The 51,661-nt window shown below is 33.0% G+C and overlaps 3 protein-coding genes and 1 long non-coding RNA gene across 16 annotated transcripts; 2 read left to right on the forward strand and 2 right to left on the reverse strand.

The window, feature by feature from the left end:
• Positions 1–683: 683 nt before the first annotated feature.
• Positions 684–1,771, reverse strand: LOC122611007 (glycine-rich cell wall structural protein 1.8-like). Its single transcript, XM_043783959.1, has one exon. It carries the CDS (start codon positions 1,769–1,771, stop codon positions 875–877), a length of 897 nt encoding a protein of 298 aa, XP_043639894.1. The 3' UTR covers positions 684–874.
• Positions 1,772–4,279: 2,508 nt separating this feature from the next.
• Positions 4,280–8,142, reverse strand: LOC122611368 (ubiquitin carboxyl-terminal hydrolase 20-like). Its single transcript, XM_043784390.1, has 8 exons — positions 7,563–8,142; positions 6,814–6,934; positions 6,528–6,638; positions 6,221–6,393; positions 5,785–6,123; positions 5,579–5,701; positions 4,990–5,500; positions 4,280–4,836 (listed from the first exon to the last, which is right to left on the reverse strand). Exons 1-8 carry the CDS (start codon positions 7,989–7,991, stop codon positions 4,535–4,537), a joined length of 2,109 nt encoding a protein of 702 aa, XP_043640325.1. The 5' UTR covers positions 7,992–8,142; the 3' UTR covers positions 4,280–4,534.
• A 12,603-nt stretch (positions 8,143–20,745) lies between these two features.
• Positions 20,746–23,016, forward strand: LOC122611064 (transcription factor MYC2-like). Its single transcript, XM_043784020.1, has one exon. The coding sequence runs from the start codon at positions 20,869–20,871 to the stop codon at positions 22,780–22,782; it is 1,914 nt and encodes a 637-aa protein (XP_043639955.1). The 5' UTR covers positions 20,746–20,868; the 3' UTR covers positions 22,783–23,016.
• A 16,912-nt stretch (positions 23,017–39,928) lies between these two features.
• Positions 39,929–45,688, forward strand: LOC122579075. 13 transcript variants are annotated; one of them, XR_006320592.1, is made up of 8 exons: positions 39,929–40,135; positions 40,228–40,291; positions 40,412–40,463; positions 43,643–43,683; positions 43,816–43,867; positions 44,006–44,084; positions 44,597–44,719; positions 45,313–45,688. It is a non-coding gene; the product is annotated as an uncharacterized LOC122579075 (long non-coding RNA). The 13 variants fall into 13 exon arrangements; XR_006320589.1 differs by having other exon boundaries at positions 39,935–40,303; XR_006320600.1 differs by having other exon boundaries at positions 39,935–40,291.
• The last annotated feature ends 5,973 nt before the right edge of the window (positions 45,689–51,661 follow it).

A 51,661-nucleotide genomic window follows, 5' to 3' on the forward strand; every position in this document is an offset into this window, starting at 1 on the left:
AATGTTAAAAACCTATAGAAATTTTTTAAAAATTTATAAAAAAATTTAAAAAATACATAACAAAATTTAAATTTGGAGGGGGACATTGGACCCCCTTCCCCCCCTCCCCCCCTTTAGTACCGCCCCTGCTTCATAATCGGTCAAAATTTAAGTGAATCTATCAACTTTGGTAAAAAAAAAAATTATGAAAAGTTTTATTAAAATGTTAATTTAATTTGAGTTTATATTAACGTTGATGCTTCTAAATAATTATGTAAGTATGAAGTTTTTACATATAATTTCATAAACTATATTTTATATATGTAAAAATTACCCAAACTAATTTCTCTATAAATTCTCATCGTTTTTCAAAAAATTCTAACTTTCCACGTCAATAATCCAATTCTGAATCACTAATTCCCAACCTTAGGTTAAATACTATGACATGTCACATGTTTAACTACTTTCTTACATTACTTTACTTCTTATTAAGCTTTACACCTCAATTCCACCTCATTATATTTATTATAAGTGAAATTCAACTTACACAACACTACTTATAATACTTCACCTTATAATTTATTATTTTAGACATACACAAAGTACGACATATTTCATGTCTTGGTACCAATATCAAACCAAGATCAACTATTTGTATGCAAGTCGTGTGAAAGTAAGCATAATAAAAGCACAAGATAAACAAGTTGATGGTAAAATAGATTAACTCTTGATATATAATAACAAACATCCAAATATTTAAACTCAAACACACATGAAAGAAGATTACAAATTGAAGCATGCGTCCATGCATCTATTTTTGTTCATTAGTTATATTATTGAAGAATGTAGTCATTGTCCATTTTTGACATTGAATCCAAGAGTAGGTATATTTCCTTCAAGGAATATAGCCACCATGTCCACCACCTTCGCCACTTCCACCGCCGCTACCACCTCCATGCTCACCTACACCACCACCGCCTCCACCACCTCCTCCGGAACCACCTCCACCTCCTCCGCTATATCCACCGTATGATCCTCCAGCACCCCCTCCTTCTCCACCTCCCCTACCATATCCACTTCCCCCAACTCCTCCAATGCCAGCTCCTCCTCCACCACCAGCACCATGTCCTCCACCACCACCAGCGCCTCCAGCACCACCAAATCCACCACCGATCCCCCCTCCTTCTCCTCCACCATAACCTCCACCATGAGCTCCTCCTCCCCCTCCACCACCACCACCACCAGTACCACCACCACCACCTCCACCTCCGGTTGATCCGCTACCATATGATATGCCACCATGTCCACCACCACTCCCACCTCCTTCACCTCCACCATAGCCGCCTCCACCTTGCGCTCCTCCTCCACCACCACCACCTCCACTACCACCCCCTCCACCTCCTCCTCCTCCTACCGCTCCACCACCATACCCTGCACCACCACCTTTTCCAGCGCCACCTCCATATCCCGCCCCATGTTCACCTCCAGGCCCATAACCGCCACCACCTCCGCCACCACTACCACCTCCACCTCCACCACCACCACCTCCTGCTACATCTCCATGAGTGTATGGAATACTCTCTTCATAAGTCAAAAGAGTTCTAGTAGCCACATTAAGGCCCAAACCCAATAACACCAAGAAAACCACACTAGAAACTTTGTGAATCGGCATTGTGAATGTAAATGAGTGTGAGTTGTGGAGATTTGCATGAAAATGGTTACCTATATATAGGCATTGGAAAGGGTGGTTTCCGGTGAACAAGTGGGCTAACCACATGCAAAAAGGGAACATCTTTCACTTATGACCCTACGAAGTGGTCCGGTTAAGAATTGCCCGCCAACTAAAGAATGTTTTTCGCTAGTGTGCTTTTGCTGGTTCCCATAATTATCATATAAGTTTTCACACTAATTTCTGTTGCTATAACTTGAAATTCCAAATCTTAGTAATACCGGCTATAATATATTATTAATTGTTATTGCTATTACATAATATTGATACCTCAACAAACATAAATATCGCTAAAAAATCCAACATCATTAAAGCTGTTTTAGCATAAGTGAAAAATATGGTCGATATCATTTAACATGTACACACATTTGAATGAACCATAAATATAAACCAATAATAACTTAATATAATTAAGTAATAATTTCTTATTATTGAAGCTTGTCAAAGTTAATTAAGTAAATGAGTTACTCGTATTTTCTAGACGTACATAATTAAAAACTTTTATACTGTATCTTCTGAATATAAAGGGTAAATTATATTATATTAAATTTGGTCACGGACAACAAGCTGGTAGGTGTTGTTTAAAGACACAAATGGTCAAATGGATAATTGATATCCAACTCAACCCAAATGTTTTTATTTATTTAATTACTCCAGTTCTATAGGGCTTCAATGTCTTGCACACTCACGAAATGGATCAACCATTAACTGATTAATTGACAATATGGCCTACGAAGATCGATCGAGGATACATCATATATGAATATGTATGTTGTACATGAATAAGCTGAAATCTTCTTATAGATTATAACAAAGTGATATGATTAACTAATTAACTGTATCAAAATGAGAGGAAAAAAAGTTCCTTGTCTGCAAATTGCAAAACTGTCTTTTTGTTCAAATCTTTATGAATTGTTTTTGCTAAATAATTCTAGTTCTAAATAATTTATGTTTGTGACTCTCTCTCAACGGACAGTTGAGGACATGTACATTTATCTATATATCTTTCGTTATCTCACTAATTGATCTTGCTATTTAGCATAAGTGACAATGTGCGTGTATAAAGTCACTAAACTCGTCAGTTTTAGTGATTATTACCAATGAACTCCTACTATAACATTAGAACCTGTACGTGACAGAAATAAGCAACCGAACCAATTATATGGGATATACTTTGTCAATAACCAAGTCAATGAAATTCCCTTGATTAACTGATAGTCATACTAGAGCCTCATTTAGAGTTCGCAATTTCTGCCACGGACCTGTTAGCACGACACGACTTGGTTTTTTCGTGTTTCGTGTTTTAACAGGTCCGGACCCGTTAAGACACGAATAGTTATCGTGTCTTAACATGTTCAGACCTGTTAAAGCACGATAAGACAAGTAGTATATATATGGACATGTTAAGACACGTTAAAGACCCGTTAAGACACGATAAAATACGTTATCAGATCCCTTATCGTGTAACTTTTAACAAGTCTTTTAACAGGTCTCTTAACAAGTCCCTTATCGTGTAACCTGCTAAAAATCATGTCGTGTTCGTGTTTGGAAAAACTGACACGATTAGCTATCGTGTCGTGTTCATGTTTAATGTAAGTCCCTCACTGGATCATACAAGATTAAGTATCTAATGTATAAGTGCGGAAAATCTTATACACTAGCAATCAACACAATATATAATAATAAGGAACACGAATAGATAGACTGGAACTGTATATTAATTCGGTAAATGCAATTACAAGTAAATACCAAGTTCCTAAACAAATGAATATGAGAAACACACTTGCTAGGAGATTCACCTTAAACATAAGGTTTAATCTCTATTTATACTAAAACTAATGGATTAAACGGACCTAGAATTTCATGGACCGAAGCCCATCCTGGACATCACACGAGCTCGACCTGGTCAAAGGTCGAGCTTGACTTGGTCAACAATCGAGGTTGACTTTATTATACGCGAAAACTTAACGTTTATTACAAGTACATATTCAATAGACTCAAGACAAACTTCTATAATGATGTTGTCACCCGAAAATGCATCAACATTTAACCTTATCGTGTCCGTGTCTTATCGTGTCGTGTCGGACACGATATGCCAACTCTAGCCTCATTCTAGTTTTAAGAATGGGATACTAGATTTACAAACATACCTTTTTTTATCTAAGGAGATTTGCAAACATATTGCTGGCAAATATTACAAACAAATAGTTATAACTACATATGGCATGTAATGTTGATCAATTAAGAAAGAGCGAAAACAAAAAGGAAAAAATGACTTGATTTGATTGGTGAAAGATTTGTGTAAACTTTCGTTTCAACCTAGCATTTCTTTTTTCAGATCCCATTAAACCCAGCATATTAGTTAACGAATGAACTTGATAACCAAAAAAATATAACAATAACATCATATAACAATCCGAGTCGTGTTGGTCATAAAACATTGAGTTTACAATGAAAAAGAGTAAAATAGTGGAAAAAAACAAAGACCATTTATGTGACTGTGTCACCCATGTGCCATGTACCAACTCAACGACCACAAGTCCACAGTATCTTCATCTAGACAAAATCAGATGAAGTCAAGCGCGTCTTTTTTATATCAACTACGGCAGTGTGCAGGTTTATACTTACGTTTGTTTTGCACATACAATAACCTCATTTTACCAATTCACAAAAAGAATCTAACATTAACATCTCTAAGGTAACAGACACCTACTAACAGGACTTGGATCCAGGTAGCTCAAACCCGAGCTATATCGTAACAAAAAGGATAAAATGTTACAACCTTCACAAACAAAAAAAACTAACTTAAACATCCACAAGTTACCTTCAGCGAAAACTTGAAGCAGGGTTGATTACATTGCCATAATGCTTAAAGCGTTCGTTTGATTTGCTATAGCTTTTTCTTGGAGGTGATGCCATTTTCTTGCTTTTCTTTTTCAGCGAGTCTGCACTTTTTAATGGCTCTTCAATGACAGCCATGAATTGGCTTCCCCTTGAACCAGGCATCCTTTTACATTGTCTTACCGCCTCGCTCCTTGATTTATCCTCAACTTCCTTGTTTCTTTGCCTCTTATTGAATGATTTTTCCACAAGTTTCAACTGTTCAGGCTTTGCAGCAAAAACCACTCCTGAATGCCCCAACAAATTCGATTGTTTTAGTTAGTTAAAAAAATATTTAAGTCAACCAAGCCTTACCCATTTAAAACCATACAAAATTTTAACCAGATCCCATTTGACCCATCCAATTTACACCGTCAAACACAATGATCAAGTTACTTTACCTGACGGCTCATCGTCTAACAAATTAAGTCCAGGAGATCTGGGTGGTGTTGATGGAGAAAGCATTTGATCAATGTCAATTTTGGTTTTCAAATCATTTGGTTTTAGAAAAGGCGTAGAAGAACCCCCATTTGATCCAACTTCGAGATTAGTACCCCTAATCTCGTCAGCCCTTGTGGATGTCACAGTTGCACTCTTCTGAGCTTCAAGCCTGTGGTTAGAGCCATACTCTTTAAGGTTTAATGGGGATGTTTTGATTACATTGATGATTGGTTTGAGGGGCACCACAGCATCAGATTGAGAAGGATGGTCTCTAGATGCATTGACATCATGAGAACAAATATTTGATGGATCAACATTCTCCAGTACTGATTTGGGGGAAGTGTTTGATAAGTAATCCAATGAAGGTTTATATGTTTCCATATACTTTGAGAACCAAGTTGTGTCTTGTTTTGCATAGAACAAAATGTATGCTTGATCAGACAACACGTCAGCTTCTGAAACTCGGGTAACCTTTAAAAAATAGCAACTTAATGTTAACTTCTCAGTTAGATAATTTAAGATAACTAAGAGAGGATATGGTATGATTACCTTTGAGTCATCAAACTTATACCATGTATCAGGTGCAGAACGAATGTAACAATAATAATGACCAAAGCTAGATGTATAGGCCACATGTACAACAACTGCATATAGTTCATATTTTAATTCCCCCTGGAAATAAGAAACAATCATAACTGGTAAGTAAATATAGACAATATTCCCTTTATATATAAAAAAAATCAAGTAGAACTTACACTATCATTCTGGTTACCACATGTGTAAGGCAGCACATCTAACTCAAGAGGAAACTCCACATGTTTTTCTATCTTTTCCACATAAGAGCCATCATTTTTGAATCTTTTTAAATGAAAAGCAAAGATTGGAGGAGTTTGATCCAGCATAAGTTGTTTCTCAACAGACACCTTTTGTTTACATTGGTCACATGTAAACTTCATCTCTTCATCTTCGATGTGTTCAACTTTCGTGAATGATTCAAGGGCAGTTGACAGACTGTTTGCATCTTCAATCTCCAAGCTAAGGTCAACTGATGGCTCGTATGTGTCAGATATGTGGTTGCAGTTGCAACACCTCAGCTGGAATTCATTTACAAAGAAGATAGCAAGAATGAGAAAGAACTCGTATCTGCAACGTTTAAAAATACGGGAAAATCAATAAATATCAAATTCTCACTTTGCTAATAACCCGTCCTCCAAATACTTGCTTGACTAGATTGTCATTTTGTGATGGAAGAGTAGCATCCTTCAGTTTTAAATTACTCAAAGAACTATCGAGTCTATCCAGAAAACACTGCAAGAACTCATGAGCATCTTCCTGTTGATATCTTTGAAACGATGATGAAAAATCTGATGGCCATATGGTCAAAAATAGCACACACACAAAATTATATTAACAAGTGTAAATTTTAACCAGCTAAAAGGGGTAAATGTAAAACATCGTCAAAGACATATAATAAGTGTATAAAAAGGTTGACGCATACAATTCAAATTGTCAATAAATTTCCAAGGAGAGACAATTCTTCCATTTGATGATAACGAACGTTCAACATGTTCACGCAAAGCACATACCAAGCAGAATCGTTCATTGCTACCTACAAATCCAGACTTTAAATTATACATTTGAAAGAAGTGCCAACTAATATACAATCATTTATGAACAGCAGAAAATGTCATTCGGAGGGTAACAAATAGTATCATGTTCATAGCAGTGAGCGGCAAAAAGAAATCAATGTAAACATCTATAAGATATTAAGATAGAAGTCATACAATCGCAGGGTGTCGGATGACTGTACAGATAAAGACCCTGAATAAGTAACACAGAGTGGGTGAAGCACTGCAAAACTGCATTGAAAAAGCAAGTATTCCCCAGATTAGCCAGCCCTGCACCCTGTATATTCATTAACTAAGTTAGCCGTTTTGTAAATTTCACAAGACTAAATATAAAAAAAAATAAAAATAAAAAAATCCCTGCTTGCAGCCAAATAGTCAAAAATCAATAATTTGGTCTCTAAGGGTGAAAATACCTGGAAGCCCATGTTCAAATCCTAGAAGCATAAAAGCTATTTATTAATGACTCTAGGCTACCCGCAAAACAAGTGGTCGTCCTGGGATTAGTTGGCTTTGAAAGCGAATCTGATACCTAAGTTATCCAAAATATTGCATGCTATATAGTGTTGATTGCTTAAAAGTTAAAACAGTCAGCTTCTTAACTAGATACATTTGAAACCAAAATGATTCCAAACCACACCGGAAAGGGGGAAAATTTTTGCTCTAAACTTAAACATCATTACAGCGAAATCTTTTCAAAACAACATTAGCGCAACGACTTATATGTACAAGTTGACTTTATAGTTATCAATAATAAGATCTGAAAGAATCTAACTTAATTGCCAAATATGAAAGGGGGAAAAAATTATATTCACCTATAGCCTAACAACTATAGATACAAAATATATATGCGCAACGAAACGGAAATGATGATTCTGAAATGTATAAAAAAAAATAATGAATCATACCACCATAAAAGGCTTGTCGTAGACGTCTTCATACCAACCGGAAGAAGTCGACGCAACCGACGGAAACGGTTTATAAGTCTCCACCGATTCATTTTGATTACACGAAATCCACGCCTCCGTTTCATCATCAGTATTTAAATTATCATCATCAAAATCCTCATCTTCTTCTTCTTCTTCATTGTTATTATAATTATTGTTATTATTATTATTAACACCGTTACCTGTAATAGACGGAGATAGCAACTGTGGTTGGTGAGTAGTAGAATCTTCTGGAAGAACTTGTTCTGACATCAAACTTTCTCCTTCAGGTTGAGATATTTCATCAAACAACTTGTGTGCAGTAGCGTGAACATCAATTTTATTTGGGCGTGAAATTAGGGTTTCTGAATTTTGGGGGTTTTTTGGGAAATTACTATTACTACTATCCATCTGAATGAAAAAGAAAGAAGAAATGAGAGTTGAGTGAAACTGGAATTTGATGGAGAATAATTAGGGTTTTTGATTTGGGGAAATTGATGATTAGGGTTTGAATGAATTTTGGGATGAGAGGGAAAAAAAATACACACACTTTCTACTACTAGTAGTGCTACTGTTATAATAATATTAATTAATTAATTGGTGTTGGTGGTGAATTTATTTTTAGATTTTAAAAATTGAGGGGGAGATTGAAATTAGATTTTCAATTTTCGTTTTCAACACGCTTTTGGGTTTTTTTTTGTGAAAAAATGGGAGGGAAAATACAGCCGCCATTTTCCATCATGATTTTAACCCCTCATTTTATTGATGTTAATGAACAAACTAGTTAAAAGATTTTACCCTATAGTACTCCCCTATTTTTATTTTTAACCGTAACAAGTGTTTTGGTATCGAACAGTCGAGGTTTGATAGTAACCGGAGAGATGGTCGTATCAGTTATGAAAACAAAAAACAAAAAAAAAAAATAGCATTTACTTTATAAGGAATATAGATAATTTTCACATGCATACTCCAATGTATATTATATTTTCAGCATTGATTTTTGGGTTATTGGCCATTATATAATTTCATCAAAATTTTACGATTACTTATACAATGTATACTTTGGATGTAGAATTAACATAAATTGTGCAAATTTGGTGGAATGATTTTGGATTGATGAGGTGCTTCGATTAATTTGAGTTTATTACATCCTCGCACTTAGGGTGGACGGAGTATGCCGGTGACCAAACTGGTACCGATGAGTCACCAGGCGTAACACCGTTTCGTGGTACCAGTATCTAATAGTTTGGTAGGAGGGTGAGGAGGGTTGTCCCCGAGTCTGTTTCCACCCTAGTATTTTTTTTATTATTTTATTATTTTTTTGTCTTTTGTCTCTATTTGAGTGGGTGAGTTAGTCATGTAGGAAGGAATGGGAAAGTACTCCGTGCAAGAGAAAAAAAATGGAAAAGAGTAAGGTTTAATGGAGAAGTACTCGTCATACCCTTAAATAAATATAATAAGTTACTATTTGTAAGTATCTACATTTGTGTTCATGCAATCATTCATACTACTACGGCACTACGCACGGATTATATCTATTAATATTAATGAGATGGGTATCCGTGCAATGTTGTGGCGTTGGTGGCAATGGGTGGTATTAGTGGAGGTTGTTGTAACGATGTGACTATTAATCTAAAAGTAATTGGTAGTGTAGTTATTTATGGTTAAGAGTATATTTTAAAGGTAGAGAGTTGGAAATATGGGAGGATAGTTTGTTTATTAATACGGGAGTAAGTGTCCGCACGTTGCGGCGATAAGATGGTGGGGGTGATATGTTATGAAGTGTGATAGGTCATACAGTGTGATAGCCAAATGCCTTAACCATACGGGTTCCGCTCCCGGATTTAAAAATTCGTCGAAAGTATGAAAGAGCATGAAATTTTAAGAACACCCATATAATTTTTATAATTTATTGATTTACGGTTTTTGAGATAAAATATTTTGAATGAATAAATGATTTATGGGGGAGAGAGAAAAAAAAATTATTGGTTGAGATTTAAGGAGAGAGAAAGGATATTATAGTTATTTTAGGTAAATATATAATAGATAGGGAGTACATTTTGAGAAAATAAATGTTAAAACTTAAAATTTAGATAAAGAAAAACTGCTTTATAATATAATATAGATATAGATACAGGTATATGTAACATACCAATACATCTAGGAGCATATGGACGTAGTGTCACATGAATGCGGTGCATTGGTATGCGAATGAGTATAAATCAGAATGTTCATAACATGATTTTCACAAGAAACATGGTGCATTCATATATAGTGCGTCATACTGTTACGATTTTCGGTACCATATATTTCATAACCATAACATACTTATTTATAGCAACAGAGACATAATTTTCATTATGAGGTTGTCGAACAGTTTTCATGATACCAACAAACAGGGACGGAGCTATAAATTTTTTTGTGAGGGGGTAAATTTAAAAGTCTTTTATTATATTTATTAGAGTCATCTTTGAGTGGAAATTTTTTTTTAAACAAAAGTTAACTCTCACCGGATAATTAGAAAAAATGGACCCTTAAAATAATTTCGTCTGGGTGCCAGTTATTAAAACATCTATCTTTAACTTGAACATTGGTCTTTGCAATTTTAGAGCATGTGATAACGGAGGAGTTACGTTATATTAAACAACATAAATAAATACATCGAAATCAATGATTTACAATTTAGTCTCTACATAAATTTTGACCTGACTATTATGATTACTATTATATAATAACTTGAAAATAAAATAATAATCTCACATACAACTATACTATTTATCAATGTATGATACAATTACCCAAACAAATAAAACACTTTCTTCAACTTCGTTAAAAATCAAAATAACTGGAGATTTTTACTTTACCAATAGAAGATTTTATGTCAAAACTAATGCTTTCAACATAAGTAACATACTTTAAAAAAAGAGGCTTATGGGAACGATGATGACATTTGTATGTATAATGTATTTTTGTTTATTATTATTATTTAGGAACAAAACTACAAATAAATCTCTAAAAAATTACATTGTACCAAAATTGGAATGGGGACAGTTGCCCACACTGCCCCCATTGTAGAGCCGTCCCTGCCAACAAACGTAAATTTAAACTATAAAATTAAATTACATCACTTTGAGATTGTCAATTACCTTAAAAACTAAATATATAAATAAAAATAAATTTAGAAATATAAAGTTTTATCGATAACGTGGGATTTCCATGATCATTTTTGGGTCACCACATAAAACCACCACTGCGTATTTCATGTGCCTAATTGTTGAGAAAATCCCAAAGCCTCAAGTCCTCAACCTATACATATTTGATACTCGTATTTTGGGATTAGTATTTTAAAATGTAAACAACTTTACATGAATTGTTATAGTGTATATCAAACTTTAATCTTGTGCATTATATGTAACAAACTTTTAAATCTTGTGCATTGTATGTATTCGAGCATATGTGGCAATCAGATACGCTGCCACTTGTAAATTTTTGATTGGTTGAATACATACAATGCACAAAATTTGAAAGTTTATTACATACAGTGCATAAGATCAAAGTTTGATATACACTATAACAATTTGTGTAAAGTTGTTTACATTTTAAAGTACTAATCCCCTCGTAATTTATAAGCAAAGCCTAACTTGGGCCTCTTCATTTATGGGTAACTGGGGAAGTAGATAACAAAACGTGGCCCAAAACCAATTGAAGCCTCTATTTTATAACCAATACTTCAATGTGTTATATTCAGATAAAAGTAAGGCCCAGACGCCCAGTACAAGATTTATTGTTCATTTCATTATGTCATTTTGCTGACTAAATAAATCTGTGGTGCCGGTGAGAAACTGAGAATAAAACTTTCTAAATTGACTATTATAATTAAAAATTAAAAATTTATATTAGCTAATTTTATATTTACGAGTAATCGAAGTTAATTGTTTAAAGTTTCTAGCTAACTTAACCAAATTTGAAAAAACAGTTAAAATTTTTAGCTTATCGAACCGAATCGTTTGTTGCCTTAAATATGAGGAAGGGCCATTCCTTTTATGATATTGTAAAGAGATGAGTATATGACTCATATGCAAGTATTTTGCTATCGTGTTTCAATGGTTATAATTTATGATTGAAAGTTCGTATTGTAAGGGTTGTTGAATTGGTAAAGGATAAAATGAGCATAAATTGTCAATCATATGTTTTAGACAATTTTTATAATTTTTTTTATAGATATGTCATTTGAAGCATTTATGTTTCATGTGTTTTTTTTTTTTTTAATAAATGATAAAGTGGGTGTAATGGTTTGGAGTTCCCTTGGTGACTTATAGTACCTAGGTTCTAATCCTCATTCAACCAACTTTGAAGTATAGGTAGTCCAAATATGAAGGTTGGTCTTGGGTATACCCGGGTTAAAGTATGAGGGGACAGGGGTTTACCCCTATTAATTGTCGTACTTTCGGACGGATTAGTAAAAGTTTTTATCCCATTGGGTATTTGAAATAAACATTTCTATTTCGAAGGAGCTCTCTAGCTCGGATTCGGTTAAGACAACGTATACTATACCTCTCGCTGTTGAATCAAGACACAAAGTTTCTAGCGAAATTCAACTTAAAAAAAAATGTTCCATGTGTTTTTTCCTTGTGTAAACCCAAAGATAAAACTACGAGTAAGACTGTGAATGACCACATACATTGAATCGAGAGTACTAACTTCCCTATAAGGCCCACATTCAACAAAATGATCTTGTAAGGTGGAAGGTCACAAAACAATACCATGTTAATTTCAAAAGTAATGCATTTCTATCTTTCTAATACGGGTTCAATAGTGGGTCATGTAGGTTTTTTCTATAAGAAAAGTTTTTTTTTTTTTTTTGTCAAATGAAAGTTTGGCCCTAATTTGTTTCCATGGGTAAGGGAAGTTTAGGGACCGAATCTACTACCAATGCTGAGAAGATTTTCAATAATGCGTAGTTGTCAACAAATATTCTAGTATGTCTTTGTAATGTGGATGCGCGTTTTTTTCTTTTATAGTAATTATGGTCTCATGTAAATAATTATGATTTTTTTCATGATAGTTTTTACAAGAATATAATCACATTCTGTACCTATTTTGAAATTTGTTTTGATAGTATCAAAACTGATATTCGAGGTCATAATTCCCTAAATAATTTTAACTTCACATTTACTTCGAAAACTAATAATATTTGTATGACAATTTGGAAGCTAGAATAATAACTATTTACCTTTTTTGTATATACGCCGGAAAAGAAAAAAGCTAAAAACTCACCAAGTGCCGATTTTGTTGTTCATATGTTGACTTCTAGAACATTGACTATGACTTATTGACTTTCTAAGACTCACCGAGTGACACTGTGAGTGATACCCCCTTTTTGATTTTTCTTTATCACGACTGCTTTAATTCACGCGCTTCAGTCTTCACTCTTTAGCCTTTATTCCTAATGTTTAAAAACACCTTAGTTATTTTATTGTTTTATTTTTTGTAAAGGCTTTGTTGATATTGCAAATCACTTTGTCAAAACTGTATAAATTAACAACGGAGTAAACATTAAAATGATCAAATGTAATATAATATAAATATATCATTTTTTTACTATATATAATTGTAAGCATATACTAACAAGTACAAAGTCGAAAACATATAGAAGTTTTTTAGAAAATGGGTTTATAATTTATACATAAGTTTTGGGGAAAAAATGTTAAATGAATCTAGGGATGGCAACGGACGAGAAAAAACCGTAACCCGCGGATATCCATTCGTTATGGATGGGTAATTTCAAAAAGAAATTACCGTGGATATATAACGAATATAAATATGTACCCATTTGCGGATGGATAATGGATATATCATATCCGTCATGGATATATCCGTTTAGCAAACCCATCATACCCAACTACAACATATTTATTATAGTTGAAGCAAGTTGATAATAATGTTTTTATTGACATAACTTGATAATAATGCTTTTATTGACTGGATGTCGTTGATCTTAGTGGCTAAAGAGATCAACTCAAGTACTACTTGGAAGTTGAAGTTTTAGTAGTTTTATTGAGTTCATTTCTTTTCTTTTTAAAAAAAATCTGGTGATCGACTGACTCTTTTTCTTGGAAATTTATTATTTTTTTCTTTTTTTTTTTGTTTATATTAATGGCATGTGAACAACTGTGCAATGGTTGTTCTTTGTTTGGTATGCATGTCTTTTACTGTGATGGTTACTATTAGATTTATAGTGAAAACCGTGGATGTATCCGCGAGTTTGTATACCCGCGGATGATGGACATGGATTAAATATTTAATCCGTTTGCAGATATCCGTGAATTGACAGATCAAAAAAACCCTGAGTGGATAGTAATAAGAAAAGGATATCCACATCCGTTACCCGCAAGTATCACCCTAAATGAACCTCCATTCACACAACATTGGATGGATGATTTGTTCTTTTTAACAAATCACAAGACCACATGGGATAGTATCTGTTGTGTGTGAATGGATATTCCTTTGACATTAAAATATCATATGTAATATAATATAAATATTTTTTTTCGAAAATATAATTGTAAGTATATACTAACAAATACAAAATCGAAAACATATAGGGATTTTTTTAGAAATGGGTTTATACATAAGTTTGGATAAAAACTATCATCTTCTCAATCATTTTTAACCAACAAAGTCGAATACGTGGTTTACACCTTTATCTCTGCAGATCGAGGTTTTCAATTCTATTCTCATTAGGGGTGTAATCGACTCGAGTTCGACCGAGCCTTTATTTTCAAGCTTGAGCTCGAGCTCGCCTTACGTGTCGACACTTTCGAGCTTGACTCAGCTCGACTCGATTAAGAATTAAAATTAAGTTTTAAATCAAATTAGTCTTATAGGTTCGATAATTTCAAGCTCGACTCGATTAAGCTCGGCTTGGTAGAATAGTAATTATGTAAAAAATATATAATATTCAAGGGTAAAATTGTAAATAAGCACAAGCTCGATTAAGCTCGCGAGCTTTTCGAGTAGGCTATATTGAGGCTCGAGCTCGATTCGAAAGTCTACTTGAGTAGCTTGAGCTCGAGCTCGGCTCGACTAAAACCGAGTCGATTTCGGGTAGCTCGCGACTGTCTCGTCTCATTTACACTCCTAATTCTGATGCTTTGTAAGGCTAGAAGTCATTTTCTCTCTTAGATAAAATGTAGAAGTAGTCTCTCTATACTGTGATGATAGAGGTAATGTTGTCTTGTATACGGCTTAACCTTACCCATACACTATCAAATATTAGAACCCAAAATTTATAAACAACGACATTGGTTGGTTACTTCTTCTCCGTCATTCTTGACTTCCATTGAAAATATGAAACCATTACCTACATCTTTTTTTTCTTTAATATTTGGTTTAAACATAACATAAACATACATCAATCACCACAAAGATCATATAGTACTTTCCAAATGATATGAGAACTTAAATCTACACCAAAAAATTATCAATATTTGTATGTGAATCGAAACTAATATCGACGTCACCTAACGCGCAGAGTTTTCACTTCAATAATTTATTCAAACAAAATCAATATAGATTAACTAAAAAAAGTTCTTTAAATTTAAAATTCAGTGAATGCATATTAATTTCGTATGGAACAAAAGTACATAACAACATATATAGAATGACATATATAGTTTATTTCTCACTCAGTACTCTTGAAAGAAAGGTTAAATTTAAAATTAAGTGAATGCATATTAATTTCGTATGGAACAAAAGTACATACTGTAACAACATATATAGAATGACATATATAGCTTATTTCTCACTCAGTACTCTTGAAAGAAAGGACGTAACGATTCGGTGCATTGTAACAAGACTTCTATGTGCAATTCTTGGAAGGTAAACGGAGAGTCAATAGAAGTGTCTAATATGCACGTTTTACATGGATCAGTTTTTTAATTTTATTTTTTATGGAAATAATAAACATAGTCTCCGGGGCTAACAGGTTATTACATACGTAAATGACTTGTACATTGAACATAATTGATATCTATTGTACAACCTTTTATGCATGTAATAACTTGTTAAAGATAGCTCATGGAGCTATGTTTATCTTTTCTCTATTTTTTAATTTATGTAATTAGCATTGTCCCAGATAAGTCTATCTGTTATTAATGTGATCGATGGACATTCTCCCACTACCAGCCTTGGTGACGCTCTACTTCCATCCGTGTCTTCCTGTAACGAGGCGTTGCCGAAATGAAGGTTAAAGACATACCCATTGATTCGGGTCTTAGAATGACAAAATTCTCGTATGTGTTTGCTTGACGAAACTAAATGTATTGACGTGTTGTGTATTTTTATTAACATTGTGCTTAAAAATTAAAATGGCTATAACCAAATATGAATAGAAAAAGTGTTATGTGCACAAATTGGATGAATTTAAAAAAAAAATGTTCTTTTTCTTTGAGAAGATGACAGTTTTTTTTCAAACTTATGTATAAACCCATTTTCTAAAAAAACCCTTATAGGTTTTCGACTTTGTACTTGTTAGTATATGCTAACAATTATATTTTAGAAAAATGATATATCCATATTATATTACATTTGATCATTTTAATGTTAAATGGATATCCATTCACACACAACATATATCCCATATAAACGATGGGTTTATACATAAGTTTGGGAACATACTGAGTGTGAATGGATGGATGATTTGTTTTTTCCTTTGATATATACATACCACTAAATTCGATGTCTACATACCGATAGTAGTATAGTACTATACCGGCCATGTGGTCTTGTGATTTGGATTATATACATACGAATATAGAGGTTTATATATATATACACACACTGATTAGCGTTCATTTTGTGATAAAAACCCTATCGAAGGCTTCATTTTTATGTCTTAAATGAGTTAATATTCTGGAACTATCGGTACTTAATGAATCGAATGTTTATGCAGGTTCACGGAAGATGCGAGTGAGGGTAAATGGCATCAAGTAACTCAAGATGAAGGCTTATGAAGTTACAAGACACAAGGAGGTGATTCGGGAGCCAAACGAAGCAATACGAGAAGCAGGAGGAGCTGCCAGCGCCGCTGGAGCCCATCCCAACACCTCTGGGCAGCCCAGATTCGCAATTGACTTTGAACACTATTTAAGTCAAGTCACCCTCAAAACCTTAAGAAAGAGCCTATTCAGCAACCCTAGTCGCCCATATTCAACCCTATGTCGACTTTGCATATTCCAAGGAGGTTGTGGAGCTTCAAACACCTTCCGATCTTCATCTTAAACCTAGATCTACTCTTTTAGTTTACTTTCAGTTGGTAAATAATGTCTTTCATCTTTTCAGACTTTGTTATTCCTGTAATAATGTCAGGCTAGTAGGCTGAATACTTGTTTGGATCGATTTGATCATGTAGACGTTTATTAAATTTACTTTACTTGTTAGATCTGTTGGAGTGTGTTTTACTTTTGTCGTAGATCCATGTTTTACTAGTTCTTCATATTAATATGGGTTCTACATCTGCATGTATTGATTTAATTCTGATGATCTGTCTATAATCATACACTAGGATTAATACATAAGGATGGAAAACACTAGTTGGTCTCTAACTAGTTGTAAAAGGTGATTCACTTGTAACTGAGGGATCCAAAACCATAGTGATTATGATGAATAGAACATGATGCTTAACAATGTTAGACGCGGTCCTTTGACTTGGAAACGAGCACTGTGGTCACCGGAGATAATTACTATCTGGTCATGGCAGAGCCGGGTAACTTAAAGATGAACTAGTAACACAAACTTTAGGTCATTAATGCTTAAACAGTGAATCTAACGAGAATTTGTTTACAGGGTAGTGTGAGTCTAGCGACAATACTAGTTATTTAGGCAAAGTGAATCTAATGAGAATCTAAGCCATGATTAAGTTTCCAACAGTCTATCAAGTTGGTAGAATGATATTTAGTCGTACCATGAGATCGGAGATGCCAAACAAGTGATTTAATTTAATTACTATTATTTGCTTTTTCAAACTATTTTCAGACTAAGTCTCTCGCTGAATAAGCGGTTGCGGCTTCTATGTACTTTTCAGTATTTTTAATTAGTTTAATAGGAAATCGTGACAACCCCACAACCGCTAGAATTACACATGTTACTAAATTAGGTAAAGCAACGCGTCTCTGCGAACGAACCTGTTCTTATCACTTAACTATACTACATTTGATCGGGTCCCCTGTCCGTTAAGGTGTGTGTGTTTTTGAGATAATAACTTGTACAACATTTTTATAAATTTAAACACTAAAACAAAAACAATCATCACACATAAACTATATATATAGATTTCAGATATATATAAATTTTTATATATAAAAATATTTTTTTGCAAGTGATTTGAGATACATATTATGTGATTTGAGAAGAACATGAAGAAAAAAGTGGAGTGTTTAGGGGATGAAAAATTATTTATATAATATGAAACATGATAGAGAAATGGCTAGGTGCAAGGTAAAGTTCGAAAATAACTTCACGTCGTGAGCATGTGAGGGCTCTAACGGAGAGAGAGGTAACGTTTGCTAGTCAAAAGAGCAAGTGGAGTAGTAAACGACAACTATAGGGGCACATAATGATACAAAAAAAAAGCATAGGGTGCAAACTGACCATAAGGGCACCTAGTGAAATTAACTCTAAAAAAATGTTAGGAGTGGCTCTAAAGAGATTTTTGATGCAATCATGATCTGACTTGGAAGACAAGCTAAAAATCATTATATCTTTTAACTATTTTATTTATATTTGGGATTGATTTGATTTGTGTTTATCATTAGGTAAATTTCTTGTTGGAGTCAAGTCACTTATACATTACAAGAAAGATTTGAAGATGACAAACAACTCAAGAAATACTTAAGTCCTTGGTTTTGGAGCTGAGTCAGTTTGGATAGTTCCAAGCTGAGTCAGCCTAAACATCTTCACTGAAAGATGGTATCTCTCAAGTTGCATCAAAGAAGAACAAAGCACTTGGTCTGAATCAAAGATGAAGAACAAGGATAAAAGACCAAGCTGGTGGGTGGAAATCAGCTTGGATCTTACAGTCAGCTTGAAAGGTACATTATCAGCCTGGAGTCTTGCAAGTACTCCAGAGTTGTTGCAACTTTGTATATATCATCAATCAACTGGATAAGCATTAGAAAGGGCATTCTAGAAGTGTCAGTTGTTGATTGTAAACATTCTATGAGGTGCTCATTTAGTTGTTGCTGCACGATTAACCTTGGTGAACAAGTAGGGAACAAAAAGGACAACGTCACTATCACTCGGTACTGATCAAGCAGAAGCCATTAGATTAAGATGCGTGGAAACAAATGGATGGCATCCAAGGCAGTGTTGATGCCTATATAAACCAACCTTTGTGTCTTAAGAATGTGTGCATCCTTTATATTAACTCTCACAACGATTAAAGCTTATCAGCTTGGATCCGTGTTGTACTCAGCTTAGGCTAATAGAGTTAATGAACAAAGTTGTAACTTGCTATGTAGGCAAGTAGTTAGATTTGTAGGCAAATCTGTTTTACAACTACTTGTAATTCTTTTTATTCATCAATAAAAGAATTAGTTGAAAATCATCTTACACTTTGTTCTTGGACTGCACTTTACATTACTGTCTTTTTATTTCTTTACTGTTTAATTAATATGATTATCTCAAGCTGAATATGGACAAACACCTTAAGATAATTTACATTTCGCATTAAAAAGTTTTTTCCAAGCTGATTAAGTTAAAAGTTGTATTAACCCCCCCCCCCCCCTCTCTACAACTCTTTCAGACATCTTAAACCATCTTGTTATCTCATTGGGACTGATGCTATATCCCTCATGCGATACGCAGAACCTTTCGCCCACAACATCGATAGAATGCACAACGACATGAAGGGATATCAGACATCTGTACAAGATAAAAAGGAAAAGAGCTAATCACCCATAAATAAAGGGATCCAGTTCCGTCTTTAAAAAAGAGATAACTAAGAAAATGGTTGACGGAAACCGGAGGCCTAGGAAACCCTAGGGAAAAAGTCCATAAGGCGCCAAACCATTTCCCGCGCTAATAATCTTTCCCTATAAATAAGAAATCAAGAGACCTCCAAGGGGGCATGACATCATACGATAACACATAGAACATCTTCATCTTGTTCGATTGGCATAATTTGGGGAATCGTCAGCGAACAACCTCAAAATACCCATCACCTCGTTTTTATCCTAGGTCCGATTCAGCGTACAAACAGGGACCTATCATTTTCATCCAAGTTTCATGCCTAACTTTTAGTTAGGAGCTTCTATATAAACGGTTTTAAGTATTCTAGTTTAATAAGTTTTTATTGATTGAATATTAGAAATAAACCATGAAGGTTTTATTAGTCTTTGATTAATCCATTGTTCTTTTGTCATTTGAATGCGTATGAAACTACATCAATTATGTAGAAATAATATGTTTGTCGTGAGCTAGCCCCTCTAACATTTCCTAACTCCGTCTCTGTTGAAATAGGTTGGTACTTGGTAACACATAATTAATAGAAAGTTTGTTACATATGTAATTATAACTTGATCTTCGACAAACTTTGTAGCTCCTGAAAATACAAACCAGTGTCAACGTTTAGTATTAGTGGGCAACGGCTCGTCGGACGGGTCGTAAACGACGAGATGGTGATGCGGTGTGAGTATATGCTCCTAGAGGAGTAATTAAAATACAGCCAATGAATAATGAAATATGTAGCTTAAGAAACAATCATATTACTGATTTACTGGTGTGGTGGTGTATATGCTCCTAATAGTGTAGTAATTAACAAACAGCCAATATGATTTAATACCCTTCAATATCACGCTTCACGCCTATCTCGTGTGGTGCTATTTTATTACTACTCCGTAAGTTATTAGGATAGAAATAGGAATAGTATACAAAGTATTATGCTTAAGATCTTGTCTCTTTAGTTTGCTGTAGAACTACTATAGAATACACCAAATAAGTCAATAACAGTAATAGCAAATATGTATGTAGCGTTAAAAGCAAATACGAGTGATATAAAACAAACGTGTTGCATAAAATCGGACCCTTGTTTGTTTTATCAATTCGTGGAAACCACAGATCACACGCACTGCTTTAACCTACTCTGACCCACACCCAAAATACAAATACACCCTCCAATCCAATCCTCAATATCAACATCTACTCCACTCGTTTCTACCACGTTTCTCACACATAAACACACACACTTGCCATTCCCATCTCCGACCAAATCCAACTTTCACACCCACCTATGACTGATTACCGATTACCGACCATGAATCACTGGAATCCCGACGACAACAACAACTCCTCAATGTTGGACGCCTTCGTCAGTTCCGACATGACATCAATCTGGTCCAACACACAAACAACCACCACAACAACTACACTGCCTCATACTTCTTCATCCGCTTCTACATCAGCCAACGTCGCGATGTTTAATCACGACACGTTGCAACAACGTCTCCAAGGGTTGATTGACAACGCGCGTGAGTCATGGACTTATGCCATCTTTTGGCAATCCTCTGTTGTAGATTACTCCGGCCCCCCAGTTTTAGGTTGGGGGGACGGATACTACAAAGGGGAGGTTAATAAACCCCCCAAATCCACTCTTTCTCAAACTTCTTTGGCTGAACAACAGTATCGAAAAAAAGTTCTTAGGGAACTTAATTCCATGATTTCCGGGACACAAGTCCCGGAAAACGATTCGGTTGACGAAGAAGTCACTGATACCGAGTGGTTCTTTTTGATATCCATGACCCAGTCGTTTGTCAATGGTAACGGACTTCCGGGTCAAGCGGCGTTTGGAAACCAACCGGTCTGGGTTGCGGGTCGTGATCGGCTGATGACGTCACACTGTGAGCGTGCGCGACAAGGTTATGGGTTTGGGTTACAGACTATTGTTTGTATTCCCAGCTCAGATGGTGTGATTGAGCTGGGTTCTACTGATTTGATTCTTCATAGTTCCGATGTGATGCGAAAAGTTAGGGTCTCTTTTAATTTTAATGACGGCGTGGGACGTGATAATACGATGCAGATCCCCGTTGCTGACAACAATAATGATGATATTAATGAAGATGACCCTTCATCTATTTGGCTGACCGATCCAGTAGCTTCGTCTACCGTAACGGCTTCAGTTGATGTGATGGGATCCCAAATTATCCCATCCTCGAAGCCTCTTCAAAACCCGAACCCGAACCCTAATTCTCATGGATTATTCGGGTCTAGGGAGTTGAATTTTTCGGGTGGGAGAAATGGGAATTCGACTAACACCAAACCCGAATCGGGTAAAATATTGAGTTTTGGCGAGAAAATGACTGCAGGCGGTATGTTTTCGGGCCAATCTCATTTCGGAAATGAAGAGAATAACAGCAACAAGAAGAAAAAGAGATCTCCTACTTCGTGTGGGAGTAATGAAGACGGGATGCTCTCTTTTGTCTCTGGCGTGATTCCGTCTTCGAGTACTGTGAAATCAGGTGGCGGCGGAGGATCGGATCACTCGGATCTTGATGCGTCTGTGATTCGAGAAGTGGAAAGTTCTAGAATGGTGGAACCGGAGAAAAAGCCTAGAAAGCGAGGGCGAAAGCCTGCTAATGGAAGAGAAGAACCATTGAATCATGTGGAAGCAGAGAGACAAAGGAGAGAAAAGTTGAACCAACGGTTTTATGCTCTTCGTGCTGTCGTCCCAAACGTCTCGAAGATGGACAAGGCGTCGCTCCTTGGCGACGCCATCTTGTACATCAATGAGCTCAAGATGAAAGTTGAGACCACACACAGCGACAAAGAAGAGCTAAGAAACCAAGTCGATGTGTTGAAGAAAGAATTGTTAAGCAAGGATTCGAAGCAATCGTCGTCCTCAGCCATTTCGCTACCAGAAGATATGAAAATGTCTACCAACAGACGCATACAAGTGGCGGATTTGGAAGTCGATGTGAAGGTCATTGGTTGGGATGCCATGCTTAGGATACAAAGTAACAAGAAAAACCACCCCGCTGCAAGGCTAATGGTGGCATTGAAAGACCTCGATTTGGAAGTTAACCACTCGAGTGTGTCGGTTGTGAACGAGTTGATGATCCAACAAGCCACTGTGAAAATGGGCGGACGATTGTACACTCAAGATCAGCTCCGGATAGCCTTAACCAACAGATTTTCGGATCCGTTATGAGGTTAAGGCTGTCAGTCAGTGAAGCTGTAGCTAGTTTTTTTTTTTTACCCAAGCTACTTTAAGCAAGTTTTAATGTAACATAGTAGTGTATACTTGAGTTAAATCTTATGTACGTTTAGTAATAAGTGATCTCTATGTAAAAATATTACTATGTTTATAAAGTGAGAGCTATAATTAGATTGCTCTGTATGTCAATTTGAAAATGAAACGTTAGTTTTATGAACGCATTTGTAACTGAATATACTAGCTAACATTTCATTCTTGTATTTGGTCTCCTGGATGAAGTAACAAGTAAATGTTGCTTTGGCCAAAGGCATATTCCTTAGATGAATAGTTAAATTTATGAACACAGACCATGTTTCACCAATAAGGATGAGGAACATGATGTTTAAGGATTGACTATCACATGAACATACCATGTTTTATGGGTGAAGGAAAAACACTTATAAGGCATGTTAACATGGATGCCAACTAATTCACATTAGGTTTAATCTTTCATTGCTAATCTAAATTGCCAAAACATTAGGAAGAACAGTTAAAGAGTTATTTCATATATATAATAATTGAATGATTAGCTATGTATTATTAGAGTAAATTATCTGGATTTTAGCATATGATCCTTTATTAATTAACATTTTATATACAAAAGATATTGCATATATTGTTGATGTAAAATAAATCACTAAAATAAAGTTTGATACCTTTAACCTATCTTTTTTTTTTTCGAACAACACCTTTAACTATCACTACAAATTATATTGCATTTGTTCACACTTTTAGGCTAGTGTGAACAAATTAAAAATTTTGTCACACTTTTTAGTGTGTATAAATATATTGAAAAAAAAGTGTGTGAAAATTTCTCCACACTTAAAAGTGTGTACAAATAAAAGTTCACACTTTTAGTGTGAACTTTCATAATTAATTTGTCACACCTCATTTGTCCACGGTAACTCAAAAAGTTACCGTAAACAAATAAGGTGTGACAAAACTATTATGAAATGTGAACTTTTATTTCCACACACTTTTTAGTGTGTAGAAATGTCCATATACTTTTAACTCAATATATTTCTACACACTAAAAAGTGTGACAAAATTTTTAATTTGTTAACACTAGTCTAAAAGTGTAAATAAATGCAATATTGTTTGTAGTATATCCATCTATGAAAAATATCCTCCGTCCACTTTCAAGTAAAATATCATATAGGATGACGAGTTGTTCTAGATTAGATGAATCCACATCACACAAAATAAATAAATAAATATACTAGTTAATTATAATAATTGTGGGGAAGCACATTGAAATAAACGTGCAACACGTCAGTCATAAAAAATAATGATAGGAGGGCCACAGACACATGCGAAATAAAAATGTCGCTACCAAAACGAAGAAGCACGTTGGAATTTTGGGCTCAATGATAAAATAAAAGCGGTTGGAGTTTTATCTGTATCATTAGAAGCGAGGTCGACAACCAAGATTACTTTCAACCATATCTTTTTATATATTAAAAGGTAAATGGATAAAAACCCTCTGATTTAATGTATGGTTTTAGTGCCCAAAGCGCACACCGCATAAAATTTATATCTGGTAAGTCACCATTCTCACACATAGGATCACAAGATATAGTTTTACCACTTGCTTTGGATAAGTTTTGAACCTGTAACCTCTAGCCTTCATCAATGAGCTCATGTGGTCACATGATAACGATACCATTTTTTTTTAGCTAATTGGTTTTAAAGGTCCTGAATTTGTCACTTTTTCTTATTTGAGGGCTCAACGTAAAATTTCATATAACGTGGGATATATCGTGACATTTCTCATATAATATAGAGACCAAAAACCACTATCTGGTATTTGAAGTCTACGTGTCCTAGTTTTATGTGTGTTTTTACCAAGTTTGACTAACACGTTAGCAGAATTGGTGTTGACCATTTTACTGTAGCCATAAAATACATATTAACCTGTATGTATATATATATATACTAGTGTTCAGGCCCGTCCAATGGACGGGTAGTCTCAAAATATCTTAATCAAAGTTAAAAAATTGTAACTCAAATATATTAAATAGATATACCGAAATCAACTTGGAAATTTGTTAGCTGCTTAGTCACTCCATCGGTCAAAATACTCCAAAAATTATCTGCCCAAAGAAGATACATACGAAAGTTAACTCCATATAAATATTAATTATAGTTTACCTCTTTTTTTTCGACTTTAGTTAAATAAAAAATTTATAGCTTCTTATATTCGAAAAGTGTAACCTATAATTAATTATTTTTAAATTGAGGTAAAGTGTAAATTGGTGATGGAAAATCAAAAAGTGTAAATTAATTATTTTAAATTGGGTTAAAGTGTAAATTGGTGATGAGAAACCAAAAAGTGTAAATTAATTGTTTTAGATTGGGGTTAAAGTGTAAATTGGTGATGGAAAACCAAAAAGTGTAAATTAATTTAGATAAATATTTAAAAAAATAGAGGATTAATAAGGATGGAGGATTAGACTAAAAGATGTGGGTTAAGAGTGCCAAGTGTACCCCCAACCCCCTCTTTTAGTTATATTATAGATATCCACCGTCATCATCAATCATCAAAAATAAATCTGGAAACAAACTAATCGAAATCATCATCACGATCATCTAATAACACTACAAACTAATCTAAAATCATCATAACCGTCCTAACTTTTCTTTCTGGTGTCCTAGCGATCGTCATCGTCATCGTCATCACCATCATAATCTGTTGCAAAGTATCATCGATTCGCCCATAAACCTTCCATCTTAATCAGATTCATGGCCACCATCAAGTTACTTTATTTTTTTAGGGTTTTTACAGAGAAATGTCAACATCAACGATTCCATCACTAATCACTAAATCTGAAAAAGAAACAAAGAAGAAAAGAAAAGAAAGCTACACGAAGCTGCTGCCATAGTCCAAGAAATCCCATTTGTCCCGGACCACCCCTGCACCTTCCACCAGCATCGCTGTTCTTCCGGCTGCCACCACCACCACTAAAGAATCGCTCCATTATCGTGGTCATATTTTATCTCGCCACTGCCGATGGTGCCGACTTCTTTCTCGATAAAAGTAAACCTAATTTGTCTGTGTAATTGATGTACATATACATAATATGTATATACATATACCATATCTTCAGTTTGTATCATGGTAGTTGTCTTCCATTGCATTTGATTTTTAGATCTTGAATTTTTGGTTCTTGGTTTCAAATTTAAAAAACAAAAAGAGATGAACATGAACGGGATCTTGCATTTCATTAAATCATCAAGTAATATTTTACTGATTTGCTGAGATTTCAGATTTTGTTTCAAGTGAAAAATTAGGGCAGAAATCAGAAATAACTAGGATTAAGCTGCAGTAAACTTCTGGTAGTTGTGATAGTGTGGTCGGAATTTGTTAGATAATGGGCTAGTCCATTTTTTATTGTTACGGACCAATTTATGGTTTAGGAAATCAATGAGGCGTAAGAAAATATGTTCTCATGATTTAAATTAGAACTTTTTTGATTTTGAAGATAGGATTTCATCATCTGGGTTGTATGATCAAGTTATAAGGGAAAAGACTTGTCAAGGTGGATGCCTGGTGGTCAGCCACATGTACAAAACCAGCCTACGTGTGACAATACAACCATCCAGTATTTTTAGATCCTCGGATAGACAGTGTATTTCACGATATATCCCACGTTATATGAAATTTTACGTTGAGTCCTTAAATAAGAAAAAGTGATAAGTTCAGGACCTTTACAACTAATTAGCCCTTTTTTTTCACACCTAAGGGGGGAGGGAGTGGTCACCCTTCTTCCTCCAACACTAACCAATCAAAACTTTCCACCTCAATCTTCCCCAATCTTCCCCCATCTTCACCAAATTACTGGCGCCACTTTCCCCAATTTTCTCCCAATCTCCAACTCATCATTTCGTTTTCATTTATTTTTAGTAACATTTCATTTCTTTTTCATCTATTTTTAATACCTTATCATTTCTTTTTCATTACAACATACTTAACAAAATAAATAAAAAAAAATTACATTTAAAGAGCTGAAAAAGAACACTTTCAAAAATACAGATAAAAATGAAATTTCGTATGTATTATAATATATTAAAAAAAAATACAAGATCTAGTCTTCTTCTTCATAGCCATTCGACCTGCATCTTTTACAAATAAAATTTCCTTCATATATTTTTTTTTCTTTTTGTTAAAAAAATCTTCATCGCTCGAAAAAAGGACCATCGGTGGGGACCCAATTGCTTTTGTTCAGCCAATCGACAAGCTTCTCTCTTCTCTCTCCTTTTTTCCCGAATCTGTGAAGCACCCCGCAAAACCAATTCTCTCTCCAGCGGTAAACCCACGACGGCGGTGTTGCCGCGCGGCGCCGCTACCAGTAAAACCTTTCCCCGCTTCCACTCCCTCCCCCTAAGCTTAGATTATATTCAATTTCCCCTTATACAAACTCATGTCTTAAGTTCTAAAAACATTTTGCTCATATTAGATCAAATCCAAGACATCTAAATATAATTTTTTAATTAAATAATTAATGTTGTCATTTCAACTTTTTTTCTACCACCTTCGTTACTCTTTTTTTTTATTGATAAGGTTTACCCACAAACTTTTTTTTTTTGTACACGGTGGACCCATAGTTGACCGGTTTACCGGTTATAGTCGGTTAATGAAACTGACATTGATTTACAATGACAGATTGTATATTACATTGATTTAATCTTTGGCCATTGAACTTTTTAAATGGATGTATATTAGCAACAAACTCTTAAAATATATACATGGTTGATCCAAATCTTCAAAACTGGTTCTTTCTCATACTCAAATCTTCAAAACTGCTTCTATCTCTAAAAAGAAAACCCATAAATTTTAGCAAATAAAACAAAAGATTTTTCTAAAGAAAATTTCAACAATTATATACATGTTATAGTAGAAAACGTTTGATTCAGAAATTTGTTCAATTTGGCTGACAATCTGGTAGATAATCAGAAAATTGTTAAACGAATAGTTGACTAATTTGACATTTACATTATCAATTTCAAACTCACATTCCTAAGTCAGATAAAAAATATCTTATACACTCACCTTTGTTAGCCTGCAAGAATTCAAACATCTCGCCGGAAAACTCGAAATTGACATTTTCTATCTCGTTTCTTCGAATTGAAACTCGAAATTTGTACCAAAACACTCAAAATTAAAATCCGCACAAACCCTAACCAACAGAAATACAAATACAATTTTCCGGTGACTGAGCGGTTAGTGGTTGGATTTTTTTATTAAAATTTATGGGTTTTTTTTTAGAGAGAAACAATTTTGAAGATTTGAGTATGAGAGAGAACCAACTTTGAATATTTGGGTCAACCATGTACAAATTTTAAGAGTTTTTTGGTAATACACATCAATAAAAAAAAAGTTCAATGGGAAACCATGTACAAAATGAAAAGTGCATTAGTCATTCAGTAATTAAACCTGTCGTTGTAAATCCATGTCAGCTTCATTAAATGTCCAAGTGGTTGCCAGTCATTAAAAATAGTGATTACCGGTAATATGGGTCAACTGTGTACAAAAAAAAAGTTTGTGGGTAAACCTCATCAATAAAAAACTATAATGGGCAACCGTGTACAAATGGAAAAGTATGTTGGTACTTTCGTAATTAATCTTTAAATAAAATACAAACATCTCAAGAATTTTCAAGAAAAGGTAACTTTTTCAAACAATTATTGACATTAACTAAAATAGTCAAATTTGTCACAGGTTCAAATAGTTTAGACACGTTATATATTTGCTTAATTTCATATATTTTACTTACTTTAAGACCTAAAAATAAGTTCAAATTTACATCTTCAAGTGTTTATGATATGTGACAATTCAAATTTCATATAATGTCATCGGTATTTATATATTGAAACCCTCTTTTTTTTATGGATTTTTTTCGTTTTTAAAAACAGGAAACATTATATAAATTAAACGTAAGCCATCAGTATTTATATATTAATACCATCATTGACCTAACCAAATTTTCTGATTAATTTTGTACAAATTTCAAAGTGAAGCTCCATTCCATAGATCTATTGAGTACTAGATTATAACCCGCGTCGAAGGAACCATAAAAAAAATACATTTATACATATAAAGATACTGATATAATGAAAAAAAATATTAAAGGTGTAAAAAACTGGAAGAATAAAAAATAAAATAAAAACAGTTACACAAACTAACAATGAAAACATATATACATTTATGCATCTTCAATTACTTTAAAAAAAACTACAAATCAGGCATTTTATATTATTTTTGATTACCTTCAAGTATATATATATATATAACATAGTTATAAAATTATTTGTAAATATCTTGTATTTTAGTATTAGAAAGTAAATATATATTAGGCAATCATCGGAGCAAATTACACTAAGTAACATATGTACGAAATTTGTATATTGAAAAGGCCTAAGAAAAAAAAAAGTTATCAAATTGTTAAGAATACAAGAAAATGGGTATTATTATTCTAAAAAAATTGATAAATAAAAAGTTAGATAAATAAATATGTGTAATTAATATTTGGGAAAATTACCTAAATAGTCTGATTTTAGGGTATATATCCAAATATAGACACCTATTAATTATTTTTACTTATCTGGTCATTGAATTCTTACTACATAACATCTTTAGTAAGAAATAAAATCATCTCTTACTTATATAGAGAGAAAGTTTAACTATATTTATATATATGTATTCAAAATCGTGTTTTATATATACAATTAAAAAACATAACAAACTCTATAATTACGTAACATACTTATAAATTTCTACTCTTTATTTTTTTATATTTTACTTTTTACATTTTATGTGTTCTTTATTAAATTGATATCATTTTTTGTTTTAGAGTATTTTTGGAGACAACCATTAACACAAATCTTTTTTTTTTAGTAATTAATAGTTAGTAGTTAGTAATTAGCATTCGAGACATTACAGTGACATCCAATTAGGCAGTATGTGAAGCTCGAACCACGCATGTATGGGATAAAACCCAAGACTCTCGAAAAACCCCTTCTGATAATCCACTCATATAAATATAGGATGTGAGATTCGAACCTTGATGGATTTTCTTAAGGTCAAAGACTTTATCAATGGGCCACCAATTTTATATTTGACGTATTTTTTTTTCCCATCATGTAGGTTTAGAAAAAAAGTTTCATTTTTTTTGTCAAGTTGATCCAATTCACGTTGATAATTACATGTGTTTGAGGATTGTAAGAAGTAAATTTTTTATGACGGATTTTTTGAAAATGATTTTCGTTAAAGGAATCATTCTCTGAGTTTTTATTATCATTCATTCATAAAAAACCTTCTTCAACCAAATGTTTGCTTCCTTTTATGTAAGTACTAGGGGGTGTTTGGTATGATAGAATGAAAAGAGGAGAAAGAGAATGAGAAAGACTTCTCTTGTTTGTTAACATTGAAGAAAGGGGATGAGAAAGGAGAAAAGAGAATCAATTCCATTCTCTACAAATTGTAGAGAAGTAGAAAATGGGTGAGAATGAAAAAAAAAAAAATTTCAAGATATTATATGTAATAAATGCATTATTATTTAAAGTTTTATTTTTTTATATATTTATTCTCTGTGGGTACCAAACAACGGAATCCATTATCTTTCTAAATACTCATTCTCTTTCTCACTATTTTCATTCTCTATTACATTTCCATTCTTTATGATTTCCTTCTACTAAACACCCCTTAAATTTTATCTCATATAAATGTTACTAACTGCTCAATCTATCAACTATTTTGATTTATTTTATTTCTTTCCATGTATTTAGAAAAGAAACAAAATATTAAAAATACGATAACAAGTTTTAAAAATTGTAAATAAAAATAATTGTACACAACTTTTAGTTAAATATTTTTTAACATCGGCACATCATGCGGGTAATAAACCTAGTATATTATATATATATAGTGAAATCTTATTTAAAATTTTTTTTTTAGGAACCATGAGAACCATTTGAAGCCATTAGATCTAATTAATCAAAGGTGTAAAATAATTAATGACAATTGTGTAATTTAATTACACTAATAAATGGAAAGGACAGTGAAAAACGGATAGAGAGGTATGGATGACAATTCACAAATAACTTTTAGTAGATTAAAAATATTAAAATTGTTATAAATATTATATATGGAATGGATGTCCATATATTGAATGGTAATCTTTTATGTGATTAGAAGATTGTTTTCTTAGAGGATACTCCAGCTTGTAACTATATATATACCTCTTTATGAGATGAATAATATTACTCTCTCCATTCTCTCTATCTTTTCTTGTGTTCTTTATTCTTTTGTTTCTTTAGTTTTACAACACGTTATCAGTACGCTCTAAAACTCTAAAAGAAAAATTATTCGGCCGACCAAAGTTGTTCAAAATTTTTATCCAAATTTGTTGTTGCCGGGCTATCGTGATTACGGAGAATATCAAAGGTACTAAATCCAGTTTCACAATTGCCAATAGAGGTAAATCTACTCCTTGCTTATTTTAAATATATACTCATTACTTAAATTAATATTTATGTTTATATTGGTTTGACTTACTTGTTGGACTAAAAGTTTAATTATTTATGATGCTTTCAACGTTTTTTTTAATTAACTGGTTAAAAGGATCTATTCTTTTATGCGTTTAACCTTGATAAATCAAAAGAAATATACAAACTAGATTTGTTTTGTAAACTTTAATCATGTTTTCTGGTCTCTATAATATTTATTACGGGGAGTATTTACAATATAAAACTTCATCGTTCGAATCGTAATCAAGTATATATATATATATTTTAATATTTTGTTTTTACATGCTTATTATCATCTTAAATTCCTACAGAATTTATATTCATCAAAATATCGATTTTTTGCTGAATATTTATTAAAAGTCTATACATGTTATAAATATTCTTAATCCGTATGACAATTAGAAGTTCAATCGCAATATTTTTGTTTAACGTGTCTAGTTTTGCTATTATAATAGAGTTTTGAGCCCGTTTACTGTCAAAAACAAGTTTCATAACCATGCATTGTAATATTGTATAGCTGATCAATTCGGACAACACATTTATCATGGTTAAGTATGTTCATGAAGAAGATTAATTAGAATTTTAAATTATACAGAGACAAAGGCAACTATGCAAAGTACGAAAATCAAAGAACATGATGAACAATGTACACATTCAGCAGTAGTTTTATCTACTATATGTTACAGCACGCAGATTTAATATTTTTATTTAATTGGCTGAGATGTTGAGAATGATTGTATATGATTTTAAATACTCTAATTTACTAAAATTGGACGATTAAGTTAAAGGTAATGGGTACGTAGCAATGTGTTGGGAGTTCAAATTAAGAATATGATGACTAATTTAGTCTCCCAAAATTGTAAATATATATATAAAGATTTGTTAGATGATAAATTTGGGAGTTTAAATATTTACCTTAATTGCTATGCAAAGAGTTTGGCTTATTCCATTTTCGTGGAGCGAAAATAAATGTGTATTGATCTGTATTTTTGACATTCATAGTTGATTTGTATCTATCGTCTTGTATGCTCACATGTAATTTTATGTGAATAGTCTAATAGATACAAAGTTATCATTTTTTTTTAGATAACTAAAGGTAAAGATATGAAATTGATATATTAAAATAGATAAAACTATTACAATAACACATAAATGGAGAAAGAAAGTATTTTGTTACTCTTATATGATTCCTAATCTAGCATTTGATTATGATATTTTCTCTTTGTATATTTTTCAAAGATGTTTTCGAATAGTATGTGAAAGTTGGTTTATTAGTTTGTTTAAAGAGATTATGTTCTTTCAAAATTAATATATCGTAAAAGTTTTTGTTTATGATTAAAAACTCGGTACAACCAAGCCATGTGAAATTTTGTATGCATGCGTTCTATGCCAAATGATGTAATGGCTTTACCGAGATGATGTTCGTATAATCTTGATTCTTATTGATAGTTATAAAAATATTGTATATGTCAATATGTGTTTTGCTAATTTTAGTGAGTTAAGTACGGGCTATTTCAATTGCAAGATTATGTTTCATATATTGTGATGCGATGAATAAAATAAAATATATATATATGACTGAAAACTTTGATATATTTGAATACTTGTACGCTATATGGTTGCATATTTGTAAAGTTGAATCAATGATAAATTACATAGCATGGGATATATGAGGCTCTTATGAAGCTTACGGGAATCTAAACGAAGGTTTATAGATTTTGATTATTTTGATTTGTTGGTATGACCGGTTGGACCATCCCGGATCGATAATGATGCGAAATATGTAGAAGAACATTTTTCAAATTGATTATTTAAATCGTGAGTATTTGCTTTATAAGAAAGATAAGGATTGAATCTTTTTAATGGAACATATGCAAAGGAGATGTAAGTAGCCTATACATCGTCCTAGGAAAGACCATTTAGTGTTTAAAATCGATGCATCGTCTAAATGGGTCATCAAAGTCGCAACATGAAGTTTGCGTGATTAATTGCTCATCTGATAAGATTGAGAGCATGTTCCATATTGTATTTTGTAATGAATATTTGAGAGCAAAAATGAATGACTTATGATTTGGGGCCATGTTATTTAACATGCAATAATATGAACTCACATCATGCAAATAGTGTTCCTCCCCATTGAAGTTGGTTTATGGTCAGAAACCATGTGTGTCTCATATATGAGTTTTTGGTTGTGCGGCATATGTTAAAGTTGCTCCACTATAACGCACAAAGATGAGACCTCAAAGAATGTTGGAAATGCGTGCCTTGGAAGTGTGTAGGCTCATGCTTTGATTCAGTTCGAAACTGTCTGATTGAACAAGACATTAGTATGGCTGTTTTGGGTATAAGTTAAAACATGGAAGAGGTATACGTAATCAATAAAGCCATCATGGGAGATTTGTTTATGGCTTACGTTTATCATTGACATGATTTAGATTTTCCCAACATTAGGGGGAGATGTTCCCAACATTAAGGAAAGTGGAAAACAGCTAAAGAAGTAAAAATGAATTATCAAAGATTCTCACACCAATGAATATAAGCTTAAAGTTTGTGGGATAATTCATTCAGGAGATGTTCCCAACATTAAGGAAAGTGGAAAACAGCTAAAGAAGTAAAAATGAATTATCAAAGATCCTCACACAAATGAATATAAGCTTAAAGTTTGTGGGATAATTCATTCAGAGTATTTAGTAATTGCCAGCACCAAAAAGCTGTTTATGCTCCTATTGATAATAAGTGATAGAAAAGTCGATTCCAAAATAAAAGCCTCGAAATAAAAGGAGCATAAAATTTAGATGGTCAAAGTCGAGGTACAAAGACCCCAAAAGAGATTGATGATGAGAAACTAGACATAGAGGTTTTTGAGAAATCCCGGGTACCTAATGAGATCTCAATGAGTTGTGACATGTCTAGAAATGAAAATGACGTCGAGATTGATTTAATATGATAGCGCTAAGAGTATGTATAATGCTGAGGATCTTGAAAGCATGCATGCACATAATATTAATATGATATGATATGGATGATTGGCCAAAGATGAAAAGACGCTAGTAGTTTGGGACATGAGGTCCAAGCACTTGAAATTACAAAAATTATATGGTGGAAGCAACTAAATTAAAAGTCTGGCAAAATGTGAAAGTATTGATTCGCGTCTAGAGTATAAAAATAGAGCTCATTTGATGAGGGATATAAAATGAATGAAGCATGTTTCATGATTTAGAATGATTGAAACACGTGTGAAAAGTTCTCGATAATAAAAAATATTATGTTTGAAACTTATAAAGCAATCCGGTATGAGTATGATATAAGTTTCATTTATTTTGATAATTTGAATATTATGGACTCTGAGAGAGTGTCCAATGATGATTGAATAATTAAATGTAAAACAAAAGACGAGATTTGTCATGTTAATTAATCTTAGTGATAAATGACGTTCATGCTTATGAGGTCAAATGATACTGTAATGCCCCTTTTGACTCTCAAGATAATGATCTCAATGTTGAGTTGAAAGTGCCACTGAAGCATTTAAATTGAAGCAAAAAGATTTATTCTATTCATACACTTAATATGCCAAACATCGAATATGTTTGGGAATGGTAAGTATTTTAAGGGATGTGATCATGAGGGGGAGATACGCATTGCACTCTTTTTCCCTTGAGCAAGGCTTTGTCCCACTGGGTTTTTCTGTCAAAGTTTTTAATGAGGAAACATCCCCAAGTGTATCAAAAGAATTATGTACTCTTTTCCCTTCACTAGAATTTTGTCCCATTGGGTTTTATCTAGTAAGGTTTTAACGAGGCATAATATCTTTAGTCGATGGACATCCAAGGAGGGGTGTTATAAATATTATATATGGAATGGATGTCCATATATTGAATGGTAATCTTTTCTGATTATTTTCTTAGAGGATACTCCAGCTTATATATATACCTCTTTATGAGATAAATAATATTACTCTCTATCTTTTCTTGTGTTCTTTATTTTCTGTTTCTTTAGTTTTACAACAAAAATCCCTTAAAACTAGCTCTATATACAATCCACGATCACTAAAACTTCGCAATACGGGGATTTAAAATTAAACTAGATCAACAAAACACATCACTTCCTCAATCATCAATCTCTTAACATCTGAGAGCATCAACCCAGATTCTTTTGAGTACGTCATGGATGTCTTTAATTTGATGGCAGATTATCATTTGTTTGAGTTGTAAGGCGTTGGAATACGTACTGTACCTTTTTTTTTTTATGTGAATGAAAAGTTTTAAGTATTATGGTAAGTCCTTATTGAATGGTCTGTTGACATGTACAATTACCGGGATATGGAAGTAATTTTCAATGATCATATCGGTAGATATTTTTCGTGTGTGCACAAAGAATGAGCTATAAACGTTTTCGTTCACATGGAAACGGTGTTCATTTAACATCTGAGAGCATCAACCCAGATTCTTTTTCATTGAATGATAGTATTGGCTCTCTTTAGTTAGTTAACGTGTGCAAATTATTATAACGATTAAAAAGTAATATTGTGATTAGACAAATATGAAAAAGTATCTTCAGATTATACACATTGTTTCATACAAAAAAATTTTATATACAATTTCTCTTCTTTCTATTTTTTATCATTTCTTATGCAGAATTCATTATTTGTCTTACATCTTCCAAGCTCCAATCTCTTCTCATCCCACAACTTCTCATCAACCTTGGTTTGCAAACTTCTTTTTTAAGCTCATTACGTTTAAGGCTTCTATCTTTGATCGGTACGCCATTCTTAGGAACGACAACAATCCCACTTTGATGGCCTTTTAATTTAGTCGATGGTCCACGAATCAAACCCAGCGGAGGCTTACGTTGAACCTCCCTACCCATGAATGGCCTTGGGTAAGGACCTTGTTCAACACCGCATCCTTCTGTAATGTCATTACTTGAAATTGTTCGTGGCATGCTTTGGCAACCTAGACATGTTAAATTCATAGTTAAAGAGTTTCATGAACACCAAAAAGAAATCTTGTTGGGGGCTATGTAGGTATGCAATGAGTTTGTGGGAAGGAGGGAGAGAAGAGATGTAGTTTATGTACATTTCTTGGTCAAGATTTTTGATGGTACATGGTGAATGAGGATGCGAAAGATTTTAAAATGTGAATCTTTCAAGAGAGGGGTGATGAATTCCTAACCCTATGAATCTACACCGACATTTGTAAATAATACCTCAATATTCTGTCTAATACTGGTTGATATTATTCGATATTGTGCTACTCCATACATTGTTTTTTCAATCTTTCTATTTTTAGATTGTTCATTAACCACATTACATCGTTTAAAATATTTAGCATTGTTTCAAAGGTTTTGTTCTTACTAAGAAATTTTAAATTGGAGCACAGTCCATCAAAATTGAAAAACTACAAATTACAAACCTTCCATATATTGCAATGGATATTTATGGTTATTTGGTTACAACCTTGTCTTTCTCTCTGAACGGCCCAAACCCAGTTCATTGATGAACTGAATTAAGAGTGCACCTTTATCAATGGATATGTGGCAAACGTGATTTTTTTTTTTTTTTTTGGTGACTTTCACGTGTGAATAGATGAGTGTTTCTTTCCCCCACCGTTTCCTATCTTTTTGTGTGGAATTAGGAGAATGGAAAAGTTTCTCATTTTTGATTCCTCGTTTCCATTATTAGTAGCACCAAATAGAAGAAGTATTCTCATTCCATTTTCACTCTTTCCATTCACCCCTACCAAACATTAGAGAATTGATAGGTTTTGGAAAAGGTTCATGGATTTGGGGGATTGAGCCAACAAAGAAAGGGGTCGATCCAAACCATACTGCATGTTTGGAATTGTTTCATGCTAATTCAAAAGCTTATCTTTCCAAAGTCAACCGACATGTAGAATGAGAATCGTATTATATAAAAATTAAAACGTATTAAAATACCAGCACAAATATGCTACGCATAATATTAGCAAAGTAAGTTACCTTTTGACTCCACTACGGCACTACCTCCACTAAGATACATATATTCCTGATATATAGATTATATCATAAATAAATTCGATTATGTCTCATACATGATTTGTGAGTATGAAATAAATTGTTGTTAAAGTAAATCGATGATCGAAGTTAAATTATAATATCCAGTAATGATAAATATAATATGTTTAGTTAGAATTTTGGATTAACCTTAGATTTTTAGAAGCACATCAAAATCGAAACTTGTAAGTATAGTGGATGGTGACAAGTAGCATTGTGATTTCAGATCGTAAACTTGAATGGTTGAAGTCTTCATGTTAATAACTTATTATAATTAATATAAGTAATAGGAGTTAAAAATTAAGAAAGAAAAAGAGACAATTTATTAATGAGAACACGATTAATCAAATAATTAAGGTTATAATATCTTTTGTATTAATAAGCCAAGGGTTAGAGTTTAATTTTCTAAATCTAATAAGAAAATTAAATTTATATACAACTAAAAAAAAAGCTAATTTAACAAAATAATTAAATTAAAAGGACACATGTCGATCAAAGATTACGCCACGTGTCGTTTAAAGAATATGTCAATTTTGTTTTAGTTTATTGGTAGATTGCTTAAAAATCATTTAAAAGATAATCCAACTTATCTAAATCAAAACTAATAACATGATGAGTTGACGATTTCATTTGATAGAATTTTTTTTTTTGAACATTTTAGATCTTCTATTTTTCAATTAATTTATGGGTCACTAGACTTCTAAATTTAGTACAACATTAATAATGACATGACATGATGAATTGATTATTTAAAGATTCTACTAACAATAACACATGACATTTAAGAATTCAAATGATAAAATTAACAAAGAAAAAATATGATTCGTAAGGTTTAATAAGACTTTTAGGTTAATATTTAAAAGTTATATCATTGTGACGACTGACGAGCACGGCATTCGTTTTTCAGACCCAGTACAAGAAGCCCACTACTAATTCACACAAGTCATAGTTGGAAATTGGAATTTAATCAAGTAGCCCATTTTATCAATTTCTCAACAGAAATTCATAGGTCCAAACCCTTCACCGATAATCAAGCACATCATTAGGGTTTTCGTTTTCCAAAACGAACTATTTCCAACTTCCATCACTAATCACTTTAAGGTTGCATTCTCAAGTTTTGTTTTCAAAGGATAAGAAAGGAAGGGGAAGAAAACTTAGTTTATTGTATTCTTGAATTTTTTTTTTTGTTAAAAGAAAGGAAAAGTGAGGTGTTTTGAAGCCAAAATCTTTCTCTCTATTTTTGGCATGATTTGAAGGGATTAGTTTCAAATTTATCAATCTACCCTTTGAATTTTTATATGGGTTTAGTAAGTATAAGGCTATAAGAGTAAAATTACATATTTTTATCTTTTTTTTTCTCTTTCAACTCAAGAATACATTTAAATCATTTTATTCACTTCCATTTCTTTTAAATGATAAAACTTAAGAATGCATTTTGTTAATATAATCTTTTTATTTTTTTTCTCCTATCCAATCTTCTTCTTTCTTTTCTTTTAATAAAAACTTGAAAATGAAGTGTAATAGTAATAAAAATAATAAAAACAAAAAATTACCGACCAACTAAACAAATACAGAGTAGTAACTAAACACAAATGCACACCTCAAACGTTTTTTGGTGGATTGAAAAAACCTAATCACTGAGTATTTTTTCAATGATTTTTTAATATTTAAGGTCCAGTTCGGTTCAAATATTTTAATGAACTTTGATGGAATTTATTTGGGATTTCTTATAAGTTTTAAAGGAATGCGTGACTTAGTGCGCAATGGAAACAACAGAATTGGTTTACGCTTACTCCATTTTTAATGCTCTAAATCCATTTTTTATGTAACAGAAGAAATCTTTTTTTGATAATGTCCGTAGTTGTCACTGAAAATACTTTGACTTGCGTTGGACTAACGCGGATAAGCCCGAAACCAACATATCTAGAGAGATAAACCCCGATAACTATAGAAAAAATAAAAATTCAATCAATCAAATATATTTCATACACACAGACAGAGACACATTACAACTGCTCCTGCTAATTCGAATCGATTAAAGAAAACTGACGATGATGCTTCCTATATCAAATGTTGATTGTTATCTTTTCAATTCCTTTTCATATATATATATATATAATATATAATATATATATATGGGGATGGGAATATAAGGCTGTCAGGTGTGTAACACTCACATATTGTTTTTTTAATCTATAAAAATCATGCGCCACATGCATTTATTCATTAAACAAGAAATAATAAAATATTAGTAGGTGAGGGTTTCACGCCTAAGCTTAAGTGCCGGACAACCTTAAATTCCCTTTTCCCTGTATATATATAATTTTCAATTTGAACCTTGTAGACATGATAATACATGATGTATCATACATCAATGCTTACAATTTTCTCTTTTCTCTATAATTATTTCTTTAATTTTTTTAAAAATCTTTTATCTCAAAAACCGTACATCGATAAATTATAAAAATTATAAAAATTGTATGAGTTTTTTTAAAATTTCATCTCTTTCATTAGAGATGTCATTCGATATACTTTCGATATATTTTTAAATCTGAGGGCGAAGCGCTTACGGCTAAAACATTTGGACACTATATGACATATCACCTTCTATAACATATCATACTCTATGACCTATCACCCTCATCGCCGCAACGCGCGGGTATTTGCTCTCGTGTATATATATAAATCCAGAATGCTTCTCTTTTGAGGGTTTTATATCGGTTGTTGATGATTATCTCGATTTCGAAGAAGGGTAAGGAAAGGAATTAGGGTTTTTGGAGATTCAACCAACAATCTTAAATTGCGGTCCACCTACTTCTTGACTCTTGTTTTTCTTTCTTTCAGGTATTAATTTTTGCTTTTATAAGGATCTGTTTGGGTCTTGTTACTGAATGGAAGATTGAAAAAGGTCGCGTATATGGTATTTTGTCAATAACTTCTGTTTTTGAAGTGCACATACCTTTATTTCCGTTTGTGTGTCTTCATATGTCATTTCCTTGCTCTTTCTAAATTTGTTAGGGGAATGTAGGCACAACTTGACATGCGTGAGTTCTATACCCACAGATACAAATATGCGGCTCGTAAGTTGACGTTTTATCTTTATAGTTATAGATGTTCCATGTCATCGTACTAATGTAGTATTAGGTCCTTGGTCTCCTTTTTTCCAATTCCTCCCCTGAGTATCACGACTGTCCACGACCTCCATCTCTTTTTAGAAGCATGGTTGCAATATTTGATCTCGTAACTTCTTATTATTACCTTTTTATAGTCTGAATGTTATCATTATTTTCTATAGTTTGACTCAGTTCTCTTTGTGATTGCTTCTGAGTTTTGTTTTGTTTCTTTCTACCCTAAGTATGCACGAAGTGCCTAGCAGGTTGATCGCCACTGCTTCTTTTGCCACATCTAGTAGGCGGCTGATATGGTTGTTATATTAGTTAAGACTCTATAAACGTATAGGCACTATTGTAGTTATAGATTCCAGGTTCTTCTATTTTATTTGGGGATATTGATTGGCAGCTACTTGTTAGTGGTTGGTCGGGATGTTGGTTTGTAGGTTCTCAAAACCATAAATCGATATTAACACCCAAGGATCTACTGCTCATCGATTTCATTTTGTGGGTGATCTGTGTCCTTCGTTTATGATGGTGCTAGACTGTATGGGTAAAGTATAATTTAGTTGTAGTTGCTTATAAAATTTTGTTGTAGTTAGCTCAGTTTTTGGTGCAATTTTTTAGTTGAAAGTTACAATTCAAGGTTACCTATTAGTTCAATCCAACCACAAATTTTGCTCAGTTTTTGAATTGAACCGGTGACTCAATACTTTTTGATCCGTATCATGCTTTACTTACCACTGAATTTTCAATTTCATTAATCCCCTATGGTTTTCCTCAGTTTTTCTGTGGGTTTACATTTGTGTGTTTGCCATTTTGCCCATTGTTGCCTTTGCTTTATAGGTTTATGGTTTATCTTAGTTTTTGCTTGGAAGACAGTACAAGGAGGCTCAAATACTTGCTATAAATAATGTTCTCCTTGCTGCACTCTCCTTAACTTGCACAAACTTTGGAATTTGTGGATTTTAAGTTTTGGCTCCCGATCTTCTTGCCCAGCTGGCAATTTTTGTCATTTTGTGGCTTTTAATAAAACATCAATAAGGATGTAAGGTCCTTTTCTACCTTTGGTAGAACCTGGAAGCAACCTTGTTACCTTAGGTATGGGTAAAGCTGTCTACATCTTAACCTCCACTATACATCGTGGAAGACAGTATTAAGAACCAAAACCCGTGGAAGACGGCATTGAACGTTACTTTACTTTACTTTAGTTATGAAGCTATCCAGTTTTCGTTGTCTTATAAGAGAGTGGGGAGTGCAGCGGGAGCAACCCGGTATCTCACGGTATCGATGGTGAACACCACTCCTCAAGAGCGATATCGTGGAGGAAGGGAGGAGTGAGGAGATAATGGTCATCGAGAAGAGGGGGAATCCTTGCATGAGGGAGAAGAGGGGGAATCTTTGCATGAGGGAGGGGTGGGGATAAGAGGAGAGAGAAGGTAAAAAAGTGGTGAGGGGAAGAGATACACTCCCCACTCCTTAATGAGTTGTCTTTAATCAAACATATCAAGTACTTTGTCTTGATTATAGGTTTTAAAACGTGATCTTCACCATACTTGCAATCTAGAGTCATAATCTTGACCACAACTTTGTTCTAACATGTGGAATACATAACACGTTCTGCTATCTTATCTATTGGTACTCTTCATAATTACTTGTTTTCTAACCTATTCTACATGTATCCATTATGGTCAGTGTATTGTATATAGATTATGCAAAGAACATTTCTTACTTGAATTTTCGTCGGCAGATTAATTTGGTCGTTCATTGCATAGGCTGCAATAAAGATTACTTTATACTGGGTGTTGTGTTAAGTTTAGCTGCCGTTAATTGAAATAAAATATATCTAGTATCACAGGGGCAAATGCTTAGATAGACTAAAGTGTATTTGTAGGTTTTTCTAGTTTAGGGATTCCAAGGAATTTGGATGGTTTTTGTTAACATTTTTCCTTTCTTGTAAGCTAAGTTGCTAACTAGTTCCGGTTGTAAGCTACATTTTGACTGTAAGGATACACTATATATTACGAGTCATTAGGTAGTGATTTGTTGGTAAAAAGGTAAAAACAAGGTATGTTTTTTGTTTATTTGTAGTTGTGCATATACCGATTTGTTATTGAATAAATGCTTAAAGAGGTATTCGATTTCTATTATAGTATGATCTCCTCTTTTTAGTGGTGGGCAAGTTAAGCTCTTTGTGTTAGCGATAGGTTGTAGGCATGATCATTGCTATTATCTGGGGTCATAATCTCGAGTACAACTTCGGTTAACCTGTGGAATGTGAAGCACCCTCTGCCATTCATATACCTTGGTATACACGTAAAGCATAATAGCACTAGTTTTTTGTACTATCTATATCTACCATGGTAAATATTCGTTTTTACCAATCTCAGGAGACCCTGGTTTCCAGTTGGTTTGTTGCTCTACAGATGATGGTCACTATAAAAAAAAAATTTCTTTCTTTTCTAATTGACAATATAACAGTTAAAATCGTCCTCCTATATATCCTACTAAAGGAGGATTCTTGATGATATAAGAAAATCCTATGTGGCAAGAAATAAGACTTGCCACATAGGATTCGTGACATCATAAGTGATGAAATTTGTGTGTATTTGGAGGTGTGTTTTGTATGTGTAGAATATTAAAAAGTGTTTGGTTCACTTTTTGAAAAGAATAGGCGGGTCTTTTGAAAAATGAAAAGGAGGGAAGATGGAGAGAGAAATAAAAAGCTTTATCTATCTATCAACTATTTTTTTTTTTTTTGAACGTTCGGGTCAGAGCATGTTCGTCTCACTTATCGGCCCCTACGTCCTTCGGGCAGGATGCCATTCGAATTTCAGGGAACCATGGAGGGAAGAAAACCTTCTATTAATCCGCCAAATGGGATGACGATAAATAGGAGTAAACCTTGCCCCCTCAGGATTCGAACCTGGGTCTCCCCAGGCCCAAGACCCTCATGGGAGGACTGGGATACCACTGAGGTTTTATCTCAATGATTATCTATCTCTCTCTTCACATCAGTACAAATTTTCAGATTCATCATCGAATCATCATCATCATTAATTTCAGATTCGTCATCCATTCATACTCATCATTGATTCATCATCAGCTTATTTTTTTTTTCTTTTTTGGTATGAATTACTCATCATCAGATTCATCATCCTCATCGATTCATCATAAAGGGAATCTATTGGTGAGTTTTTGCTTTTATGACATAGGATTTTTTAAATTAGGGTTTTAAAATAAAGATTTGATTAGGATTTTTGTTCATCTTTTATTTATTTATGTATATGTAATTTTTTTTTTTAAATCTGAACTTGTTAAGGGAAGATACTGTAGATGAAAGAGGCAGGGAAATGAATAAGAAGATTGGAGGTGTATGTGATTATATTTTTTTTGTAATATGATCAGAAGATGTAGGAGTTTTGATTTCAATCCTAGTTCTTAAAGGTTTTGAAGATTTTCATAGGTTTGATGACATAATATGCTTTAATTAAATTTCCACATTATTTCAGGCAGGTGAATTAAAGAAAGATGATTTTAAAGGCTTCAAGGAAATAGAGCATCTTGAGAAATGAAGACGATGATTGAAAGGTATACCTTATTCGACCTACATAGTGGTGTCATCAACACTTATGTTTTAGAAATGGAATTTTGAATTAGTATATAAAGGCTACTGTGTTTTGATTTCTACTGTAATAATAAAAGTTGTTATAGTTAGTGTTAATATTGTTTATGATTTATTAGTAAATATATAGTTAAGGTGGCTTCATTTGTTTATAATGATTGTTTATGAAGTAGTTTACACATATGTTTTATCTATAACTGGTTGTACGTGTAAGCTACATGATTTAGTATAACGAAAACCATCCTAAATGTGTAGTCATCAAATGCATAAAAATATGAAATCCTAATTCACAGAAACTTGGACTTTTTTTTTTTGCAAGGAAAAAAGTAGCTTACACGTATATCACACATCTCAATACTTTAACAAACAGAAACAAATCATGGAAGTGCTTGTGATGCAATGTGTTTATGTGACCTGTGTACTTTGTACATATACCGTTGTGTTTCAGAGTTCTAAAATTTGTATGTGTATGATTCAGCTACCCTGAAGACTGTTGATGGACCACTGGCCAAAGACTAGAGAGATGGAAGAGCAGCTTTGTTGCAGCATGGTGCTACACTGATGAGGATTGGGTATCCTCAGACTTTGTAGGAGACATCAGGTATAGGATTTGGTATCATGTTTATTACTGGAATTTTTTGTACGCTAATGACCACAAATGAGTGAGTTGTGCTATAAAAGGTTAAAAAGCATGACAATAAATTCTAATGCTTTGAAATTATAAATCCAACTTTGACTTTAGAAGTGAAACTGCAAATACCAGGGATTCAAATGTCGAAAAAGTCAAACTTTTAACATCACTAGAGTCATTTTAAACAAATTGTAATTCATGTTTTAAACTATAATGATTTGGATTCCAAATTGATAACAGACAAGGATTTAAACTATAATGGTTTGGATTTCAAATTGAAAGCAACACTTGAAAGCAGCACAAGATGATGCACCCAATTCAATTGTAAGTAAACTTATCACATACAAGATGATACTTCCTCTAAAAAGTCACATATGAGGGCCTGCTCCCATTTTAGATCAAGGTTAAACCTCTTTATGTACGCTTATGAAGAAATAGTTGATACATAGTTGATATGTACTAAAATGTGTTTTTTATTTAATTAGAGTCGTTTGTTTTAGTCATGAACTATATGGTTGTTAGGCTAATAAGAGAGTTTTTACAGCATTTTTTGTGCATTGCAGAATCTTCAAAGCCAATTGGAATTACAAAGGATGGAAGAGTTTATTTAAAGGATGTCTGGTCGAGTAATGGAGAAATTGCTGAGGTCCAAGTCTTTCAATATTCTTTTTATGTTATGTCCAGACCACATTAAGTTAATAAGACTTCCATTTATGGTACCTTTATAATTTCCGAGGTGGTTCGGTCAAGCGTGCTACCCGAAATATGTTTAAGAGTACCTACTACAATATCACATGGGGAAATCCAATGTGGAGCAAGTTTTCTGTACGTTCATCCATTTTAGTCATTCATTTTTTGTTGATCATGCTGAAGGTATTTCTAACCTTATGCAACTTTGTACTACTGGGATATTCCACAAATGCTTGAAGGTAGATATGATGGATGGTTTTATTTGGAATAGAGTTTTGGATCAGAAGCATATTCAAAAGTTGTGTTTGCTGTATATTTTATATATAGTTTTTGTTTTTTATATTATTAAAGATTTGACTTATTTGAGTCAAAATAAAAGTATTGAGACTCATTGTTGGTTTGAAATACTTTTGAAAAAAGAATGGGTGAAGATTGTTTTTGCAGGTATTTTAGCATGGAAAAAAAGTTCAAAATTTTTAATTATATTCAGTGAGAAGGTAAGGTCATTGTTATGGACAAGTGGATCATGGTTAGAGTTTTTTATTTGATGTTGTGTTACCCGTATACATGATAGATATCGGAAGAAAGTTTTTGGTATGTATATGATCGAGTGCACTAGAAATTTTTACTATATTGTTTATCATGGCTATCCGTTTATTTTATTGACAATACCCTAATGAAATCACCAAAAACAGATAAGTTTAACATGTTCGCGTTTTACGCGTATCTAAATCTAGTATATAATTATTAAATGATTCAAAATTCATCCCTAGCTAGCTAGCTCCTATCATTTTCAAACATTACGGGTGAACTAAGTGGATCCATCACATCATGACACTTGAATATAATTGTGCTATTAATTTCATAGTGGTTGCTCTTTCGTTTTCTATATGTTTTTTTACTAGCCATCTTTTAAACTAAAATTATCAATAATTGCTGATCCTATTTAGGTGGGTTGGTCTGGAATAAGGGTTTCCCCTCTATAGATGTCCAGGGTTTGAGCATCGTGAAGTGGTCATTTTGGTGATTCGTTCAAGCTGGGTTGGGCTTGGGGTGTCTCGGACTCTCGGGTTTCACAGGTGCAAAAATAAAAAATAAAAAAATCAGCAGCCATTTTTCTTGTAATTAAATTTTAACTTTATTCTACTAAGCTTAGATGAATAATATATTATAAATCATACAATAATACTACTCGTCTCATCTATCTTAAGACAGTAACATGATACATATATGTTACTCATTTTTCTGTAACTATGTGTTGGTAGAAAGTTACGTTTTTATGTTCTTGTTCATATATGATACTACGAGAACATTTGCGTAATATCAAATTACTTTATCACGTTTGATACCGTTATTTATAAATAAAATATAGATGCTTTCGAAATAGAGGAGAGTGACATAAGCTTTTAATTAAAGGTGGCCAATATTTTGAAAAGGTGTTGGGCTCCCCTCCCAGCAAAGGAAATCAGGAAATGTATGCAACCAATGTAATGCTACTTTAACATTTACACCTCCAATTCGACTCCATTTTTAAATGGCGAAACGACAAGAATGTGATAGTTTTTGTGCAATTATACCTAAGGAATTATGGGTACACAATCCTTCCTTAATAATAGTTCTATGTCACTGAAATAGGGTCATTAGTTTTTCTCGTTAAGTTGGCAATGTGGGTTTAACATATGCTATTATTCTTCTAAAATAATTGTTCCAAAGTAACGTGCATTTCTATTTAGGGTTTGATACTTTTGGTTAAATTTCTCATATTTCCAAATAAGTTACAAAATTCAGGGAGTTGATAACTAAATAAGTGATAAAGGGTAAAACTATAATTTTAGTAAAAAGTAACTTGTATATTGGATATAATTTCACATGTTTTTGAGGACATCAATGGCAAGACCTGTGTTCTCGGTAAGTTTTGGGTTTTGCGTTCTCATCAAGACAAGAATGAAAGGAGGGGAGATCGGATAAGGGTGGGTTTCATATGTTTTTTGTTTTTTTTTTAATGTTTAGAATATATACTATAATATACTATATTATAAAACAAATATGGTTTCAATTTTCAACAATGTATACATGATAATACATAATGTACCATACATTAATGCCTACTATTTTCCCTCTCATCCATAAATCATTTTATTCTTCTAATTCTTTCAAAATCTTTTATCTTAAAAATCGTACATCGATAAATTATAAAAATTATATTGGTGTTCTTAAAATTTCATGCTCTTTCATTAGAGATGTCATTCGATATACTTTCGACGAATTTTTAAATCTGAGGTCGGAGCCTGTACAACTAAGATATCTGGCTATGACACTGTATGACATATCATCTCTTATGACCTATCACCATCATCATCTCACCGCCGCAACGCGCGGGTACTTGCTCTCGTATACTATAAATCAAATAAGGTTTCAATTTTCAATTTCAACAATCATGTGATAATGCATGATGTACTATATATCAATGTCTTATAACTTTCAACTTTCATTTTTATCTCTCGCTCTCTCTCCCTCTCCAAATCTCAACCACTCATTTTTTTCTCCTCCTCCATAAATCATTTTATTACTCTAATTTCTTCAAAATCTTTTATCTTAAAAACCATACATCGATAAAATATAAAAATCATATAAGTGTTCATAAAATTTCATGTCATTTCATTATAGATGTCATTCGATATACTTTCGGCGAATTGTTAAATCCAGGGGCAGAGCCCATACGGCTAAGGCATTTGGTTATCACACTCTATGAGTTATCACCTCTTATGACCTATCACATTTTGTGACTTATCACCCCCACTATCTCATCGTCGCAACGTGTGAGTACTTTTTGAAAAAACAATTTGGTGTGAGAATGAAATAAAAATGTTAATATTGTTAAAAGACACATTTAAAGGAAGGCCAATAATGTCTAACTAATTATTAAGCATTGACTCTTGCAAGCCTAATATTAACCATTCAAAATTAATTAAAAAAATTAAAAGACTAGTAAACGAATATTGTGATTGGTAATGAAGTTTATATGGGTCATGCTCATACTCCATGTCACATTGATCCCACCTCTTATTATTCCCCACTCACGCAATTGTGTTTTTACAATATAATATATGGTCCCCATAATAATTGTACAATTTATATAAAGGATAAGGAACTGAGAATGTAATAAATTATGTATAAATATTTATGTTGTGTAATGAACTATTTAGATGTTTATTGTATAGAATCAACTTTCAAATCTAGGTTATTGGATGTATCCAACCAATCAAAAAATTACAAGTGGTAGCTTATATGGTTGCCACACATACCCGGATACATCCAATAAACAAAATTTGAAAAATGAATACATACAATAAACATCCAAATAGTTTATTACACAACATAAACATTCGTGCATAATTTATCACATTCTAGGCACTTATCTCTTTATATAAAGGTCCTTGTCACGGTGCATAATGGTGACCATTTGCTGGTCGTGAATTGAAAGGATACAAGCAGTACAAGCGAAAATCATATACGGAGTAGTAAAGATCATTGTAATGCACTAAAATCACTCTCCTAAGTTTCTAAAATCACACCCGCCTCTCATCCTCGTTACTTAACCGACACAATCGTTGGAAGGCGTCTAAGCAATCTAAACGAAGTATCGATGAGATTAAGATTTTATTAGTTATGATTTTCCAATTAAATTACTTACTATTATTCAAATTTGACAGTCTTTCCTTTAGTACGATTACCTAGATCAAATACATATATGCATTCGTTGACCTTATATTCGAGTGACCATAACGTAATTTAAATAACATACATGTTTCACAATTCACAATCAAGTTTAGTCATTTTGCAAGATAAAAAAAGTATATACATCTTTTTTAATTAGGTTTGTCCCATTTCCATACGGTACACATTGAAAGAATCAATAAGGATACCTCCTTGAACGGGTAAAACGAGCATATTCTTCAGCAAATGTGAAATGATCATTCGACTCAAAACAGATTGCAACCTTGAACTGAATTAACAAGTGTATTTTCGCTGAATCTACACATCAAAATTCAGTACGAACAATCACAATCATAAAAAGACATTGTGGTGAAAGACAAAGGGGCAAACTGAAAAATGTATAGGTGTCACTATCTTCATCTTTCTTGTAGTAGCGGCTCACACATTGTAGCCATTCCAAATGCAGCAAAGTGGTAAACGAAATTCAATGGTTATTTATTTATGAAAATATTAAACTGTCATTTTTTGTATCTTATTCTGTTACAAGCTCAACTCTGTGGGGGCCTCTTTTCATTTGTAGTGTTTCAAGTTTCAGGATGTTTTGTTATTCTCAATTCCCTTTCTATAAATAGTATAGCAAAAGTTAGCCATACATCAATCGCATAGGATTATAGGAATACATAAATTACATAATCTAATTGAAAAATGGCCTCAATAATAGTAGTTACAAGATTATCTATAAGGGTATGTTTCTACAAATCCTCCTATATATTTTTTCATAATGTTAAAAAGATCTTCATAATGAAAGATATGTTTTTAATAGATTGTAAAATCTATTATATGTAAGGATGTGATATATTGGTATTGTTATATGTAAAATTAAAAAAATTATTAGAATTTGTAAATATTTTAAGGGTTATTTGATTGAAAAGTCACTCAACTTGTCCCAAATAATTTTTTTGGGGTTCAAACAAAAAATTTCTCAATTGTGAAGATCAAACCGGTCATTTTGGGGCCAGGAACAATTTACCAGTCATTTTGCTTTCTCTTTTTCATTTTGTATTGAATAAAACAAAGAATTTATTTCCATATCATCTCATCATTAACATCACTTATACGGAGTATATACCTACACCCAAGAACAACATTAGCAGAGAGTAGCAGGAAGAAAACAAAGAAAAAAAATAAAAATAAAAATACATATCATAAGCCAGCAAATGGATGGCCGGAAAAAGGGTAGTCGGAGATAGGTTATGTCCGGGTATGTCGGACAACCAATATTCCACCAATTATACATCACTTTCCCCCTTCACCACTGCTAGTCTCACCGTACTCATCACCGCAATCTTCAACCAATAACACCATTTCGGGCCATACCTACTCTGGCTATAACCATTTCCACCATTTTCGGTGATATTTAATTAACCACAATTACACCATTTCACACTTTAGAGTGATCATATATGAGGAAGAGCTACCATCTTGATTTAGAAACTCATGTGGAACAAATCCAGGGGACCCACGAGTGATTTTCCGGCGATGTGGGCAACGACTCGGTGGTGGAGGTGGCCGCAATCAGAAAAGGAAGAGAAAAAGGAGAAGAATCTTGATTGATGAATCAAATATCGATAAAAGACGAATTGATATTTGTTTGTTCAGGTATATCAATTCGAGAAAGAGGATAAGAAATTTGAAATTGATGTTTTGTTCAAATCAACCAATTCGATCTGATATTTGCAAGTGGTTTCTTATACCTTCATGGGTTTATATTTATATTTATACTAAGTGGGTCCTAAATTCATACTTATGGCTCCCACATAAGCAATAACCGGATACACATTATCATCTAGCCGACCCCAAATATATGTTTTAGACGGTTTTGATCCACAAGGCTACAATAGAGAATTTTTTTATTTGAACCCCATAAAAGTTATTTAGGACAAGTTGATGGACTTTCCAATCAAATATCTCATATTTTAAAGACTTATAAAAATATGATGTAATGACCGGAGTTGTTGCCAAAGGCACCAAAAACGACTCCGGTATCGGAGATAGTCAAATACTTCACTTTCTATTTACAACCAAAAATGCCATAGCAAACTCAAAATATACAAAATTTATGCAATTACTTCTAAAAACCCTTGCTCACTTTATTGTATGAAGCCTAAAAATTATGAAATACAAATTGGATCCAATACATCTCTTGAACGTACGAGCAATGATATATAAGATCAAAATATACACATATACACACTTAAAGTGAGCAAAATACTGGTAAATCAAAATCATTAGGGTACATTTACAACATCCATAGTAAATATTGGTAAATCAAAAAATATATAAACCATTTCAAAAAATAAAAATCACATATATAAGACCATTGGTTTTCTTTCTTATTCACGAGTATCTATTTTGTCATGTACTCGTATCAATTACTGCATAGAGGTTATTTTCTTTTTAGCCTAAAGGTTAAACATGGATTTTTTGAACAATTATTATTAAAAA

The sequence above is a fragment of the Erigeron canadensis genome, chromosome 8 (genome assembly GCF_010389155.1).
Source record: "Erigeron canadensis isolate Cc75 chromosome 8, C_canadensis_v1, whole genome shotgun sequence".
NCBI classification, from domain to species: Eukaryota; Viridiplantae; Streptophyta; class Magnoliopsida; order Asterales; family Asteraceae; genus Erigeron; species Erigeron canadensis.

Coding starts and splice junctions, on each gene's coding strand:
- LOC122611007 (XM_043783959.1), bottom strand. CDS start 1,771: ATGTTCCCTTTTTGCATGTGGTTAGCCCACTTGTTCACCGGAAACCAC.
- LOC122611368 (XM_043784390.1), bottom strand. CDS start 7,991: ATGGATAGTAGTAATAGTAATTTCCCAAAAAACCCCCAAAATTCAGAA. Junction 6,935..7,562: donor ACGACAAGCCTTTTATGGTG/GTATGATTCATT, acceptor ATGAATATACAG/GGTGCAGGGCTGGCTAATCT. Junction 5,501..5,578: donor ATAAGTTTGATGACTCAAAG/GTAATCATACCA, acceptor TATTTTTTAAAG/GTTACCCGAGTTTCAGAAGC.
- LOC122611064 (XM_043784020.1), top strand. CDS start 20,869: ATGACTGATTACCGATTACCGACCATGAATCACTGGAATCCCGACGAC.